The sequence below is a fragment of the Quercus lobata genome, chromosome 2 (assembly GCF_001633185.2).
Source record: "Quercus lobata isolate SW786 chromosome 2, ValleyOak3.0 Primary Assembly, whole genome shotgun sequence".
NCBI lineage: Eukaryota > Viridiplantae > Streptophyta > Magnoliopsida > Fagales > Fagaceae > Quercus > Quercus lobata.
In genome coordinates this window covers 73,941,146-74,002,093 of record NC_044905.1, presented here as the reverse complement: position 1 = coordinate 74,002,093, position 60,948 = coordinate 73,941,146, and the positions used below count along the sequence as shown (strand labels likewise).

The window sequence follows — 60,948 nt, the reverse complement described above, 5'->3', positions numbered from 1 at the left end:
AAATATAACTATATCCAGACAAAGACAGACTTCAAAAAGCTAAACATAAGTAAATGAGTTAATTTTAGAAAGCTAGTCCAAACACGTGTGCGCCAGAAATTTAGATGTTGAGATATGGGATATAGGGGCTCCTTTTGGTTCAAACAACCCAGTGTAACCAATTTACTTTTCTCAAAATCGACTCTTTCGCCTTTGTATTTGCTATCTATTGAAGTCAGGCCAACAATGAACCAGGTGCACTTAGAGATGCTCTTCAGCATTACCTAATTCTTTTTCTTCCGACTTCCACTGTGTCTGCACAGCTCAGTAAAGATTAAATAGGCTAGTTCCATAATTGAAAAGTGGCAAATTAGATGAAATAAAAAGCCTAAGAAGACCATACTTTCAGCCAAGGAACCAAGCACACTTCCAACCTTTTACTCTCAGATCACCAAGAAGCAAATCTATGACATTAAATGAAATGAGCTCATTCAACTCCAAATTTTATATACTGCACAATGTAATCATATCTGAAAAGCTTGATAAGAAACTGTATTAGAAATCATACATGCATATACACCACAAAGTTTGATCTGATACTACTTCACAGAAGTCACTCCAGGACACAAATTTTCTCAACCTCATTTTGAGCATATTCTCCATCTTCTATTCATTCAACAGATGGTTAGTTCAATTACACAACTCCTACTAAATCACATTATCTAACGACGAATAAACAAACTAAAAAAATTCCCTATCTGTCTGAAAGTAATGACAGCAGAATACACTAGTAAGGCCTTCTTGGAGCACTAAAATTATAGTTACAGGTGAAGATAATAAATACCAGTGGAAGACCTGGCTTTACCTTTTTTCTTTCCAGAGCATAACATGACAAACTATCCAGAAGAAACTCAATCAACACAAAGTGATGCAATAAGCTCATGCGGTGAAGTCCAAATTGGAAGATCAATAAAAGATTGCTTCATTTGCTCCTCTTGTGCATTGCACATTGCTTCTGCTACATCACATAAATTCGAAACATCACGAATTATTGCTTCTTGGGCCTCCACCTGCATTGTAAAGACCCCTTAAAAATTAGGAAACAGCTAGAAATCAAAGCCTCGGAATTGGAGCTATGGAATTAGAAAAGCATAACAGGAACCCTCTAATTTCGGGTCATAAAGACAAAAAATCCGTGTTTAGTGGCTAAGATTGTACTATTTTTAGTCTTAAAATAGTGCATATTTTGGGATTTAAAGGGAAAATAACTACATAGCTACTTGCTCAGTTCCTGAGGCACCCTTTTTTTTTATACTCTACTCTCTTTTCAGGAAAGACATTTTTCAAAATTATTGTATAACCAATATCAAACAAAGGTAAAAATTTAAGGAAACTGAAATTTAATTAAGATTAATTTAGAAAAAATGCCCTAATGATAGTATTAGCAAGAGCTCTAACAGTAAAGGAATAGTCTTTAGCATGAACCCTTCAACGAGAATAAGAAGTAATGAGCAAAATGAAGCAGTTAGAACCCTAAAACCAGTGTTTGGTTGCTCAGAAACTGAAGCAAAGGAAAAGAAAAGTAAAAAAGAAAAAGGAACTTTTCGAATCATATTCTCAATTTGGTTCAATTTTTCAAAGACAGCATCAATTTCAGCTCAATTTAAGTGGACTATTCTATCTTTTCGAAAGAAAAAAAAAACCAAAGACCCAAATATTCAATATCTTTCTTTTTTCCGCATTTTCCCACCAACCAAACAAACCCCAATTTTACCTGCAAGAGAAGCTCATCCACGAGTGACCCATTAACAATCTCGGGCGAAGACAATGGCAAAGCACTAAACGACGGCGTATCTTCATGTTCTTGTCGTTGACGCGCTCTCTCTTCCATTGCACGCAAGGTGTTCGACAAAAGCTCCCACCGGTCGATCTCTGTCTGGTACCGCTCTTTCAGCTTCAGCAAAGTCTTCCTCTTCCGCTCCCTCCGGTTCCTCTCCTCCGCCTCGGGATCCATACTCGGTGGCCGAGCCGCCAACGCGGCTTCATCTGGGTTGAGGCGGCGCTTCTTGCGCTTGTAGACGAAGCCATCGTCGTTATAGAGTTCCCACTCCTCATCGTCTGCCAAAGATGTGGCGACCGTGTCCATCACCCAGACAGACGAAGCTTGTTTGGTACTAAAAGTTCAAATATGAGTGCGAAATTTTGATATTTTCAAAAATTTTGGGATTGAAGAGTTGAAAGTTGTGACTTGTGAGTGGTGAGTAAGAGTGAGCGCTATTTTGGTGGGAGTTATATTTTATATTAGTTGTGCTTGTCCTTTCTTTTCTTTTTCTTTTGTTTTTTACTTTTTGATTGGTAGTTGGTAAGGTCTGTGGATCCCACTTTGTCTACAGTTTGATTTTAGATGCCACTTGCCATTTTAAATGGAAATTTTCTTTTTCTTTTTTTCTTTAAATTAATTTTATCCATAGTTATTAAACTTGATCAATCCACTGGTTGAACTAATGAAAGGATGATTTGGTATTTAGATCGATTCAAGTCTTTAATTAGATTGTGTAAGCATATGATCTAATCAAATCCAACTCAATTAATTCAAACGAAATGGTAACCTGGTTTTGTTCATATACTCAAAATCACTCATTTATTTGATTCATACTTATTATTATTATATGTAATTTGCCATTTTGACCATTTAGAGAAGAGAAATATGCTAAATCAAATAAATAAATAAACGAATAAAATTAATTTTTTGGTTTATTCTATGGTTTATATAAATTTATTGCGAAGAAAATAATAAAATTTTAAACTGGTTTTTAACGCTATTTAAATTTTTTTTTTTTTTTTTTCATTCTTGTTCTTATGTATTTCTTTGTCAATGCACTTTTCATTTTCCCATAAAACCATTTTTTTTTTTTTTTTTATAATTTGAGAAACACACACATATATGGGGGAAGGGAGATGAAATAAGGGAATACACTTACACGCCAACACCAAAAATGCATGCAACAGTTAGTGTCGCGGAGCAAGTGATAAACCCCTTCTTAATATCACACCTTACCGATGTGGGATAACTCGACAATACTGAATATCTTTTTTTATTTGAGAAACACACACACACACACATATGGGGGAAGGGGGATGAGATAAGGGAATACACTCACACGCCAACACCAAAACTGCATACAATAGTTAGTGTCGCGGAGCAAGTAATAAACCCATTCTCAATATAAAACCAATGTTTTTTTGGAAATAAACACACAAAAATTCATCGCAAGCCAATCTCACTGCAACCATTGCATGTGAGTGTGACAATCCACAAACACTCTAGAGTCTAACCCAAAAATTAATCTCAACAATCACCCAACTAACACTCACGGCAAGCCAACCAAGACCTCCCACGCCTTGTCTCGACAAACCTAAGCCTAATCAACCCCCAAACCACCCTGATCAGTGATCCAAATCTTTAATCGACCATTGCCCATCAACCCTTTTTCAAGCCACCTTGAGATCTAGATAATAAAAAGAGGATGATAAGAGATATAAAAACTAAAAAGTGTCAATGATCATTTCAATCACTGGTGTATCCAATCCAAGGCTTTGGACTTCCACTCACACATGAAGCACATTTTTTACCTGATTGTAGGTATTTGCGTAGTCAATTAGAGACTCATATCAACCATAATATTCTCACATAGAGGGAACACCATTATACAAATTTCATAGCTAAAAAAGGGTAACATTTTTAATGTTACACTTGTTTTTGTTGTAAACTTAAGGCCAGTAAAAAAGGGGGTGTTAGCTAAAATATATATATTATTTTGAAGTAGAAGCTACACAAACTATTTTGATTTGGGATAAATCATAATAAATAAATAGTTTGGGATAGATTATAATATATCCCTTTTTAATTTCCATCCAATACAAACAAATTACCTCTTTTGGTTTGATTCAATCACAATTTAATCCAAAAAACCTTCTCAATAGTTACCTTTTGACTCCATAAAGTTTAGATTAAAAATCAAATCATTCAAAATACTTTGTTAGGAACTCTAAATATTTCATTTCAGTCCAAAAATTAGAGATAATATACTAGAATTGAAGTTTGTTAATCAAATTATGATAGTATTAGCATCAAATCACAATAAGGTAAATTGTATAAATTTCCTTTTGATTTATGTTTTTTTGATAAACCCCTTTGATTCATGTTAGTTGTTCATTTAGGCCAAAACAAAAATTTCTGAGCTCAAAGGTCATACAAAATTAAAAATAAGACTAAGATATAATTCTTTAATAACAGTCGATTAGGTTTCTCAATTAAAACAAAAAATATAACTATATTGATTTTAATTATTTTTTAAAAATAATATTGTTTATGTTGTATCATTGATGAACACATACAATGTTTGTCAAACAATGCTAAAATCACAAAAACTTAGGGCACATTTAGTAATATTGTTCTAGTAATTTTTTTTTTTTTTTTTTTGATAGATAACTTAAAAACATTTATTAAACAAAAGAGAACATTACATCATGAATGAGAGCTTGTTTCAAGAAATAAGGATTCTCTTCCATCCAAACTATAAAGTCAACAATGCTAATAGCATGTTTTGCTAAGATATGGGCATGTCTATTTCCTTGTCTACATACATGAGAAAACAACACTTTCCTAACTTCATTGCAAGAGCTTTGAATCCCATAAATTACAGACATCACCGAAACTGATGGAGGCAACAAACCTTGAAGGGCACGAACCACATTGAGAGAATCACCTTCCAAAATAAACTCATGTAATCCTACATCTTTGGCTAATTGCAGACCAGATTCAAATGCTTTGGCTTCCACCTCTAAAGGACCCAAAGGAGCATGGAATTTTTTTTCACATTGCAGCCACAACCAAACCATTAACATCACGTATTATCACTCCCACCCCAGATTCTTTTCTTTCCTTGAAAACAGCCCCATCCACATTCACTTTATATAACTGATTTGAGGGAGGTAGCCAAGAATGTTGAAGCACTGATTCGGACTGCACAGGTACCGTAGCAGCAGTGGCTTCATTTGCTTCCTGAAATTGCAGCAGCCAGAGTGAAGCATCATGACACAAATCCAATTCACCAAGCCTCTTACCACCATTACGAATTTCATTTCTGTTACCCACATCCTCCAAGCAATCATTCCCACCAAAGCAACTGCACTATCATCACAATGATCAACCATTATCATTTTCCATGCTAACTCCATGAAGTTGTTGAACTGGACTGCATAATTCGGATTAAGAAGCCCAAAACAACTCCACGCCCTTTTAGCTCTCGGACATGACCAAAATAAATGGCCTGAAGTTTCGGCCTCTAGCATACATTCCTCACAAAGATCTTCAGATAATACCTTTCTTCGCTTAAGATTCGCTTTTGTTGGAAGAATATCAAGGCAAGCACGCCATAAAAAATGTCTAACCTTATGAGGAGCTGGTAGCTACCATAATTTCTTCCAAAAACAGCGTTAAGTTACTGTCATTCGAGGAAGATGCACCACCAGAATTACCATAACTTTCCATAGCCAATTTATAGGCACTCCGAACAATAAACAAGCCATTAGAAGTCCCTGTCCAGATTAGCTTATCAAATGGAAGTGAATTACTAAGTGGAATGCTGCTAATTTCCTCCACTTCAAACGGTAGAAATAATTGCTGCAACAAATGAATATTCCAGCACCTGTTCTCCATATCAATGAGCTCAGAAACTCGGAGATCCAATGGAGAATTCAGCCTAGGAGAAACAACTTTATAAGTTGAAGAACTTGGCAGCCATTTATCCTTCCACCCCTACACCTTGAACCCATTTCCAATCTGCCATCTCATACCATCTTGCACAAGCTTTTGAGCAGCCATAAGACTTCACCATACATATGACGGGTTAGCACCAAGTGAAGCTTCTACAAAATCACAATTAGGAAAATATTTTGCTTTAAAGACATGATAAACAAGAGAATTCTGACCCATTTGCAACCTCCACCATTGCTTAGCTAATAAAGCCAAATTGAAAGGTTTCAGCTGCTTAAAGCCCATTCCCCCATCTACCTTAGGCATGCAAAGTTTATCCCAACTCATCCAATTCAGTTTTCTTTCATCCTATTTTTGACCCCACCAAAAGTTACAAATCATACTCGTCAATTCCTTACAAAGAGTATCAGGAAGTTTGAAACAACTTATGGTATAAGTTGGTATTGCCTATGCCACCGCCTTACTCAAAATTTCCTTACTTGCCTTAGAAAGCAATCTTTCCTTCCATCCAACTAGCTTCTTTGCAAGTTTTTCCTTGATGTCATTGAAAGTAATTTGCTTTTTTCTTCCAACCAGTGAAGGAAGACCAAGATATTTCTCATGTTGCTTGATAACTTGAGCTCCAAATCTTCGTTTAAATTAATGAAGTTCATCAATAAGAGTCAATATCATATTATATTTTGAACATTTTATAATGCTTTTAACACATTTTTCCTTTTTGTTTCTATTAAAACTCTCAAAACACGAGACCAATAAAACTCTAACCTAATTGAAACCCTAATTTTTTTTTTTTAAAAAAAAAAATTGCAAATGTGTTAAATTAATAGTTTAAGACTTTAATTTTTGTAAACTGATATCTTACAAAGCCATACACTAAATAATATATACCTCTCTCTCTCTCTCTCTCTTAAAAACGAGGTATAAAATTAAAAATTAGATTACAACTTTACTTAACTATGCTTCGTCATATATTCAAAATAAACTATTTTTTTTAATCGTAATATTTTTTTTACATTAATATTTATGATTCAACTATAATATTCAATTCTCTATATGAAATTAACATTAGTTTAGTTGGTATTATTTTATCAAATTATGTATTTAATGTATCAAATTAACTATGATTTGATTAATATTAAATAATTTTGTTTAATTAATATTTATATATTAAAAGATCCGCACGTGGGTGAAAATATGTGTAATGTTGTTTAGATACTTAAAAACTGTTATTTAAATTACAATTAAGATCGCAAAAACTTACAATTTTTACCACAACCCCCAATGAGTTATTAAATGATGGAATTATGGCAATTTTTTTTTTTTTTTCTTTTTTTGGGGGGGGGTGTTTTGAGAATTTTGGCAAAAGTTGTGTAAAGTTTGTGTGTTTGTAAAAAACGGTAAAACCCAGTGACTTCAAATATGAGAAAACAACCATCTGCGAATCCTTCTTTTTCTTTCTTCATCGCCAACAATGGCGAAATCACTGTCTCTAACCCACGTATCCCTCCTTCTCCTCTCCCGTCAAAGACTCATGGCCACACGAATACACACACACTCTCTCTCACTGCCACTCCCAAACCCCAAACCTTTCAACAAAACCATGTTTCCACACCCTTCCCTCTCTTTCTCCACCTCTTCCACTCCATACCCTCTTCAATACGACATGATCATCAACCGCCCAACTCAGCCTCACCCTCCTCGCCGACTCACCCGAGTCAATAACAACCCCAACAGCTCAGAAGACTCGCCCCAAAACCCCACTTCAGAAACGGGCATTGAGGACTGGGTGGATCAGAAGCTATTGTCAGAGTGTGAAGCAAACAGACCCAGTTCGGGAAACTTGGAAATGAACAAGTCTATGAGGAAGTATTACAATAAGAGGAGGAAAAGAATGTATGGGTCGGATTCAGATGAGGATGGTAGGAGCTCTGAGGAGAGGTTTGTGGAGTTGAAGCCTGAGGTTGTGGAGTTTAATACCTTGCACAAGAGAGAGGAGGAGTTGTATTTTTATGATACTTTTGCTTATCCTTGGGAAAAGGAGAAGCATTATAAGATGGTGTATCAGTTGGAGAAGAAGTATTTTCCAGATCAATGCCTTGACAAGGCGTTTCTTCAACCGGGTGAATCCAATGAGAGTAATGTGAAGAGGGGAAAGAAGAAGAAGAAAGAGGAGGGTGTGGATGGTAAAGGATTGGTTTTCTTCGAGGAGGAAGAGGGAGGAGGAGAAAAGGGTAGGATAGAATTGGCGAAAAAGGATGCGAATAAGGATGTTGTGGAGAAGAAGGTGGAGGAGTTCTTTAAGTGTTTGAAGAAAGGTCCCAATAAGGATGGTGAAGTTAAGAATGAGGAGCCATATCTTTTGACAAGGAGTACCGAGCTTCCACCAAGATGGGATGGTCCTTGTGGGACAGTGGTGTTGGTGAACAAACCCAAAGGTGAGTTCCATTGGTTCATTTTGGCACCGAATGTGATGCCAACTTTCATTTCAGGGGTATTGGTCATTAGTTCTTGTTTGAACATTTTCAATTATGCCTAAGTGAATTGATTGACAAAAAATGTCGGAAGTTTTATACTCTAGTATATTCAAAGTTAAGAGTGATAAATTCTGGTACTTAGGCAGTGATTTAGAGCGATACTAATTAATAGTGGGGAGTGAGAATCCTTATTGTTATTGAAGAAAGAAACTTTGGGGAAACTCAATGGGAGTGAGAATAATTGGCCTACAACTACAAAATGTGTGAGATATCAGATATATGAGTCAAACTTATTATTGAGAATGAAATTCATTAGTTTTGGCTGGACATGCTGTGAATGCTAGGAGAAAAAGAAAATGGATGTTTAATGGGATACTAGGGAAACTACTTGCCTATAATTTAGGTTGCAGCAAAGGATTATGCTCTATCCTTTGTTTTCTTGATTTAGGATTAACAGGACAATTTATCCAAATTCTCAAATTTCTTTATGTGTCACCATTTTCTTTGAGGTTACAAGTAGAATCATGACAATTTTAGGTCATTTTCCATCAATCAAAATATAACAATATCATATTGCAAGACAGGGTGGACTTCATTTACAGTTTGTGGAAAACTGCGACGCCTGGTCAAAGTTAAAAAGGTGCCTTTTTGCTATTGCATCTGCATGTAGGCATACTTTCTCATGTAACAGCTCTTCCAACCATTTATTTATATATTTGGGGTTGCAGGTAGGGCATGCTGGAACCCTTGACCCAATGGCAACTGGTTTATTAATTGTATGTGTTGGTAAAGCCACTAAGTTGGTAGAAGGGTAAGTTTTGAATCTTGTCCACTTTGAATAGTGATTTACTATCTGCCCCATGAATCTAGAATTTTTTTCCCCTTATCAAATTTATGCCAATGATCTCTCTCTGAAGGCTCTTAATGTTTTTATACTGAAGATATCAAGGTATGGTTAAGGGTTACAGTGGAGTTTTCCGTTTAGGGGAGGCCACTTCAACTTGGGATGCTGATTCACCGGTGTGTTTATCTCTTCTGGATAACTGTTGTTCCTTATTTTGAACTTATATGCACCATGATATAGGTTATTTAGAGGATTGTCTTGTTGAATGACTAACTACCTATTGTACCAGCCATATAGAATGAATGTGAGGTATAATCGAGTAAAAATAGCAAATCCCCCCACCCCCAACTATTGTATTGTCAAAATAAAAATTGAGTAAAAAAAGCAATGCTTCGTAAGCATATAACACTATCAACATTAGAAAAAAGAACGCAGAAAATGCACTGAAGATGAAAGAGCTTGCACTGAATTTGCACTCTTTGTTTTGCTATATGCCTTTTCTGCATATAGCAGTTTTTTGAATATACATCTTTCTTACTTATCAAATAATAATAATAATCATACAAATTATTTGCAACAAGGGTACTGTTGTGAGTTGTGACTTATGATGTTGGCAACAGGTTATATGCATGCATACTTGGATTGAGAGAAAGGGAAGTCATGGATAGCCTATAGTCCAATACTATAATCTAGTGCTTGCAGACAAGTTTATTTATATCCATGTGCATAATTTCATCTCAAATGTGGTTAGACTGTTTACAATTGTCTTGCAGGATGACCTTCATAGTTTCTACAGAACACTAGAACTACTAATAATGTTTTATCTCTTGCTAGGATTTAATCCATGGCTACACATGGTGCAAATATTACTCATGGGTCACCTCTTGTGTAGGTTATTCAACGAGAGCCTTGGGAGCAAATCAAAGATGAGGACTTGAAGAAAACTGCTGCATCCTTTTGTGGGGAAATTTGGCAAGTTCCCCCAATGTTCTCTGCCATCAAAGTAAGTATTTCTGTCAAAATTAGTTATGAATCTATGTGTGGACCGATCCTTTTTGGTTTTTTTTTCTTATATTCTTTTCTCTGAAGACTTTGGAAATACATCTATCTTCTGAAACACTTTGCCAGGAAGCTAATAAGTATATATGGGGCTGAACAACTGGCGGTATCCTCTATATGCATGCATTAAATAATCCTGTTTTGTTTCATAATTGCTTCTCATGGAACAGGAAATGTATAGAATAGGCTAAAGAGTAAAGAGTTTCCGCCCTCTTCTTTGTTTTTCCTCCAGAGCTCAATCCCTGACTGTCACTGGGTTTCAGTCCACCTATTTTGAGAGGACTGTCAATTGGGCAGGGCTGAGTTGGAATGAGGATTCCGCAGGCTCAGCTGAAACACAACTCTCCTGATCTCATTCCATGACTGGAAGACTTATGGCCAAGTTTTGGGCTCGCACAAAATCAATTGTCCCATACAGAATGCAAAGGTTTTTGAAAATAAAACAAAACTTGAGGTTAAGACTTTGATGTATAACATCTACTTGACCACTAGACCCGCAGCTCTTCTTGAAGCAAAAAATGTATAATTTATGTAAAATTAATAGAAATATCAATAAAATTAATGTAGGATTACTTTCTGGGAATTAAAGGAAAAAGTTGGTCTTCAGCCCAAAAAAACAATCAGGCTCCAGGCAAACTCACTACTCAACCCAATTGACTGTCCTATTCAGGGGAGATCTAATATGAATGTGTTAAATAGAAATTCCATAAAAATGCAACAGATACTTTGCAGTGTTGTAGTATCATGCATGCTCATTTCATCTTAACTTGTCGAAATTTTACTCTCAAGTTTGATTTCATAATTTGTGTATTATATGCAATTAAGAATTATAAGAATGTAAGCTAAAATTTTGTTATAAAAAATCTGGACCAATGTGAATTCATTAATGTCTTGGAGAAAAATGTCAAATACATATTTTATGCGAATAGACTATCAAACTCATTGTAAACTACATAAAAGTTTCAATTTCTTTGATAGGTCGGAGGAGAAAGGATGTATGAAAAAGCAAGAAGAGGAGAAAGTATTGAGCTTTCACCTAGAAGGATTTCAATCTTCCAATTTGATATCGAGCGTAGCTTAGATGACAGGTACCCTAGGTTTTGTTTGGATGCAGACAAACTCTGGCCTATGAAGCCCATTATAGTTGACGTTGTAAAATCATACATATATTTGATGGCATACTATATACCTGGAATTTACTTCCTTTTTTTTTTCCTGGACTTGTTGATATGTTTTGTGCTCATGGATGACTCCAGTTCCTAATATACTGTATCAGAGTGAACTTTGCCATGTTCTGTGCCTTATGTGCACTAAATTTTTTCTATGTGAAAAATCTCCTCGACTTAAAGTGCACAAGTTATGGTTATGCCATATTTAAATTTTATTTTGTCACATTCAAGGGGTCAAGGCTGCAGAGGTAGGATGCTATTTAGCCAATGTAGAAGTTTGAAGGCTTCATTTTCTTATATACATATGAGTAAACAATAGACAGCACGATAACTCTGGGCCATGATTTACTTCTTTCTGATCACTCTTCAAAGGTCTTGAGTCAGTTACATCCAGAAATTTATTCTACCTTTATGTTCAAGAACTTTCAGACACATTCCTTTCATATATGCGGGTGATTAAATAAGATATGTTTCTGTAGATCATGCTTTAAGAAAAAAGGTGGTGGTGGAAGAAAAACTTCACATACATTTGAAGGGTGTTTTTGAAATCATCACAATGAGATATTTGGTTCATGCATTATTTTATCATGAGTTTGCCATATTTGAGCATGGTATAATTTTGTGTTGGGTCATATTTGAGCATTGTTTCATTTTGTGTTGGGCCATATTTGAGCATTGTTTCGTTTTGTGTTTGGTGTTTACAGACAAAATCTGATTTTCCGTGTGACATGCTCGAAAGGTACATACATACGTTCATTATGTGCAGATTTTGGGAAGGCTCTTGGCAGGTAATTACTTTTATTAAGCTCAATACCACATTTTGAAATTCTCGAGCTCTAGCTCAACTGGTATCTCCTTTCCTTATAAGTGCTAGGTGGAGGGGGAGGGCTGCATGTGTAACCTACCAATCAAAAAAAATAAATCCCCATTTTGAAATGTTTCCCCACAGTTATTGATATCCCCTCATCAGTCTATCCTATCAATAGTTTTCTTTCTAAAAATGGTTGGACTATCTTCAGCTTTTCAATTCTGTAAAATTCCTCTTAAACAGATAGCACTTAGAGTTTGCATTAAGAAATCCTAAAGATGAAAGAAAGATTGTGGGAATTTGAACCTCGTAAATGATTATTTTGGCTAAAGAATCTTTTGAGTTTGAAGTTTCTCTTACTTCCTCACTTGCAGTTGTGCTCATTTAACTGCTCTTCGAAGGGATTCAATTGGTAAGTGCTGATCAAACACATGATTTGTTCAATACATTTACAACATACTAAAGAATTTTATGAGCCCAATATTTTATTTTGCATGATACTGGATCTAATACTACCCAAAACATATATCTTTGAACCTGTTGATTCTTATAATAATTATTCTTAGTAATGCACGTTACCATTCAAGGAATTTGGGATTACTTCTTTAATTTGTAAAGCTACATAATGCCATGTCAAACAGAGAACTTCAATTGCACATCTTCTTACACTACAAAAAGCAGAAGAAGAAAATAAAGATTGAAATTTGTATATTTCCCCACAATAGATGATGTGCACATCCTGAATCTCCATTTTTCTTGGTGTGGCGAGAGTGTTTACAATTAAAGCTGCATCTTCTTCCACCATTACATTCATCCAGCCTTGACTTGCAAGCTCAACAGCCCATTTCAGCGCTTGAGCTTCAACCACCCTGCCAAACATGTCATAATGCATTTAATCCAAGCCATTACCCTTTGCTCATTGTGTATCCTTGCAGTGACTACTAAACAGCAGATCTGCCTCATTGCTGAATCCTTTAGCTTGATTTGCTTCTCCAAAGGAGGGCACCATCTCTCGAGTGCCTACAACTTTGGATTCATCATTCTGTCCATAGTTTCTCCTTAGAAGTTTGTGAAAGCAGTTGTGGCATGGAACTTTTTTTTTTTTTTCCCTATTGATAAGTTACACACACATGCATGGGTCTTGAACCCATGACCTCACCCTACACCTAGAGCTTATAAGGAGAGGATGTCCTGGTTGATGCTCATTGGTGCAGTTTGGAAGTCGTTGAAATGGTATATTTCCTTTTCCCATGGAAACCTTGTTTCTTATTCTTTACATGGTTTCCAAAGCAACTGTTGCAAAGAGGACAAACTGGTCTTTTGGAATTCTAGACTCCAAATGCTGAGGGGGTGGCACAACTGGTAACCCACACAAACTGTTTGGCTGAGTTTGCTTAAATAGTTTCTATCTAAAACTCTAGTTGGTCACCATCCATGTCATCCTCAAGAAAAGAACATCTTCTTCCTCTGCTTGACATGATGGAAACATACTGTCTTCTATATGGATAATCCCTGCGCATCTTTTCCTCAATGGTAGCCCACTGTTGCAACTCTCCATTGAAATATCTTGTGTCTTTCATCTAGTTTTGAACCCAATATGCTCTTCCAAAAACTCTTGTTTGATTAGTCAAATCTTCCGTGCTGGTCTATCCAATACGATTACTTGGTTGAGAATTTACCTCGTTTATCATGGTTCATTTTATCTTGTTGACTGGTAGTAGACACTAGAATGTTGAATATGTAACTGATTGTTTGTTGCTCAAATAGTAGCTCAAGTTGTTCTCTATCCTGGCAATGGGCAGGTAAGACTAGGTTTAGTGGTGGCTATCTGCACATCAATTCCCTTCAACTCTTACTAGGGCTCTTGTAGCATATTATTGCAACCACTCTTTTGGTATTATGTAATTATCTTTTCTAGCAGGAAGGGCAAAAAAACAAAAACAAAAACAAAGAAGAAGAGAAAAGAAAAGAAAGAGAACTTCAACTGCAAAAGCGATTTCAAACCAATTTGTTCAATATCAAGTGTCATCTCTATTCTTGTGATTTCTTAGCAATGAAATACATAGATGGAATTTGCACATGATAAACTTCGTTTCCTTGAAAGTAGAAAAAGTTCAAGATTTCCAAGGGCATGTTCAATTGAAAATTTCACAATTTTAATTATAGGGCAAAAGGCATTAGCAGTTTGATCACAGTTTCCTCCTATGCAGGGGAATATTCAGCAGATAATGCATGGGATTTCAAGGAGCTCGAAGATGCAATTACCAAAAATTATTTCTAATTGCCAATCCAGTCTGTTGCTCCCTCCCAAAACTTTTGGGGCGACTAGAATGAACAGGTCCACAGGATAGGATAGCATAGGATAGAACCATTTTTTGAGTGCACAGTAGCATAAGAGATTTTCTGTGCTCATACTTTTGCTTCTTTGAAAATGTGATACAAAGTGAAATCCGTTGTAGCATTTACAAGACATTTACGACATCCATTGTCTGCATCAACGCGCACAGTGCAAAAGCAGGTGTGACTCAGCCCCACTGTCCATGTGTTTGTGTTCTGATTTACAGAACTTCCTCATACCTGACTCATTGTCCTAGACTCCTTTATGGCCAGAATTTATATTGTTTGTATCACAGTTCTTTCTTGTTTTCAATATTTTCACAAGCTAACGAAATGACTTGTCCTTTTTATTTTATTTTTTTAAAGCCCATTTGGTAGTGCTAAATTTCCCCTTTTTCACTAGTGAAATGTGAGGGGATATATGTGCGTTTGTGTGTGTATATGTATTTAAACATATATCTAATAATTTGACAGTTAGGGGTAGAAAGTTTGAACTGTGGATATCTCAATTGGAAACACCATGAAGTATCAATTGAGTTAGAAGGCTCTTAACGTGAAGAGATATATTTGATGTGGCACACATATATCTATGTGCTCTCAAAATGTACATGGCATCATTTTCATTTCTATTAGTTTGGTAAAATTGATTTAATTGAATTTTGATATATACATTTTTTTTTTTGGCTGGGTTATATATATAATTTACCCCATAAAAGGCATCTCCCAACTTGTGCTTTGAGCATTCCATTAGGTTTGCATTACCCTGTAGACTACATTGGCTTATGCATCACTATAGAAAACAATAGAGGATGCTACAGTAACATTCTTTTTAAAATGTTACTGTAGATATTGTGTTGTTGATCGATCTTGTTGTGGGATGTGGGTTCGTTGGCCATGGCTGACGCTGGGTTTGTTTTGGTCGGCTGAAAAAAACTTTTTAAATAATCTTACAGTTACAAATTATTTTAAAACATTCTTACAAATTGTTATTTTTAATTCTTACTAGTTTTTATTTGGCCTTACTTGATATCAATTTTTTTACTTACTAATAACTATTCTCTATATCAACAACTTGTAAAATAGTTTGCCGCTCTAACATCCTCTTTGTTTGAATTTTTAACGTGGTGTATTGTAAAATAAAGAACAAGATATAGAATATGTTTTAAGAGTGGTTAGGTAAAATAAAATAATAATGGCTTTGGGTGATGCAAATTACTTTTTTTTTGGGCATAAGCCTATGGGAGTGCTCTCAAAGGAGTGGTTTGAGACGCAGGGATCAAGATTCAGGGCAGCAAAATCAGTTTTTCTCTATCTAGAAATCAGCCAGCACATAAAAGAAGGGTAAAGTTTAGATGGTGTCCAAAAAGATAACAATATAATGGATAAAAATACACTAGATGTAAGTAATTTCTTTGTCTGTTGAGTTCAATGAACGGGTAAATTTACAGGGGTTCCTGATTCCAAAATTGTCTCCCCTAATGAGCTGTTGAATTCGGGGGATCCTTTCCCATTGCCTCAAAATATGCTTTTTCTGCATTAACCATTCGATCTCGGAACATTATCCATTCTTTTCCACACCTCTCCCTCACCTGACACATTAAGAACTCAAAGCTTTCAGTGCTCTTCTTGTGTTAAAAAGTGAACCATAAAATCCAACACAAATGCCACAAATTTGTATTTCTTCTCCATAAACAAGCTAGTCTAAACAAGTACAAGGGCGTGCACGCACACAGAGTATTTAAATAAATGAAGGACAGAGATTTCATTAAACTTTACATACCCCTTCCCAAGGTGCCCTCCCAATCTCTGCTTGTCCCTGTTGAAAGAAGAATTGAGTGACTATAATTTCTTTCACAGAAGATGACTTAAATGACTGGTAGTTAAAAAGCTTTGAATTTACCTGGCTCCCAAGTGAAGGAACACTTTGATGAACAATCCATTGAGAATCTACAACTCCTATCTTCTCATGAGCAGGCTGTTTCCAAGCAAGGATATGAAAGTGACAAGAACCCAATTGTCATCATAAATAAGAGCAACTAAATGCCTGAGGCAGAAAATGAGAAGGGGCAACTAACCTCTACACATTTTCTAAGAGCAAAATCAAGGCCCCATCCGTGAACGAGATCATTCTGCAATGGTGGGACAAAAATTTTAAACAAGCTAGCAAGGGATAAATTAAGGAGTGGAAGCTAGAAAAGATAAAAATGATAATCCATACCTGAATCATATGCCAAACACAACGCCATGAATCCCGAGAAAATACAGGGGCCATGATCTCAACAAACCTGCATGTTTAGAATACAAATAAATTTATTACCACCTATTCTAAGGGTTCTTGAAATGATGGAGGAAGTAAAGCACAAATCCATTTAAAATTGACCAGGGTCAGTTAAGTTTACATACGCTGCACATGGTGGCACATGTGGATTGTTACACCAACCAGGTCTCTCCTCTGTGACCCTGTTGGAGGGAAAAAAGATATAATATGGTCAATATAAAGGGGAAACCATCCGTGGAATAGGAAAAGGTTTGGGTACAAATTAGTTTGTAGCCAATGGCTACAACTCTTACTCAGTATATTTTTATTAGACGTGAATTTTGACAAATCCACCAATAGATTACATTTTCTTCTTATATCCTCCATGCTTGTAAAATTTCCAAAAGATCAAAGATCAATAGCTATGTCATCAATTAAATATTTAAATTTCAAGTTTTTGTAATTTAAAATTATGCATAAAAAATAAGATTATGGATCGAATAGTAAATAACATCCGATTGGCACAAAATTTGACATGCGTATTAACAACATAAAGAACACGGAATCCAACGGTTAGATTTTCAAAATATGTAGCTTTGTTAATTTTTTTAGTGGGAGTTGTAGCTAGATTGTAGCCAAACTTTGTCCCATGGAATATATTCTAGTCCTAATTAAGTGCACACATTTTTTAGCAGCAAATGAAGACAGATTTAAGGAGTTCTGTCACTCTTACTTGTGCACTTCACTATCACCTCTTCTCTTTGTCATCTGCCACGTTAATCCATTATTCGGTTCTAAACCAGGCTGTGAAATCTCCAAACCATGCTTCCTCACCAGTTTTATATATCTGCATTAGATAAAATGTGAAACTTTTAAGAATCCTATTTCATCACAACAGTTTTTCCATCTAAATCAGGATATGATTCAACACTCACTCTTCTGCATCAAAATGCTCTACACCAAGATCCTCATCCCAAATAAAGATGTAGTCGTAGGGAGCAACAATGTCAGGATGCAGAAAACGTTTGGCGTACCACCTTGGACCAATTTGCAGGGAGTTTACATGAAAACATGACTACATATGCCTTGGCAAAATTTTGCTACTAGCTATTACAATAACTTAAAATTAACAAAAGAGGTGTTAATTGCTAACCATTTAGTTTGCTTCCGAGCACTCACATGGATAGCTCGCCTTGACCATTCAAATTCATCCCATTCACTTGTCCGATCATCATAGTGAAACAAGACAATGGTGAAGTTTTCTGAGAACTGTAAACATAACTACCGAGTGAGGGAATGAGAGAGAAGGGGAATTGTGGAAATAAATTGAGAGAGCAAAGAATCAAACTGGCCTTTTTAACTGCTGCATCAATATTTTTCATCTGATCATAACCAACAGTGAAGGTCACAAGATACTTTGGCTTGATGGTTAAATCCTGCGAGTACCACCTCCATCAACAGATTCAAATTAGATAGACAAATCTAAAGAAAGTTAATCATTTGGGAAAATGGAGATATCTTCTTCATTGTTGGGTAAAGGGAAAATATTCATTACTAATCTAATTGAAGGTTAATGAAACAAACTAAAAGTTTGGTTGTTCACATTGACATCATTGTTGTGATGATGTATCTAAGAATGAGTTTAGCTTTATATGCAATAGTGAATTTCTTTTCTTTGTTCTGCTCAAATCACTTTTAAATGATTTTGTATATTGTTCATTTTTGTTCTCTGTTTCTGGTTTTTAAAGAACATTCTGAGCCCTCCGTCTTCAGTTTAATGCAAACAACCAAACATAATTGGGGGTTATTCAATCGTCTTTAATTCATAATACGCCATTCACAGATTCTTTGTTTAGTGGGCTCATTTCTTAATAGTCATTGCTCACATGTCAACTATCAGTCTAATTTAACCCTCCTAATCTTCATTATTCTTGCTTGTTCTCTACAAATAAACAGAGGCTCCTCCCTACCAAACTGCAGCTCTTGATGACTTTCTCTTGGGGTACTTCGCTACTTTTAAATCAAAATAGCAAGGACCACACATGAAGCAACATCACGGACTTTCTAATGGTGAATTTACAGGCCAAATGTGTCTTTCATATTAAAGTCATGGTTGAAGATGCATACCTCACTAGGTTGACCCCATAATCGACGGAGAAAAAAATCTGACTCGGCTGCAATGATATTAGGGGGTAGTCTTTCAGCCCCTCTAGGATTTGTCGGAACCCAAATCTGCATTGGAATAAAAGGGTTAGTAGCTGGTGCTAGCACATAACATCAGCAAGGGCACATGCTGGTGCTGTTCCAGGATAATTACAAAATTAGATACTAAAAATAGCAGGTCTTACAGGTTCCTCGCATTATTAGACTGAAACAGATATTAATCAGGTCGATACAATGCCCTGCCCAACCAACCCCCCCCCCCCACCCCCCCACCCCAACCCCTAAAAGAAGGAGTTAAACTGTACTAGATTTAAGTAACAACTAACAAAGACACAAGTACAGTGACTATTTGTCCTCGAGCCACATGGCATTACCAGGTTGGCTCTAATACTATTTGTCATGACTTGAGAAAAGAGTTAGTAACTTGATCACAACTAAACTATACTCCAAAAGGGCTAATCAAGTTATAACTAGAGTTCCTTGCAATAGCTTATATGGTCCAGTTCAAACAAGTAATCACCCAATGTGGTACTCAACATATGCCCAAACAACACACACTTATCCAATCCAATCCATATAATCCAAGTTATCACAATCTCACCTCTTAAATCCTTGACATCTTCATCAGGGCCCACATTATGTTCTAGTGCCCCCAAGCCACATGTTGTTACTAGGTTGGCTTCGAAACCAGTTTTCTTGACTAGAGGAAAGCACTAATGACACATGTGCTATACCCCAAAAAGACTAGTCAAGTTACAATTATGGCTCCTCATGATCCCACATATATAGCCTAACTCAACCAAGTAAACACTAGATGTGGGACTAAACACGCACACACACACAACACACACTTATCTAATTCAATACACATAACCACGGTAGCACAAACCTCCACTCAAATTCTTGACGTCCTCGTTAGGTCCTGCATTGTGCTATAGTTCCCTCAAGCCACATCCATTACTAGGTTGGCTATGATGCCATTTGTCATGATCTGAGGAAAACGCTAGTCACATATGCGCTATTTAAAAGGACTAGTTAAGTTATAGTTAGAATTCTTTGTAATCCTTATATGGCCCACTTATATGGCCCAGGTCAATCTAGTAACCACTCAATTAGGGACTCAACACATGCTCACAATACACACGCTTATTCAATCTAATCCATATAATCCAAGGTATCACATACAATGTCAAAATTTCAAGGAGGCATGGTTACATAGTACTAGACGAAGTTTGTAGGAAGCTCAAGTATAATGGGTTACTTTTCTACATCCAATCATTCATCACCAAATTAAACCTAAATTTTGCAATATTAAGAACAAAACAAACACAGACACCCATAAATGATAAAGATTCACCATTATATTACACAAAAGGTGTACCGAAAACCAGGATTTTAAATCAATGAGTGCCCTAATGAGCTCCTTGTTTCTATGCAACCCACTCCCCTCACAATCAAAATAATGGTTGTGTCTAGGTCTCCTCTCAAAATCAAAATAAGGGTTCATCTACCCATATGAATAAGACTTATTTGATCCTATTTTTTAACACAACTACCAAGTTTGTATGTAATGAACAGTTTATATTCTATTAATAATAAAAACTGACAGTTCTTATTGCAAGTTGAAAGGGATTGGCTTCCAATGTATCCTACAAGGTACATATTAATTCTCTTCTTCAATAGGGCATATAATTTCCACTCACTATTATCACAAGATGGACAATCTAGGAATTGTTACAGGCTGTTAACTCCAAATGAGGCAATATTTGGAGAACATTTGAAGAAGGCATAGAAGAATTGAGTTGACATAAAATAATTCCAGAGCATCACAATTTCAGGACAAGAGATTTTTGGAAGGAGGGAAAAACCATATTATAATGCACAAAGCAAATAATTTGAGAGAGCCTACCTCTGTATCATTATATCTGTAAAAATAAGTGGATGTGTCTCTATTACCCTTCAGAGAAGACAAAGCATTCAACAATGCTTGGCTTGAAAGGCCTGCGTACTTGTCCTCAATATACGTGAGATCGATTGAAGGAAAAAGACTGGTTGGAAGATTCATCTACCAAATTGATGTGCAAAAAAATAAGTTCCATTACTCCTAGTTGAAATCATTGGAATGGAATGGAGGAGAAACACAACCATATAAACAAAAAAACTTTTGCACCTTGGTTAATGTGAGTGTTGGAAATGACACTCCCAAAAAGAAGCCAAATACAACTCCAACAAAAGTTGTTACCATAAGCCTCATTGTCTCATTTGGTTTTCTCAGAATTCCACTGCATCCCAAAAGATGTCCATGTTATGAACTTAGAATCAAGAGAGGCAAAAAAAGAATATAACATTTTTCCTCAACACAAGAATACTGGTCGGTGGTTCCATACCTGCGAAAGGGAGTTCCCATATCAGTCAAAATCCTCCAACTCTACAATCACAAAAGTACAAGCACAAGCTGAAACCCGGCAAGCAATCGCTTTTCCAAGCACACATAAACTTAGTATTCTCACTTCTCAGAGCTTCAAAAGTAAAACAGAACCCCTCATTTTAAAACAATCGATCCTGTCAGAATTAAAAACATTGCATAAAACGTACTGCATTGATCAAACTCCACAACCATATAACAACACTACAATAAGACCACCAAACCTAAAATTAGCAACCTCATGCTCAAGCAATGTATATAAAGCATTAAAACAGCACAAAAGCTCTAATAAATTGTTCTAAACCCAACTGGTGGAGCATGACCAAAAATCAGCCGCCAAGAAACTCTAACTCAAATGACACCTCCTTCGCTTATAAGACTAAGGTGGTGGACGGCGTGGCCATGGTTCAAGGAAGAATTGTCTCCTGCATATGCAGCGTGTCTCATAGTATGTGGGCCCCCATCAACTTTGAGACACCCATTGCTTATATCTGCTGCAAGAGATACCTCCTCGACTCAAAGGGTGTGTAATTAATGAAAAATAAAAAAATTTTGAAAGAACACAAATCAGTAGGTGTGTACATAGGAACCAAATGAAATTCAGAATTGCAGACCCTACAGCGTAGAAGAAAAAGTGGGACCCCCTTTTCCAAAATGGGACCCACAAGAAATCTCCAGTGGGTCATTGTGCTTGAAGAGGATGATTCATTCAATCATCCAATACCAGCAACTGCAAAGGTTAAAGCAACCCCAACAACCTAAACAAACCAGCCAATGTTAACACTTTCTAAAATATTCACACACACACACTCTTTGACAACTTCAATTCAAATTTCCACAAACCCTTTTAAAGTTTCAACTGAAAAAACCGTATTCAGCTAAGAAAGTAGTACCTGCTTGTTCTTGTTATATTAACTACTCCAAACACACACACAAAAAATAAAATAAAATAAAATAAAACATCGTTGAAAAAATTATCTTCTATATAAGTAGCAGTCTGAAACAAACAACCATAAAAAGGAAACGAAGATTACTATGTGACAAAACAAAATCAACTTACGTGGAAACCAATGAAGAGGATTAAACTCTCTGCCCCAGAAGAACAAAGTCCTTTAGAATGAATAACAATACACTACCGATCGAAAATTTTCTGGAGTGACTCTCCAAAGGGTCCTCAAAAAAAGTAAACTTTTTTTGTGTTTGTGAACTCAGAAGTCAGAACTGAAATGAGCTCTAAAAAATTTGGAAACGATATAAAGAAGTAAATGCTAGTAATAAATAGTATTTATTAACACTAGCAAAGAAAGGCAATTGTATAAGAATAAGTTAATGAAACTTAAATGGGCATGTTTTTAAAGTGTACTAATTTAAAGTAGTGTTTATGAAAAAGGAAAGAAAGTAATAATATTTTGAAACTCATAAATGTGATATTAGACTTTTTTTTTTTTTATGAAATAGTTTATTAATAATTAATAATTGCTCGTAGACTTTTTTTTGAAATAGTTTATTAATAATTACTCGAAAAATACCCGTTAACATAACTAATATTAATAAATTATTTTAAGAAAATTTTGACATAATTTTAATGAGAAATATAAAAAAGTGTAATATTAAAGTCACAAATTATTTTACAACATTTTTATAAATTGTTGATTTGTCAACTTTTTATTGGTTTTCATTTAGGCCCATCATTAACTTCATTTTTTCATTTATTAATAATTACTCACCACATCAGCAGTTTGTAATTTTTTTTGCAAAAAAAAATTATATCTCTAGCATTACTCTATAAAAAAATCATTAAAAAAGTAATTATTTTCTCTTATATTTATAAAACGTGTTTAAAAATATTTTCTAAACTAATGCACTCGGGACATCAATTAACTTTTTAATTTTTATCGTAATATAAAATTAAGAGATATTTATGATTTGAATTTCAAAAGAGCTAAGCAAAGATTATATGATTTTTAATACTAATATTTAAAGTTAATAGATGTAAACTAAGCTGTGTCTGTGTGATTTGAATTTCAAAAGAGCTAAGCTAAGCAAACATTATTATATGATTTTTAATATTAATATTTTTGGTGTGTTTTGTTTTGTTTGTAGGGGGTGTTCTCTTTAACGTGTCGTTTTCGTTGGTGATCTTCTAAAGGAATTGTGGTGGGTCACAGTCACTCTCTCTCTCTCTTATGTGGGACCCTCTTTGTTGTTTACATTTAAATTTGTGATCATTGGTACAAAGTCTTTTTACAATAATATACAATAAAGTTTGAGGTTGACATATTCTAATCTGTAACGTGACATGACATTACTTCACATTAATTGTTTTTTTTGGTTTTTTTTTGGTTTTTACATTAATTGTTTTATGATTATAAAATATTATGTACACTTTAAATTTAAGTAGCTTATTTATTCACCCTCAAAAAAAAAAAAAGTAGCTTATTTATTCCTTAAATTTTGAATTTTTTTTAATAAATACAATAGAATTTCAACCTAATTTTCGTTCTTACTTTTTATTATCAAACTCAAACATCTCCGGATTGATTGTGGGTGTGAGGAGAAATGAGTTGAGTAGGAATATTGGGCCGTGGGCCATGCTCGAGGATGTAGGGTGGCCCAAAAAGGGTTGAACAGTAAGGCAAGCTTGTAAAGCAAAGAGACGAGGATAAGAACAAGTAATAACGAACAAAGGTTGTTTCACGAGGATCCAAACTTCCTTAGGAAACGCTGTAGGGGATTGGAGCCCGGTTCCCTAGAGGATACTGTGCGAAAGGGTACCATGCTTCTAAGGATAAGTTTCAGATAAAAAAGTCCACAGTGAACCAGGAAATATCTGAGAAGAAGGTTATTACCACCACATTAAATGTTCTGCACCTAACTAACTGACTGCATTTATGTGGAAATAATACCTGAACAGTGATATTGAGCCTTACAACTACACACAAAGGTTCCAGAAGAACTCTAATGGAACAAGCATCCAGAACATCATTTATACAATCAACAAATAGAAGACTGGGATTGAAAATGAATAAGACTATACATAGAAAAGACCCAAGTGAGAAATGGGGTATGTAATCATTAAGAGAGAGAAAGAAAGAGAGAACATCTTGTACTAAAAGAAACTTAAGTGAATATAAGAACACTTGATCCTCGGACTTGACCGAGGAGTATCATTCCCTTCAAATTGTGTTTTCTTATCTTTCTGGCGCGAACCCAATTTCTTGTGGCCCATACATGATTTGCTAAGTCTTACTTGTAAGATCTACTTTCTAACAAATATATTGTTTTGAACTCGTTGGGCCATCATCCATTTCTATTGGGCTGAGGGTCAAAATCTAGTACTAACGGTGGGTATAAGTAGAATTCAAAGTTCGAACCCCAGATATATCATTCATTAAAAAAAGATTATAGTGGTAGCAGTTTGATTTTAAATTTTGAATTTAAATTTCTAACTTCACGCCCTCCAAAAAAAAAAAAAAAAAAAAAAACTCTTACTTCACCATGTTACAATTAAAGTAATAAAAAAAATAAACTTAAAAAGAACCAAACTTTGATTAGGTTTCACCATCCAAAAAAAAAAAAAAATTGTAATTGTAATTGTGCTTCACCTTGGCTGTATCTTGCAGTTCTTGGACAGCTTTTTTGATGACCAACATGAAATAATTTTATAAAAACAGAGACAGCAATTCTTGGACAACTGTGTCAAGAGAGAAAGGGCTGAATCAGAACATATATTGTGTGTCTGTACCTGTATAAGATCAACTTTATTTATTTATTTTTCTTCCCTTCATGGAATAGAACATCCTAAAATTATGTTGGAGACAAAAAAAAAAAAAAATTACACGACTTCTGAAGTACCATATCTATAATTTTATATGCATTATTCACATTTTTTAATCACGTTCGTATTAAAACATGAAATGAATGACATGTACCAACGATGAGTGTATGATAATCCATCCCAATAAATTATTCTCGTGCTCAAGCAAAATGTTGGGAAAGTGGTTAATTCATAATTGGCAGCCACGTGAATGGGGGAGTGTGATGTATAAGCAGATCGATGGGAATTTTTTATCTATAATTTCTTAGTTATTTTATGGATGAACTTTGCTAATCGATGCTGTTGAGGCTCAGGCATGTGATCGAGTTTCAATTCTGGAGGTTACTACTTATTAATTAATTGCTTATCAGGATAGCTCTTGCAAATGAGCCGGCCAATTGTTTGATTTGTTTGTTTAAATTAAAGAGATAATGGCCTCCCACAAACTCAAATGTCTCTTTTTTGCTTTGGATAAAATAAATTGCTAAACTTTAATCTATATATTCAAAATGAACCGGCCCCCCAATTAAAGAGTTCCCCCAAAACCCACAAAAAGGAGTTCTATTAATATAATGGGTTACACCTTAGGCCGAAAGAAGAAAGCAAGTGCTTGTTTCCTTGTCGGCTTGTTGCTTTAATATATATATATATATATAGAGAGAGAGAGAGAGAGAGTATAATTTTTACTTTTATGTGCCGTTTGGTACGGTGGAATCCACATTACTCCTGACATTCAGATTCTTGGGAATGTGATTCCTTACAATCTGAGATTTTGAATGCCTAAGAATATAATTATTCTTATGGTTGGTTTCATTGGGAATCTAATAAGATTCCTAGAAATGTGAGATGATAATGTTTCGTTTAGAGAAATGATATGTCTACAACATTTTTACAACAAATTCTAAGTGACAAGTTATTACTGGTTGTTATTATTAGGGCAAAAAAGAAATCTTAGTATTAGTTTCAAATTTGAACCAATAACAACTAACCACTTGTGATTTGTTGTAGACGTAGCATCTCTCGTTGGTTTATTCACAGGAATCTTAAATAAATTATTTATTTTCACATTCTATCCTTAGATTTGAATGTGAACTACCAAGTCCTTTAAAAAATATATATATCTTCCTCTAAATAAATAATGAAAAATAAAATATAAACTATAAATTAAGACAAATTTCATTAAAACTATAGTCTAACATTTCAAATTGACAAGTACAATACAAAAATAACTATTTAAATTCTCAAATATTTTATTCTTAATAATAATTTTTAAAGAAAATATCAATAGAATTGTCTATCCTTATGTTGTTTTGGAGGGAAAAGATATTAATGATTTGTTTTGTATTTTATCTTAATTGCTTAAATGATAAGGAAAAAATGGTTAAAATTGTCAATTTATAAAAAAATACAATTTCTTTTAAACTTGAAAATCTGGATACCCACCTATTTTAAAGGGAATCCACATTTCTACTAAAAGGGGGTTAAAGGGAGAATCCAGATTCCCTTGGCATCTGATTCTCTAGCGTGATTTGCAACCAAACATAGGAATCTTTAAACGTTTCTGGAAATTCTAAAACATTACCCCAACTCATGAACATTTCATAATTTTTCATCTAACGTATGAGACATTAAATGTTCTAAATCTTGTGATTTTCTCAAATTATTTCTGAAATTTATAAAATATCTCATTGAATTGGATTGTAGAAGATGTTTATTTCTTAATTGCCACCTATAAAAAAAATCCTAATGAATCTTCACTATTGTAAGTGTTTGCTTTCTGAAAATTTTCTTCCATTTTCCTAATAGAACTCCCCATTTACAAACATGGACAAATGACAGAAGATTCTCAAATCTTTGAATCTATTACTATGCCTAGAATCGCATGTGTGCTTACTAAATTTATGAATTTTGTTTCAAATGAGTTTGGAATTACATCAATGAAGAGGACTTCGCGATTAAAACAACACTAAAGTTACAAAGTAAGGAAATTCACACTTTGCATCAACAGAGTTTGAGAAATATATAATCATTGAAGAGAGTCCTCACTCAATTTGTCAATTAGGACTATCAAACTAATTTTGTCTTATTTCTAACACTAAATGCTACACTACTCATAAAGATATAAAGTAAAAGATTTTATTCAAATAATTTGTGTCCCTTTCCTCTTTTATGTCTTCCCCTTTTTATAATATGAGAATTACCGTTATTATATGAAATTGCTTCTAAAGTTTTAAGATGAAAGATATTGATTCAAATGATCCATGCTCCTTCTTTTCTTTATGTCATCTTCTTTTATATTATGAGAATTTTCATTATTATATGTGGAAAATTGATTCAAATGGTCCATGCTCCATCTTTTCTTTATGTCATCTTCTTTCATCTTCTTTTAAGATGAAAGATATTGATTCAAATTATTCATGCTCCTTCTTTTCTTTATGTCATCTTCTTTTATATTATGAGAATTTTCATTATTATATGTGGAAAATTGCGCTGACTTCTTCTAAGGTTTTTTTGTTATTAAACTCACCTCCCCATTAATTTAGAATAAAACGCTCATCTCCCTTAAAATGTAAAATATTTACATTGACCTCCTCTGGGTGACTGGAAAAAAAAAGCATTAAAAATTCTTTAATTTTTTATTTTATCTCCCACTTAAATTGTTGTCCACATCACCTCTAATAGCAATTTTGTTATATGAGGAAAATTGCGCCGACTTCCTTTAAGGTTTTTTGTTATTACACTCACCTCCCCACTAATTTAGAATAAAACACCCATCTCCCTTAAAATGTAAAATATTAACACTGACTTCCCTTGGATTACTGAAAAATGCTTTAAAATTTTTTAATTTTTTTTATTTATAATTTATCGCTGCTTAAACTATTATCCACATCCCCCCTAATAGGAAATCAGGATTTTTTAAAAGTATTTTCTCAACCTTTATGATAGGTTAGTGCAAATAGTTACCATTTTAGATAGAAGGGAGATGAGTATAATAACAGAAAACCTCAAGAAAAGTCAATACAATTTTTTTCTACTATTTGAATATACCACAAAATTATTTGTATTTATCCATTTTCTTCAACAAAACATTGACACAAGTCACCCTTATTGCTTTTCTCAACAAAAATAAAAAATGTTACCCTTATTGCTCCATTTGTCACCCATAAAATTAATTTATTTTGATGTGGCTTTTTTTATTTATAGTAATGATAATTGATAAGGACACATCTTTAATTACTTTCACTTTAACTCACCATTAATATCACTTTTAATATGCATTAATCACATTGAATCATATTAGTAAAAGTGAATTGGTTGAAGAATAATGCTACAACTACAAACTATTTTACAACATTTTTACAAAATGTTGATGTGACTAACCTCTTATTGGTTTTCATCTAGGCCCACTGTTAATATCACTTTTTCATTTACTAAGAATCACTCACCACATCAGCATCAATAGTTTATAAATTTTTTTTGTAGAATAGTTTGTATCTCTAGCATTATTCTTGGTTGAAACTCAACAATTACATTTACCACCCACAACAATTTGCAAGTCTTATGACAGTAGAACTTGTAGTACCTTTAGCATTATTCAAAATATATATGGATAAACAAGGAACACAATGCCACCAAAACGAGCCTGGACATGGTACGTTGTTAACACAATAACTCTTTAATCCTACCTAAGAGTGTTCACCAAACCGCACAACCACACGTAAACCAACCAAAATTCATGAATATTTCACAAATTTTCATCTAACATATTAGACCTCAATTGTTCTAAATCTTATGATTTTCTCAAATTATTTTAGAAATTTATAAAATATCTCATTGAATTGGATTGAAGAACATGTTTATTTTTAATTGCCACCTAAATTTCTAATGAATCTTGACAATTGCAAGTGTTAGTTTATGATATTTTTTTTCATTTTCCTAATAAAATTCCTCATTTACAAACTTGGGCAAATGAGAAAAGGTTCCCAAATCTTTGAATATATTAATTAATATGCCTAGTCTTACATCGGTGTGCTTACAACTTTTATGAATTTGGTTCAAATGAGTTTGGAATTGCCTCAGTGATGATGACTTCACAATTAACACAACACTAAAGTTACTAAGTAAGGAAATTCACACTTCAGAAATGATACTTAGGTTGTGTTTGGTATTGGCTTAAAAAGCCAGTATTTTTTACTATTTAGTTTATTTTTGCTACTATCCAGCTTATTTTTGCTACTATTTATGTGTCCCATTACACTTTTTGGTACTATTCATAGGTTCTACTATACTATTTCAACTACCTTTTAGCTTTTTTATAGTACTTTTAGCAAAAAAAAGTTTTCAGTTTCAGCTAAATAAGTTGTTCCTAAATAGACTCTTACTTGCATTAACAAAGTTTGAGCAATATAATTTTTGAAGAGAATCCTTGCTAAATATGTCAATTAGAAATTGCTTTAAATATTTTAATTAAAAAAAAAGTTGCTTAAAAGATTTAAGATGAAAGACATTGATTTGAATGAACCATGTCCCTTCCCTCCTTTTATAATATGAGAATTCTCACTTTTTTTAAATTTTTTTTTTTTTGTTTTTGTTTTTTCTCAATTCTATTCTCGCTGTTATATGAATATACCATTATTTAGCCCAAAAAATAAATAAATTAATATACCATAAAACTCTTTGTCTAATCCATTGTTTCAACAAAACATTGGCAAAACGCACAAGTCACCCTTATATGTCCTTATTGCTCCATTTGTCACCAATAAAATTTGGGTTGATGTGACTTCTTTTTATTTATTTATTTAATTTTTATATAAGATAGAATTTCTACTCTAATCTAATCTAAGTGTATATGTGGGTGAAGCTCCCTCTTGAAAACTTGAACTCTAACCCTTACCCCCTACACCCCACAAACACTTATACTTATAGAGTGACTTCTTTTAAATAATGTTAGGAACAAAACATTTTTCACAAATGTTTACTTGATCTATTGTAATTGAAATAACATTAATTTCACTTGAACTAATCATTAACACCACTTTTAATATACATTAATGACAATGAACCATGTGAAAAAAAAAAAAGTATCATATGATGTTGAACTTATTATTTTATTTTGGCGTGAACTAGGAGCACAATGCCAACAATCTTTACCGTGGATTTAGTGAGTTGGGCTTTATTACATTTACTGGGTGATTTTATAATTTTGGATTTTCACTCGGTGAATAAATCTCGTCTTTGTGTACTGGTGTATTTGTTCTTTATTATATATATAAGCGAGGTTTTTTTGCAATCTGAATTGTAGGAATTTTTATGCAACCCACTATGACACTACATGACCGTTAAATAATACATGTGGATGGTTCTTTTAACGGCCACATAGTGAGTTGCATAAAAAAACCTACAACCTAGGATATTGTATAAAAACTTTTTATGCTTAAATATAAATATATATATATATATATATATATATAGGGTTTAGGGTTCCATGTTATGCTTAAATATTGACCAAGTAACTACCCAGGTGAATAATTGAATAAATTATTAAAATTAGTAGTAAGATGTTGTATGGGTCTATTATAGTGTTTTTTTGTTGGGTTACACGTGTGAGTAAAGTCCCACATTAAATAAAGATAAAAAGAATGAGTAGTTAATATAACATAATTGAGCACATACTCATTGGGTTTAGGCCTTTTGGGTTAAAGTATGTCTCTATATGTTATATTAATTACTCAATAAAGGAGTATGTGTACTGGAAGCCCTTTCGCAAATAGAGTGGGGCAGGTCCCTTTCGCAGTTAGAGTGGAGACAATATATTGCACCAAGCAAGCTCATAAAACCCACACAAAAAATCTTGGAAAAGGCCCAACAAAGGAGTATTATTGCCAATTGTGTTAGACAACGGTGAAGTGCGAGGCTCCTATAGAGGATAAAAGATGTGTGGTGTTGACACGTGGAGGCCTATGGATGATGCGTTGATGAAGTGAAAAGTCCATTAGGCACGAGGGAGTGAGTAGGATTTGATTATGGCCCACAGAAAGGTAGAGACTCACACGTGAAAGGGAGATTGTTAGATTACACGTGTAAGTGAAATCTCACGTTAAATGAAGATAAGAAAAATGAGTAGTTAATATAACATAATTAAGCACATACTCATTGACTACTCATTGGGCTGAGGCCTTTTAAGTTAAAGTGTGTCTCTCTATGTTATATTAATTACTCAAAGAAGTTCCTCAAGATGTTTATCTCCCCAACATTTTTCATGACCAACATTTATTTATAGGAAAAAGTTTAGCTACAAAACTGGTTGCAGTCTAAGGCTACAACTTTACTCAATATCTTTTTATTTGAGGCGCATTTGGAAAAATCCACTATTGGATTACATCTTTTTCTTATATCCTCCATGCTTACAAAATTTCTAGAAAATTAAAGATCAATAGCTATGTTATCAATAAATTGTTTAAATTGCAAATTTTTATAATTTAAAGTTTTGCATAATATATAAGCTTATAGATCAAATAGTAAATAATATCTGATTGACACAAAATTTGACATGTGTATTAAGAGTGTAAAGAACATGCAATTCAACAATTAGATTTTCAAAATATGCAGTAATGTTTATTTTATTGAGTAATGTTTTTGCCTTAGGCTACAACCAGTTTTGTAGTTGTAAGGGCAGAATTTGGATTGGACCCAATATAGGATTGGGTTTTAGCCTAATAAGCCCAAATAATGAATTTGTAGAGCGTGGGTAAAAGAACTAGTTCTATTTTGTGATAAAGACAATAACCGTTGTTTAGTTAAGAAAATCAAACACAAGTGAAATGAGAAAAGTCGTACTCGGCACAATCCGAGGATCTATATTATAATATCCAGTTGATGATCAATGTTACAAGAGTTCAAAGGATTATTACAAGGATTTCTTGATTTCTCCCTGTGTCTCCTTTGGGCCACCTCTCCTATATACTATAATTTTGGTATCATCCCTACCATACATGTGTAGGTTAGTTTCTAGGAACTCCTTCTTGTCCCATCCAATACCTCCCAGAACCTTCAACTAGCAGCTGTAAGACTGCTTAACCACTGTTTAGGTATCACCTCCACATTAATGCGGCCAGAGAGTTAGCTGGGATGCATTTAATGTGGAGGTAGCAACTTTTGAAGATATTTGTTGCCTCCCTTTTCTCATCCATTATCTAATGTTTGACTTCTAACTGTGATGCAACCTTGAAAGATGTCCAAGATGATAAGACATTCTTACTAACCTCGGATCTCTGTTTCCGAGATGACTTTTCTCCTCGGACATATTTTGGACTATCATATACAATCCTTATTTCTTCTTCTTATACCATTCCCATTATAACCTTATTTAACTATCCTCGGATTGGGCCATAGGCCCAATTCGTACAGTTTTAGTAGTACATTCTGGCTAATTGGCCCCCACAATAGTCCCTCAAAATCTTGCTTTTCGACTCCTCGAGAGAAAAGAAGGATTTTGATATCCTCAGCCTATCCCATTTATGGTTATGCCTTGTCTACCCAAACTCCCAAATACCTTTTTACCTGCCCAAGGCACGCTCCTGATGCTTCGGTGTCCAGAGTGTGCCATCATTAAATTTTGGCGGCACTCTTGTCCCCCACGTTTAACAACAGGATGTAAATCCAACGGTGGAGGATTTTCCTAGGTTTACGAGCGGGAATTTTTCCGCTTGTAACTTTTGTGCCACTATAAATAGCTTTTCAAATCAATTCCCTTTCCTACTTTCAACAATCACATAGTCCTAGAGCTCATACACTGAACCTATCACTTTCTCTCACTTCCCTGTGCGTCTACAAATACTAAAAATTTGTCCGGGGACCTTCTTTTCAAACCTGTAAGTTTCCTTGAACCCTCTTAGTTTTCGTTTCAAACTTGTTAATATTTCTTCAAAACTTCTTAGAAAATGGGTAAGTTCAAGGGTTTAGTTGAATCCGAGGAGGATAGGGAAAGGTTTAGGGCTAAGTACAGGATCCCACCAACAGTGGGTATGAGATACGCTACCCAGGGGGAATGGGTAGATGCTAGGAAAATAGGAGAGGTGGTCATCCCAATGATCGTCTTCATAGAGGGAGGGATGACCATTCCCATGGGTAACATCACGAGGAACTATCTTAGGTTCTTTAGATTATCTCCCACACAATGCGCTCCAAATATGTTTAGAGTATTAGGGAGTATAGAAGTCCTAAATGAGAGAATGAACTCGAATTTGATCCACCACGATGTGAACTGGGTGTACAACCTACACCATTTGACGGGGCAGGGATATTACCTTAAGTCAAGGTATCCTAAAGTAAAGTTAATACAATGCCTCCCTACATCAAACAAAGGGCTAAAGGAGGATTTTTTAATCTTTTCTGGGGAATGACATGATGGCCTTCCCTATCCGATTGAGAAGGGAGCACCAGGTGGGGGTATAGTCATAAATTTATGCACCCTGGCTTATATTTTCCCTTTGTTTCACATTATCTCTGCTTCTAACAAAATTTCCTTCCACTTTAATGATTTTGCAGATAGACGTTCTACCAAACCTCGGCTCAGCTTAGTCAACAGAGAGAGCCTAGATAAAATTTTACGATCTGAGGTGTTCGTAAACGAAGCCGATGGTCAATTACGAGCAGCGCACATAATCCTTGGGTACATGCCCATTTCTTTTGCATTTCAAGCCCCCAAGTGTGTGATAAAAGCTAATGATCCTTGACTCCATCATATTAGTGTAGCCTACGAAGGATTCGTCGTTCCTGAGGGTATTCCAATTCCTGAAGGTACACCCCTTACTCAACCACTCTTTGTGGGAATCCCTTCAGTAGGAGCATCATCGTCCCAACCTGTTCTTAAGGAAGAGGAGGAAGAAAGAGAAAAAAAAGAAGAAGAAAATCTAGAGGGGATTGTAACTTTGTTAGACTCCTCGGACGAATTTAAAGTGTTCAACCAACCTCCATCTTCCGAGTGTACATCGGCTAACATTGACTTTCAGCAACAAGCAAACGTCATCACTTCGGATGAAATGGGTATCCAAAGGAAATCCCAAAGAAGTTTAATGGACATAATAGAGTCTCAGCCCAGAAAAGGTGCATCGGGGAAATCCACACAGCCCAAACTTTTTCCTCCTCTTCCCAAATCTCCTCTTCCTCCTCCTCAGCCGTTTTTGCCATCTAGACCTGAACCTGCTGATCCGAAAAGGAAGAGAGAGCAGAAGGGTAAAGAGGTAGTGGAGGCCGGGAGGTCTCGTCCTGCTTATAAAGACGAGACCCAAAGAGCTGCAAAGCATCAAAAGATTGGTCAAACATGGCAGAAAGCCTTGGAGAGCGGGGATAATCAGCCACCTGAGCCTCAGGCTTGGCTTCCAGCTCCAATGATAAATGGTGAACCCTTGAGGGATGATGCATCCATCAGGGATTTCAATGGAGGTGCTGGGTGCCATGTGGCCTCGGCTTTGGAGGAGGCTCTATTACTCCCCACTGAAATGGCTGAGCTGCGATCTATCAAGAAGAATGAGGTTTTCCTTAACCTCAAAAGGTATCTGGGCATAGTATGATGCTATCTCCCTTTTTTTTCTTTGTTGTTATTTGTTAGGTTACTAACCCTTTTCTTTTAGGCTGTCCAAGCCACTTTCAGGGTTGAAGAGATAACCAACTCTTGCTATTGGCAGTTGGGTGACAAGAGGAATAGGCGCATAGCAGCTATGCAGTCGTTCAACGTTGCAGATCAATCCAACAAAGATCTAAGGAATAAGCTGATTGAGGAGGAAAGGGCCAAGAAGAGTGCTGAATCGGCTCTGGAGAGCGCTCAGAGGCAGGCCGAGGATTAGAGGTAGCTCCTGCGTAATGCCAATGATCAGCTGGCTTCTTCCAAAGAGCAAATAGTCGCCCTCCGGAAGAAACTAGAAGAAGCCCAGAAGCTTAAAGATCAAGCCGAGAGGTTGAAAGCTGAGGCCGGGAAGGCAAAAATGGAGGTCGAGAAGGCTCCGGACGAGGCTGAACAGCATGGTGACGAGGTCGGCGTAGCTGAAACCGAGGAAGCCCTTCGGACAAAGGTCCCTGCTGTGTGCCGAACCTATTATGCTCAGACTTGGGAGGAAACCCTTAACCGAGATGGGGTTGAGGCTTCTTCTAAGCTGAGAAGGCCAGAACACATCTATTTCCCACTAGCCATACGAGCCTCGGACCTTCCTTCCACTCAAGGTGAAGTAGCCTCTACAGTTACTGACTCGATTAAAGAAACACAGCCTCAGGATCCTCTTCCTCCCAGTCAGCAGGAGCAAACAAAAGAACCTGAAGTTTCCAAGGAAATATCCTCGGATAAGGCCGCAGAGGTTCCACAAGATGGGGCAGCTTCCCAAGGTTTTGAACAGGTCTTAGCTTCAGTTACCATGCCTACCGAAGGAGCCCCTAAAGAAAAAGAAAAAATGATTCCTACTGAAGCAGCTAAACCAGCTAGCAAGACTTCCAAGGACAAGCTTTAGATAAAATTGAAACAATGAATCTTCATTTTTGTAATGTAGTTACAATTTCTGTAATGGAATTTCTTTTTTCCAAGACATGTTTTAATGAAATATGCATTTTTACTTTCTCAAATTTGTATGAGTTATTTTCTTCATTTATGTAATTTTCATTTTGATTGTCCTTTGTTTGAACATAATCATATGCCATGAAAGTACAAGGTTGCTTACACAAGAGAAAAACAAAGTTTACACATATTTTTAATTGGTAATTGGAGTGAATCAAAACTATTGAATCCGTAGTACTATTAAGACACACTTTGAATCTATCAATTCTAACAAGTTTAATCTTTAAGAAAATGTTCTAATGTTTGACCAAATAACAGCCAAGTCCAAGGCATCCTAAAATGCTTTAAGTGATGCCCATGGGCTTACTGCGATTTACATTTTTACTGGGTGATAACAAACCTTGTGATCCGAGAGAGAGAATTAGGGGTTTATTTCTTTTAAATGCTTGAGTTAATGTTTGACTAACACTTTAATAGGTACCATAGTGTATTAATTTTCATTAAGTCTGTGGTCCGAAGAGCCTAACATGACTTAGTTTCTATTTAATACTTCAATAGATGTCAAGGGGTATTAATTTCCACTAAGTCTGTAGTTCGAGGATCCTGACATGACTTAGTTTCTGTTTAATACTTCAATAGATGTCAAGGGGTATTAATTTCCACTAAGTCTGTGGTCCGAGGATCCTGACATGACTTAGTTTTTGTTTAATACTTCAATAAATGTCAAGAGGTATTAATTTCCACTAAGTCTGTGGTCTGAGGATCCTGACATGACTTATTTTCTATTCAATACTTCAATAGATGCCAAAGGGTATTAATTTCCACTAAGTCTGTGGTCCAAGGAACCTAACATGACTTAGTTTCTGTTTAATACTTCAATAGATAGGGAAACACATGATACATGATTGGAATGAATTAAAGAAGAACTAAACAGGACTGTTTTATTAATAATAATACCTCTTTAGGTTGTTTACATTCCAATGATGGAGTACAGTTTTTTCATCTAGATCCTCCAAATAGTACGCACCTATTCCTACCACTGAAATGATGCGATACGGTCCTTCCCAATTAGGCCTTAACTTTCCCCAGGCTGGATTCCTAGTAGTACCCAAAACTTTTCTCAATACCAAATCTCCTGGGGCTAACGGTCTTAGCTTTACATTGGTATCATAACCTTGCTTGAGCTTGTGCTGGTAGTAGGCCAGTTGGACCATTGCAACCTTCGATTGCCCGTGGCCCAGGGGAATGGGCCAAGAATGTCCAGCCCCCATTACGTAAAGGGCCAGGGGCTGTTGACCGATTCAAATGGCCTGCTGGTTAGTGGATCAATGGGGCATGCTTTTGGCACTGTTCACATTTACGTACATACTTTACGGCATCGTTCTGCATCTGTGGCCACCAGAATCCTTGAGTCATTGCTCGATGTGCCAATGAACATCCCCTTACATGACTGCCACACACCCCATCATAAAACTCGGCCAGAAGTTCATTAACTCTGTTAGGGTGTAAGCACAAAAAGTACGGCCCCCCAAAAGACCTCCAATACAGCTTACGGTTTGTCGATAACCAGTACCGAGCAGCTACTTGGTGAACCTTGTTAGCTTCTTTCTCATCATTCGGGATTCAATCCTTGGCCAAGAAGTCAATGATTGGGTCCATCCAACATGGCTCGGCCATCGAAATCATTGCAACACCAACACCAACCACTATATTAATGTCCGGCTCCGCTATGAGCTCTACCTTGATTAACCGAGGCACATCCTCCGTTATTGATAATGCCAACGTGGCTAGAGAATCAGCATGTCTGTTTTGCCCTCGGGCCACTTGGGTCACCTTTACCGTTCTAAACTCACTCAAGACTTGCTTTACCACTTGTAAATACTCTTTCATTCGAGAATCCCGGGCTTCAAAATTGCCCTGCACCTAGCTAACCATTAGCCGAGAATCTGAATAAATCTCTACATCCCGGACACTCATACCCAAAACAGTTCTTAACCCGGCAAGCAAGGCCTCGTACTTAGCTTCGTTGTTAGAGGCCCTGAACCCTAGCTTGAAAGAATGCTCCAACTGTATTCCTTCTGGGGTGATAATGACAATTCCGACACCAGCCCCCATAGCACTTGATGCACCGTCCACAAATACCTTTCATGGGCGACATTCCACATGGTACACCATTTCCCCTTTGTTCTTGGGAGAAAACTCTGCAACAAAATCAGCAAGAACTTGGCCCTTCACCAGACTTCTTGGCCTGTACCTTATATCGAAAGATCCCAGTCGGGTCCCCCATTTAGCTATCTGGCTCGTAAAGTCGGATCTTTTCAACAACAACTGTAAGGGGTACTCGGTCAGGACATAGATGGTATGAGCTTGAAAATAGTGAAGCAACTTTCTCGTAGTGTGCACTAGTGCCAACACCAACTTCTTCAAGGGTAAATATCTTGTCTCAACATCAACCAAGGTCTTACTGATGTAATACACAGGCTGCTGTACTCCTTGATCCCTTAATAGTACGACACTCATAGTATGATCAGACACCGAGAGGTACATGAATAAGTCTTCCCCGAGCATAGTTGTCAATATCGTACGATACGCGATACGTATTGTACGATACGTATCGTATCGTTTGAAAAAAGTGCTGTATCGTTGATACGTATCGTAGGTGCATATGAATTAGACGATACAGTTGTATGTATCGTACGTATCGTGCGTATCGTACGTATTGGTTGTATCGGACGATATATAAACAATTGGCTTAAATAGGCTTTTTTAACCAAAATTTCAGCCCAAATTTAGCCCAAAACGTTTTTTCATTTTTTTAAAAGCAAGTTGGGCTATTTTGGTAGTTTGGCCCAATAAAAAAGCCTTCTTAATTATTATTTTTTTTTTTTAGCCCTAAAAAAATTGAACCACAATTAAATCTATTTACCCACACATAGCTGCACCAGTCAGTAGTCACCCACACATTTTTTTCCTTTGTATCTCAATTCTCAAGCTCTCAACTTTCCCAAAACCCCTTTGGCTTCCTCTCTATTTGATTTCATCTTTTTACCTTTTAGATCATCAAGTTCCAGGAGATCTCTCATCAAGGGACCACAAGCTCCAAAGGACCACAATCTTGTCTTTTTCTTCTATTCCTTTTCCTAACCCAAAAGTCCCACTCTCACATGCTACTAGAGCAAGACAACAACAACAACAAGTGCTGCCTCATGTTGGGTCCACTGTGTGTGTAAGGTTAGTTTTTCTTTTTTCTTAATAAATTTTTTTGATTAATTCTTTATACTGAAAAATTATTGTAATTATTTATTGTTATTAACATATTATATTAGTTAATTTAGTTTAATATAATCGAGTGGCTTATAAAAAATTAGTTTAGTATAACTGAATATGTATCAATGTATGTATATGAGTGTTTATATATAAATATTATATATATATATATATATTTATATATGTATTTTGTAATGTTAATATTAATATTGTGAATTTGTGATAGTGTAACTGTGACTATGATACTTAATTTGTGTACATAAAAATTGTTGATTGACTATAAATTCATGTGTTCATATTTGCTTTTAGGTATATATAAAAAAAAAAGGGTGATAGGAGGAAAAGAAATAAGGAGAAAGATCCCACTTGGGATTATTGTCTACGTATCAATGATGATAAGACAAGTAGGCTTAAGCTTAAATGTAATTATTGCTCAAATGAATATTGGGGTGGAGTCATAAGAATGAAAAACCATTTGGCACATACACATAAGGATGTTAAACCATGCTTGAAGGTGCCCGAAGATGTTAAAAATTATTTTGCCAAACTTTTGGAAAACATTAAAAAAAAAAAAAAATGAGCAACTTGATGATGAGTTTGATGTTGAATGTCTTCAAGAAGATGAATTACAAAAGATTGGTGGTGATAATGCAAAAAAGGGAACCATGGATGCATACTTAAAAGGGAAATCAAATTCTAAACAAGTGACTTTACCTTCCTTGGTGAAAGATCGTACTGCAACTTGTTTGGCTATTTGTAGATTTTTTTATGCTCATGCTATACCTTTTCATTTAGTTAAGAGCCCTTTGTTTAAAAAAATGATGGATTCAGTTGCTAATTATGGCAAGGGATTGAAACTCCCTACTTATCATGAAACAAGGGTGACTTTCTTGAAAAAAGAGGTAGAAAATATACACTTCACACTGGATAAGTATAAAAATGAGTGGAGAAAAACAGGTTGCACTTTAATGTCAGATGGACGGACGGATAATAGAGAGAGATCTATCACAAACTTCCTTGTCAATAGTCCAAAGGGAACAGTTTTTCTTAAATCTATTGACACCTCCGATATTTTCAAGAATGCTGAAAATTTATTTCAATTGCTTGATTCTTTGGTGCAAGAAATTGGAGAGGAGAATGCGGTACAAGTAGTGACAGATAGTGCTTCAGCTTATGTTTCAGCTGGTGAAAAATTAATGGAAAAAAGACGTAAGATCTTTTGGAATTCTTGTGCTGCCCACTGCATTGATTTGATGCTTCATGACATTGGTGATTTGCCTGTGCATGCAAATACTATAAAAAAAGCAAAGAAGATCACTGTTTTTATTTACCGTCATATTTGGGTGCTTGATTTGATGAGAAAATATACAAAAGGGAGGGAATTGGCAAGACAAGGTGTCACAAGATTTGCCACTGCCTACTTAACTTTGAAGAGTATATATCAACAAAAGATTGGATTAAGGTCTAGGTTTGCATCTGAGGAATGGGCTAAGAGTCCCTATGCAAAGAAAAGTGATGGCATTAATGTCCAATTAATTGTCTTAAGTGATCCAAAGTTTTGGCCTACTATTAAATTTTGCTTGAAACGTGTGACCCGTTAGTAAAAGTTTTAAGGCTTGTAGATGGTGATGCAAAACCAGCAATGGGCTGCATATATGAAGCTATGGATAGAGCAAAAGAGCAAATCTGGAAAAATTTTAATGATGTGCAAAGGAGATATAGACCTATATTGAGAATTATTGAAACTAGATGGGAGCTTCAACTTCATAGGCCTTTACATGCAGCAGCTTATTTTCTCAATCCTAAGTAAGTTCATTATTTGAATTGTTATATATTTTAATCTTTATCTTTATATTTTGTATGCCTATTTATTTATAAGATATAAAACTGTGATAGGTTTCATTATGATCCCAACTTTGTTGCAAATGAAGAAGTGAGAGTTGGACTTTATGAAGTGATTGAAAGGATGTGTCCTACAACTTTGGAGAGATGTCGGATTGATCTACAATTGGAGAAATTTGATAAAGCTGAGGGTTTGTTTGGAAAAGAAATGGCTATACTTACAAGAACAAAGAAGCAGCCAGGTATGTGCTATTGTTATTATCATTATCATCTTAATGTAGCTTTTTATTTGTTGTTATCATAATTATATTGTAGCCCTTTACAATTTCTTTTGTTGGTAATATAGCATTGTGGTGGGAAAGTTATGGAGTACATTGCAAAGAGCTTCAAAACTTAGCTATACGTGTCTTAAGCCTAACTTGTAGTGCAACGGGATGTGAAAGAAATTGGAGTACTTTTGATCATGTACACACTAAAAAAAGAAATCGACTTGAGCAACAAAGAGTGAATGCTTTGGTGTTTGTAAACTATAATATTAATTTGGAGTTGAGACAAATAAAGAGAGAAGAGAATGGTGACTCATATGATCCAATTTGTCTATCGGATATGGAATCTGATGATGAATGGATTACCGAAAAGGAAGAACCTTGCTTGCCAGAAGATACTTCATGGATGGACATTCATGAATGCTTTGAAGTTAATGAGGAAGGATGTAGTAGAAAAAGAAAGAGAGGTATAAATTTATATTAAATTGAAATTTTCTTTTCTATATTATGAATAAAATGCTAATTTTGACAATATATATTTTTTGTTATTATTTTTATAGGTCCAAGAAATTTGAATGCCAAAAAGAAAAGTAAAGAAAAAGTTATTGAAGTTGAAGAACCAGAAGAGATAGTGGATGTTGGAGATGATGAAGAAGATGTACAAGAAGATGCCAATGATGAAATGATTTTGCAAGATGATGAAGATGATAACTTCATTGACTTGGACTATGGAGATGATTTTGATGATTTTGATTAGGCAGTGATGAATATGATTAGGAAAAAAAATATTTTGACTAATATAATATGTAGTGACTTTGAACTGTAATGAATTTGGATATGGATATTTTTATCTTTTGGATATGGATGTTAAAAATATATTTCCATTTGGTTTATTTGGTTAGCTTAGTCAAATACTTCAACATAAGTGATAATTAAAGTAGTCATTATTTGCATATGTTTCAATTTTATAATAAATATATGTATATGTATAATGTTTTATAAATTTTATATAGTGTTTGTGTATCTTACGATACACGATACGATACGATACACGATACATAAAAATGAAAAAACGATTCACGATACGATTCACGATTTGACAACTATGTCCCCGGGTTCCAAGGCCATTAACATGGATGCCCACGTCAAATATTCCTTCAAATCCTGAAAAGCTCTGTCACATTCCTCATTCCACTAGAACCCCTTCTACTTCTTCAAAAGTTGGTAGAATGGACGGCAGCGGTCGGCAAACTTAGAAATGAACCGATTAAGGGTAGCTAGCATTCCGGTTAACACCTGCACTTCCTTCAGATTGCCTGGCGACTTGAGGCGTTGTACGGCTTCAATTTGGTCGGGTTGACCTCTATCCTACGGTTAATGATCAGATATCCTAGGAACTTGCTGGCCCCCACCCTAAAAGCATACTTGTCTACATTCAGGTGCAACTTATGTTGCCGAAGAACTTCAAATACCCCCTGGAGATCCTCTATATGCCTCGTCTCTTGTTTACTTTTTACCACCATGTCGTCAATGTACACCTTAACCGTATGCCCAATCTTGTCCCGAAACATTCTAGTCATCATTCGTTGATATGTTGCCCCGACATTCTTTAACCTGAAGGGCATCATGGTGTAATGGTAGTTCGCATAAGGGGAGATGAATGTCGTCTTCTCTTGGTCCTCGGCAGCTAGAGCGATCTGATGATAACCCTGAAAGGCATCTAGGAAACTCATCCTCAGGTGCCTATAAGTGGCATCGACCAATTGATCTATTTTTGGCATAGGGAACGGGTCCTTTAGGCATGCTTGGTTCAAATTCGTGAAATCTACACAAACTCTTCATTTGCTGTTCTTCTTTCTGACCACTACGGTATTTGCCAGCCATTCCTGGAAAAAGATTTCCTTTATCGTCCTGGCCTCTTTTAACCTCTCGACCTCCTGTCTCACTGCCTCAACGTGTTCCTTAGCTGACTTTCTTGGTTTTTGCTTTTTTGGAGGAAATGATGGGTCTACGTTAAGCTTGTGAACGATATATTTAGGATTAACCCCGGGCACCTCATATGGGCTCAAAGCAAACACATCTACATTTTGTATAAGAAATAACAACGTTTCTACCTTATCTCGATCTCCCACACTTGCCCTTATTTGAAAATACCGATCAACGTTCGGTAGTATCTTTACTCTAATTAATTTCTCGGCACAACTAGCCCTCATTCCCTCTTAGGACTCCTATAATTGCTATAAAGAAGCCTCCTCAGCGATGTCCTTCTGTTTAGCCTGCTTATGCTCCCAGTTGACCGCGGCCACTAAACATTGCTTGGTCGCCTGCTAACTTCCCCTTACTAAAGCAATACCCTGCTCGGTACGGAATTTAACCTTCACATGTAGGGTGGAGGGGACTGCCCCTATCGCGTGGATCCACGGCTTTCCTAGAATGGCAATATAAGGAGAAAACGAAGCGACAACTATAAAAGTCACTATTACTTCCTTTCCTTCCATATTCACGGGAAGTGATATTTGCCCCTCGGGAATCACCACCTGGCCATCAAACCCGACCAGGGGCGTATCATATTTTGAGAGGTCCTCCTTCTTTAGTCCAAACCCTCTAAACAGGTCAGGATACATCACATCGGTTCCATTTCCCTGATCTACCATTACCCTCTTTACTATGAAACTGTTTATCCGGGCCGTCACCACCAATGCATCATCATGTGGCTGGATTGTTCCCTCTAAATCATTGTCGTTAAAAGTGATGGGTTCCCGACCAATCTTCATCTTCTTCTTAGGGGGTTGCTCGCTCGAGCAATTTCCCACGGGTGCTACGGTCAACACTCCTCTGCTCATAGCCATAGCAATACCCCTCGGGGCGGCATGGATGACTTTAATCACTCCTAATGGAGGAGAGGGAGGGTGCCCCCTTCGCTGAGCACCTTGCTCGGTGCCCTTGTCCCCTGAATCCACCACAAACTCCTTCAGATATCCTGCCTTCACTAACTGCCCTAAATGGTCCTTTAACACCCGACACTGCTCGGTGGTATGCCTCTTATCCCTGTGATAGGTACAATACAAATTTTGGTTTCTCCTAGACGGGTCACCCCCATCTTGTTTGGCAATCTGAAGTACGGCTCGTTTTTGATCCAGTCTATGATTCTGTGTACCGGCTCCTTAAACATCGTGTTCGCCTCCCTTAGTCGCAACTCTGGCTCTTATATCCTTAAATCCTTTCGAGGCATTAGTTGAAATCCACTATGCCGAGGACGGTTCACTACTGGGGCCTTGCCCTTACTCTGCATCCGATCATCCTCTAGGCATTTATACTCCTCAATATGCCTCATGAGTTGCCTCATATCCTCGGGAGGCTTCCTCGTCAATAACTCCCGTAGTTCGGAGTCCTCAGGTAGCCCCATCCTAAAGGTGCTCGCTGCAATCTTCTCATTGCCCCCGCCAATCTCATTATAAAACTCCCAATACTGACTGGCATAACTGTGAAGGGTTTCCCCAACCCTTATCTTCATAGACAGTAATGCATCCACTGGTTGTGGTACCTGGCTACAAGTTACAAACGAACACCAAATTCTTGGATTAACTCAGTAAAACTGTGAATGGATCCTTTCCGTAACCCATTAAACCATCTTAAAGCAGTAGACCTGAGGCTCAAAGGAAATACCTTACACATCAGTGCGTCATTGTGAGTATGCAAAGGCATCATCTGGATATAATGGCTGACGTGTTCTACTGGGTCCATTTTCCCATCATAGGAATTGAACGGTGGGCGCGTAAATCTACTTTGCATTTGGGCCCGTTCAATGTCGTCTAAGAACGGCGATTAAGCAGCTTTGCATAAGGCACGGCTCATAGTGTCCATAGTGGCATTACGAGGCCGTCGCTCATCTGGGGAATCTGAACCCTGATCTGCATATTCCCGTGAGCGTGAACGATCCCAACGTTGACGAGACTCCGGTGAGTGTGAGCGGTCTCAGTGTCGACAGGATTCCCGTGAGTATGAACGATCCCGACGTCAACGGGAACCAGATTGATTGGACCTTGTCCCATAACGATTTTCCCCACTATCAGATCTCATTTCTCGGTTATCTCAATCCCTTCTCCGGTGCCCACCCCTTGCTTCCAAGTCCAAGTCTCTCACTAGTCTGCGTAACCGCTCAAGTTTCTCATCTCTCTCGTCAAATTGCCCATACCCTGAAGCACCCGACATTGTCCGATGGGTTTGGTACGACCCCTCTCCAAGGCCGGACCATTCTTCCTCTTGTCCACGATCCCTATCTTGGTACCTCTTGTGACTTTGTTCTCGCCAGGTGGATCCCTAAGAAGATCCCACCAAACAACTTTCAACGTAACTCCCTGAACGTCTTTCAGACATTCTCCCGAGCGTGAGTCTCAATTGAACCACGACTTTGTAGGAGATTCCCATAGATGGCGCCAATTGTGTGCGCCAAAGTTGGGGCTGGTGGACCAACCCTCACTTGGGCTCACAATCTATTTATGATATGGGCTTTGAATTTCCTACTCTGGGTGGTTCTTTATATTAAGACCCAATGGAACTATATCCCCTTTCAAATTATTTTACCCTTCTCCCTATTATCACTATCCTAGCTTGGTACACTCACTCTCTCTACCCTCCGTTTCTTTGTGAGCCTTTCAACGACCATTTCCCCTCTTCTCTTCTTATATTTATAGCCTAATAATTAGTGGGGAGTTATGATTACTCTTGTGGTTAGTGGTAGATGAGGTCCAATGTTATCATCGCTAAATGGATGTTTAGTTAGGAGTGGGATGTGGTGAGAGTGGCATTGGAGCTGGCTCCCCACTTCAGAAGAGATGTTCGGTAGCAATACTTCCCAAGGCAGTACCGGGCAATTGGGATACAGTGTTCCCGATCAATCATGCTCCCGTCCGAGGTGTACATTGCCGGGTAACTCCTAGGCTATGAACTATGATGAACATATGTCATAATGGCTTGTTCAATGGGTTTTGGGCCGAATGTCATGTCATGAGGCCTAGGCCCGTGGCCTCAGCAGGCTTAGAGTCCAGTTTTGGTCAAGAGGATTGGGCTGTATGGTAAAGTTGGGGTTTAAGGCCCAAGGCTCAAATGGGTCTGGGAGTCTCGTGCCATACATTATCTAATGGTGAATTTGTCAAAATTCTCCTCTAATAAAAGATATTGGGTACAACCAATTTTGTAGTCTAAGGCTACAACCAATTTTGTAGCTAAACTTTGTTGTTTAGGATTTTAGGTTTGTTTGGCTGAAAGTTTAGCTACAAAATTGGTGTAGTGTTTGATTGATATAATTCCTTTATGAGATGGTTCATATTCTATCAAATTATGTTATAGTGTGTTATGTTTTTCCAAATTTTTTTCTCTACAACTAAACTTTTAAGTTTTAAATAAATTATTTAAATTTCTCATTCTTTTAAAGGAGACTATCATGATAATCAAAATTCATATCAAAATTACGTTTTAATATTACTTAAATAATTGATAGACACATTCAAATACATAGCCAAAATTGTGCTTTGATATAAATTCAAATTCTCACTTCTAAAATAATTAAGTATTAAATCAAGCTAAAGTTATAAGAGGGAGAGAGACTACTTGTGTTGGGGAACTAAAAAATACAACACCAAAATGTATTAACCCAAATAGAGTTGTTAAAAAACACAATCATTCATCAACCCAAAGTGGAGTTGCAATAAATAATAAAAAATTGAGAGAGAAAAAATAATTTTCTATGAGAGAATATGAGAGATAATAACAAATTTATTGAAAATTAGGTGAGAAGAAAAATAATTAAAAAAATATAATAATAAACTCAAATTATCATAGTCATGCTATGTAATAGAATATAACTATATTCATATATACTATATTTATAATGCAATAGGATAATATCTATGCAACCAAATAAAAGAAAAATAAAACTTAAAAACACAAAACTAAATGACATCAATCCAAAGTAGATTTCTAAAGAACACAAAGGTTTATAATTAACCTAAACTAGAGATACAGGATTAAAAAAAAAAAAAATCCACCAAAAAATAATTAAAAAAAATCGAGAGAGAGAACCTTTTTTTGTGTGGGGAAGATAAAAGGTTAGAGGAAAAGTGATATTAAAACAAATAGTATTGGGGAGATGAGAAATGTTGGAAAAAATGTAACAATAATTTGAGAATTAATAAGAAGAAAATGTGTTAAAAATGAGAGAGAGAGAGTTGAAAATATGTGAATGATGTGGCCTTTCTATGTTCCAAACAAACGTAGACCCCAATAACTTGTGTCAAATGCATTGACAAAAAAAGAAAAAAAAAGAAAAAAGAAACCCAAAAAAGGAAAAAAAGAAAAAAGAAAAAGAAATCGGAATATCACACGTGGCAACCAAACAGAAGCTTCGGTTAAAGAAACACCATTAAAGTTTGTTTCACCTTACTTGTCAATCCTCCACGTGGCAACTGGCAACCTCAGTCACACAAAAAAAATCCCATAAATACCAAACTAAAAAAGAATCCCATAATACAATACTACTTTTAAAACCTATTTATCAACAACTGATTCGATGAACAAACAAACATTACCGTTCATAAAACGACATCGCTTATTTTCCTTGCCTTTAGCAATAATTCTCAAACCCCAGCAAGCAACTACAAAATTGAGCAATTTGTCTGTAACATTAATATACTTTTATTCTTAGTTTTTAGTTAGTAATTTAAATTTTTTTTTTTTTTTTTTTGGGGATTCTTTAACGTCGTAAAATTGAGATGATGAAAGTGAAATTGTAGTTGTTGTAAATTAAACTTGTCGGCAAGAAATAATGTCGTCTCCGGAGATTTCCGGAATCTTGGAGAACTCAAAGGAGCTCGATCGGTTAAGGAAAGAACAAGAGGAAGTGCTGGTCGAGATCAACAAGATGCATAAGAAGCTTCAAGCCAGTAAGCCTTTCCTGTTTTAACTAATTGACCCAAATTTATAAATTCAAATAAAAATTGAAACTTGAGGTTCAGTCTTTATCTTTTAGTACCTTGGATTAATGGGTATGTGTTAATTTAGTTAATGTTTGTGTTCTTGTTTAGATTTTTTTTTTTTAAAAATTTTTTTTAAAATTTTTAAAATTTTTATAGTTATGTGTTTGAATGCTTTGAGTTTTTGTTTTTTTGGAGATGGGTTTGATTGAAATTAGCTGCTATTTGAGGTATCCTAGCTGGGTTTTTTTTTTTTCTAATTATGAGCATTGTAACAATTGGTTTTGGTGTCATTGACTGTGGTTATGTTTTGAAGGGATGATTTGGGTGGTTTTTTATTTATTTATCAGTTTGTGAGTGTGAGAAAGTTTAAACTACTATCTGGGTGTTCATTTTTGGGGAAGTCAAGATGGGAATTATTTGATCATGGGATTAAAATGTGTAAATTGTGGACCTGTAATCGGTCGCTGTGTCGTGATCAATGAGGACCTCATCAGCTCATCACTTTAGCTAAATTTTGTTGTATAGTTCATTATAGGTCGACTTTATGGGTTATAGAAGCTCTACTTTGTCGGGATTCCTTAAGTTAAAAATAATCGTGAATTTAAGACAACAAGTGGGATTACTGTGTTAACTTCTAGCTTATTTAGGATACTTGGTAGGGATACCGGATGTGTTGAGTATATGTCATTAAGGGTGCGTTTGGATACCGCTTATTTTGCTGAAAACAATTAAAAAAAAAAATGTTGGTTACTGTTCACACTAAAAAACAGTGTTCATATGCTTGGTGCACTGTTCATGGGAACAGTGCACCAGGTGCTGGTCCAAAAAAAAAGGGGGCTGAAACGCAAAACGTCCAAACATGGACGTGATCCAAATGCTCACTAAGGGAAAACAGCTACTTAGATACTCTGATGATTATTTGCGTGTATACAGTCACTGTTTCATATGAAGACTGATGCATCTTTTCATACAAACCTCTTATAATTATATTCAACGGTATCTTATTTTGTCATAAATGATATCTTGTAAGGCTGGAAACTGAAGATCATATTTGTTGGAGACCCACAGTATGGAAGTTATTTGAGGTTAAATCTTTTTAGAAACTGCTTTCTAATGGGGAATCTAACTCTTTTCCCTGGAATTCGATTTGGAAGGTCAAAGTCCCTTTAAAAGTGTCCTTTTTTGTGCGAACTACCATTTGGGTGAGAATTCTGACTTTAGATAACCTTTGGACTTCGGAGGTGCGGGATTATTGTTGTTGACCGGTGCTTTTAGTGTAAGAAGAATAGACAGAATGTAGATCATATTATGCTGCAGTGTGAGTATTCTAGGCTAGGGAATTATGGTCTTTGGTTTTGTGCTTATTTGGTGTGCAATGGGTTATGCCTCGCCGTGTGGTGGACTTGTTGGCTGGTTGGATGGGTCGCTTTAGCAAACTCGGGTGGTAATTGCTGGAAGGCCATTCCTTTGTGCCTTATGTGGATCATTTGGCTTGAGTGGAACGATCGGGCTTTTGAAGTAACAGAACGCACAGCAATGGAGCTTAAGATGATTGTCTTAAGATCTCTGTTTGATTTGATGGCTGTAACGCCCATGTACTTGAGATCTATATATATTTCTTCCTTAGATTCCTGTAATATATCTTAATTCTGCAGTTCCAGTACACATCTTTTGTACTACTGGAGGCGTATTCCTTCATTCTACTAAAATTTCTTACTTACCTATTAAAAATAAATGATATGATTGTAATCATATGTTGCCTTTTATTACTGGCTTCTTTATATTATCCATTTATGAAAGGTAAGGAATGGTAACATACAACAGTATAATAAAATATCTACCATGCGTGTCAACTCGACCTTAAGATAAATGGGTACATGTGGAAGAAGGAATACATTATGCGATAATATCTGATTAAGCCTCCATTTGGATCTATTAAAGAACATAGGAGAGTAATAGAAAAGTTTAAAATTGCTTAGTTAGGTATCTAATTTCTTAAGCAATATAGTAATTTCCTTTTTCTCACCCAAATTCCAAACAGATTCATATACCCGACTTTAGAAAGTTTATGTCAAATAATTGAAAATTGTTTCATATGTATATTGAATGGGGGAAAAAAAGAGTCACAGGGTTGATTCAGTTTAGGAATAGAGTCTAAAAGGACTTCAATGGAAAAAATAGAATGAAGATAATCGGTATGAGGAAATCTGTAGAAGTCTAAATCCTAAGCTAGCTAGGTTTTGTTTCTAATTATGAGCTTTGTTGACAATTGGTTTTGGTGTCATTGAATGTGGATGTGTTTTGAAGGGATGACGTGGGTGGTTTTTATCAATTTATGAGTGTGAGAAAGTTTAAATTACCATCTTGGTTTTCATTTTTAGGAAAGCCTATATTTGATCATGGGATTAAAATGTGTAGATTGTGGACCTGGAATTAGTCACTCGGTTGTGATCAATGGGGAGGTCACCACTTTAACTAAATTTTGTTGTTTAATTTAGTAGTTTGTGCTAAGTCTGTAAAGGTGCCTAATTTGGATTACTAGAGTTCATATTAGATCAAGTTTATGGGTTATAGGAGCTCAACTTTGATAGGATTCCTTTAGTGATAAATAAACATGGATTTAAGATGACAAGAGGGATCACTGTGTTAGCTTCTAGATTGTTAAGGATGCTTGATCGGGATATCGGTGGTATTGAGAATATGTCATTAAGGGAATACAGCTAGTTAGATCCTCCGATGATTATTTGAGTGTATACAGTCACTGTTTCATATAAGGACCGGTGCATCTTTTCACACAAACCTCTTATAAATGATATCATTGTAATCTTATGTTACCTTTTATTACTAATTTTTTTTATATTACCCATTTATGTAAGGTAAGAAATGGTGATATACAACTCAATAATAAAAAAATCTATGCACATCAACTTGACCTTAAGATAAATGGGTACATGTAGAAAAATGAATATTGTATGCAATAAATCATATGCCAGTTTCAACCTTTGTGCAAGAGTCAAGTGTTTGACAAAGGACAAAACCAAAACAATGCAAAAATAAATTTGAAAAACAGAAAAATAAAAGATAGATGTCCTAGGAGTTAGCACCAAGCAAGAGAATACAAACTTCTAGGAGTTAGCACCTAGGGTTGCCTGGAGTCAACATCAGACCATTATAAAATTCTAAGAGAAATTTTATTAATTGATCAAACTGTAAAACAAAACTGAAGCCTTGGATTCTTTAAATAAAGTTCCAAACATTTTATCCTAGTAGGGATAGAAAATAACTTTACTTTTCTTGCAAGAAAAGAACTCAAACGCCTAACCAAACAGGAAAAGAAAACATCAAATTTCATAAAAGAAACCCTAATTATTAAATGACTGGGATTAGGTCTTTAGGCCCAATCATTAGTTGGCGGTCTTCTTTTTACATCTATGCCATAGGTCTGTGTAACTGGAGGCCTACATCTTGGCTTCTATCAATTCTTACAGATTAACTTCCTTTGCATGCATTTGTTATGTTTCATATATTATACTTCAATTGTACAGACAATTACCTATGAAGCCAAAATCTATAAGAGGCTGCTTCTCTGTAACTATGCATAAAAGTCAGTAAAGTTAAATTCTGTAAGAGATTGTTTCAAAACATCTCAAACTTACTTTATTGAGCATATTAATGATAACTTTTTCATGATCTCCAAACTCATAGCTGCTGCTGTCCATTGGACTATGTTTGATTGCATGATGTTTGTTAAACTACCGATTGTTCCAAAAGTTTAAGTTGTTAGGAAATAGTGAATTTATTTACTTAACCATAAGTTTAACACTCCCCCTCACTTGTGGAGGCCTAACAAGTGAGGTTTTTAAATTTTAAATGGAAGGTAGAGTAAAGCCAGGGATCGAACTTAGGATCTCCTGCTTTGATACCATGTTAAACTACCGATTGTCCCAAAAATTTAAGCTGTTAGGAAATGGTGAATTTATTCACTTAACCATAAGTCTAGCAATGTTGAAGGGAAGGGAACATTACCTTTTTCTAAAGTGTTTGGTTTTATGTTATTTGTTTCATAGTTATTAACAACTAAAACACACTCTTTTTCTTGCCCGTTCCTACCTTGTCTCCAAGTTGGAGGACCGTGGAGGGAGTGGGCTTCATGCAATCTGCCACTCTTCTTCCCCTTCTCCACCGGATTACACAAAGAATAGCCACTTTCCTCCTTCCCTTTTCAGTTACCCACCTTTTTTCTCCCTCAAGCAAGCATTGCCAAAGCCCCCATGCTAACTAAATGGTTGTTTGATGCCAAAATAACTCCATGAATGATTGGGAACTAGATGTAGTGGCGGCTTTTAATCACATCTTGGAGACCCATATTCCTTCTGATGAGGTTGGAGATCTGATGAGGTGGAAGTTGAGGAAGAATGAGGAGTTTGAGATTCGATCTTTTTATTGTGGGCCGAGGGCATCATCCTTTGTTATCTTCCCTTGGAAAGCAATTTGGGGGGTTAAGGCTTCCTAGAGAGTTTCCATTTTTGTTTGGACAGTGGCTTGGGAAAAGATTCTCACAGCTGATAGTTTAAGGAGGAGAGGCTTTTATTTAGTAGATTGGTGTTGCATGTGCAGATGTGATGGGGAATTAGTGGACCATCTTTTACTTCATTGTGGGTAGGCTTGCTGGTTGTGGAATTTTGTTTTTAAATCTTTTGGGGTTGCATGGGTGATTCCTGAGAGGGTGAATGATCTTTTGCTCAGGTGGAGGAATTGGCTAGGGAAGCATTCTTCAGAAATTTGGAATTTGATGCCATTGTGTTTGATGTGGTGTATTTGGAGGGAGAGAAACGAGACCTTTGAGGATATGGAATGCTAGAGGGAGCAACATCTTGAGTCTTTTATAGGGACTTTGTTTGATTGGTCACAGATTTGGGGACTCACATCTATTGAGTCCCTCCCAATGTATTTAGAGTCCCTTTCTTATTGTACATAGTTTTATGTCTCTTTTGTATTTTTGTGGCTACTTCATGTTTTTTCCATGTCATAGTCTTTTTTTAATGATATCTTATCTTACCTATTTTAAAAAAAAAAAAATTATTTACATTAAGTTAACAAAAATTATATACTTTATGAAGATTCGTATTAATTAATTATCTAAAGCTACTAATTGACAACACCACTGCCACCACTATAATTATCTTTCACTGCAGTCACCTTTCCACTTTTAGTTGAGAACAATAACCTTTCCACCATCTTTTTGCTAGTCCTTAAGACTGTTGTTGCCACCATCAATCACTAACCCACTGCTACTATTATCTTGACCCCCATACATCACTATTATCATCTCAATTTCAGCCATTTACCTATTCCGCCACCACTATTGTCATTGACAGCCATGCAACTGAATCCCACCACTACCATCCCAATGTCTCCGGCAGTAAACTACAATGTGATCCCAATGTCTCCGGCAGTAAACTACAATGCGATCCAATATCCTTCCTTGACATTCTAGTTCTGTTTTCTTTTGTAGTTGGTTTTTATATCTTTTGTTGTATGTTGTTGCAGCTCCTGAGGTGGTTGAGAAGCCTGGGGATAATTCATTATCTAGGTTGAAAATTTTGTATACTCATGCAAAAGAGCTGTCAGAGACTGAAGTAACGTATGTCCAATATTTTTTTTTTGGGATTATGTCCATTCTATAACTTTTATAAAGTTGATATCTTCTACTTTCTTTCGTTTTTTATTTATTTGATTTATTTTTATTTTAAAGAAATGTATTTTGCACCATATATGATTCTCAGTATTGTACTTGGCTGTAGCGTTTCCACCATGTTGTTAAATCAACTTGATGCTCTGCTTCCTTCCGGGCCTTCAGGACAACCACGAAGAAGGATAGGTTTGTAATAGAATCTTTGAGCCATAAGATTGGTTATTATGGACACATTAATGAATGCTGAAAGCTTTTGATCAAGGTTTCCTTTTTAAGGTTTTCAGTGATAAATAGCTTATATAAATAAAACAGTTTTCAATAATAATAACCAGCTGATAAATGTCCCTAGCCTTGGTTTGTTTTTAATTTACGTTCTAATGCATATTCTACTAGCCATAAGGAGTTATGCATCAGTAACGTTGTAATCAAGCTTTCATGTTTAAAGTTTACAAAGTTTTTTTTTTTTGGTTACTTTCATCTTTCTTTTATGGCTACTTTCCAATACATATTCTACTAGCTGTGTAGAGTTATGCATTTGGACTTTGATGGGAAGAAATTGGAGTGTAGATAAGCATGTATGTCTATTATATTGTTGAGATAAAAAGAACTTGTGTGCGTATCAGATTGCAATTCTCTTGATTCACAGCGGGAACTTAGCTATTCTCATGTGTACTTTTGCATTTAAAAAAAGGTTATGTTATTTTTAATTACTTTTAGTCTTTAGATTACCTGTAGTCTTTGGATTTCCATTTAGTGCTCTAAAGAGGATCAAATGCCAAGAACTTCAAGATTAGCCATCTTAAACAGCACTCTTAAATTTAATGCTGGGCATTTCATGACAAGCTAATAACTTAAATCTTTTAATTAGTTAATTGAAGCATATTTTTCAGTTTTCAAAATTACTCTGCAATCCTGTTGCTAATCATTGACTGTGTCTGCTATACATTGTGATAGATAGTTGCATCAACAACAATGGATGTGGCATGTTATCAAGTTTTGGTGGTTGACGGGCAAAACTTCTCACAAATAAGTTTTAAAAAGGCATATAAATTAGCATTTAAGTGTCATCAACTTGTACAGCTTTACTTGTGAATATAAAACACGAAGCCAGTAAAATGCATTTTCATGGCTGATTCTAACGAGATGCTTGTCTTGCTTTATGGAATTAGATACTTAGTTCATTTGGCTGACAATACATAAATTACAGAAGGCAATGATCAGAAAAGGAAAAGAATGAAGAATGATTCAGATATTTCAAGGAGTTCCACTAGTATGCGAAGTCAACTTGAGGCTTGTTCTAATTTAAAGGGTGAACAGGTATATTATGATATATTTTTTAATCATGCATGATTTCTTTATAGATACCACATCCAACTAATTAATTCTTTTGGTGAACAAATTCTTTCTCTTGAATGGTTTTTTGTGCCATTCTGTTTTATTAATGTGAATTGTTATTTCAGGTAGCAGCTAGAGTCAGACTAGATGAGGCTGATAAGGATGAGTGGTTTGTTGTAAAAGTTCTGCATTTTGATAAGGAGACAAGAGAGTAAGTTTAGTTCCTGTAAATTGGACATCATCATGTCATTATTTTAACTTTGTCAGAGAATTAAAGCACTTCTTCAAGATCATCATGAGTTTGAGCCAGCTCATCAAATGATAATTGTGTTGTTTGAGCTTGAAGCTAGCTCAAGAAAGAAAAAGAAAAAAAAGAAAAGAGCCAAGCTCATCTTATGACTTTCCCATTTATCTATCAAATTTGATTGTGGCACCAATTCAATTGCCTGGCTCAACATCAAGTTGAAGCTTGGGCTATGAACTTATTTTGGAATGAATTAAGGCATGGAGGAGATGCAGCTTTTCTATTGAATAGGTGCAATGTATAAGCATTTAAACACATGCCAAATGAATATAACCGTCTAACTCAGAAATATTATATGCTCCATATTTCACATGCCTAAGTAGAACTTGACTGCTTGAGGCTGAGTCATTGAGGAATGATACCATAAGGGTTAATCTAGATTGCTTAATATACAAAGTTGAATGAGCTTGTTGTGGAGATAACATCATACTGTTTGTGATCTGCTTGGTTTATTTTTACCCTAGATAGAAGTTACTGCATTTATCTTGTGTTTCCAGTAATTAGTGATGGAATTTACTCAAAAAAAAAAAGTAATTAGTGATGGAACAAAGGTATAAGGAATATTCTTCTTGATGCGGAATGGGTAGGTAGAAAATGGATAACAAAACATCTAGTTCAAAATTCTAAAATGAAATATGGTATTTAAATAAGAAAAAAAAAAATGAAATAATAAACTCTTAAATTATGTTGGTTGTGCTCCCTGCATCACTACTTTAAAGCCCAAATTCAAAATTCAAAAATGAATATGGTATCTCAAATAAGAAAAATTCTTGAATAATAAGTCTCAAATAATTCTGGTTGTACTACCTGCATCACTATCCTAGGTCTTTATTTTATTTTATTTTATTTTAAATAAAAATTGTTTTACCTTCAGAGATTACTTTATTCCTGATTTATGAAGAAGCAACTCTAATTGCAGATTTGAAGTCCTAGATGAGGAACCGGGTGATGATGATGAGGGTGGCGGCCAAAGGTAACTGTCTTTTTCTGACTCCAATTTGACTACCCAATGTTATATTCTATTTAGATACTTCTATGTTATCTTTCTATTTCCATAATTTTGTATAATTACTTGGCTTAACTATGCATGCTACTTGACTCATTGAGAATTCTCTTACATCTTAATGGTTTTAGGTTATAGAGTGATCTGGGTTTTATTAGCTTACAGATAGTTTCTACTGGAATTAAACTACATCTAAGAGGCTTAATTTTATTGAAAATCATACTGTTTCTAAGGGTTGTATGACTTTTGACTGCATCTTTTCCACCAAGGAAACATAGGGAGAGAGAAAGGAATACGAAAAAGAAAAAAGAAAAGCCTTTTCCAATTTTTTGTAAAGCCCCCCTCCCCACCCCCCCTTTCTTTTTTCTTGATGCTTCTTTGTGACTAGTACTCTGTTGTGTCAAAATTGCTTTTCTTTTTGCCCTGATTTAAATTGGTCTCTAAGCTGGCCAGTTTGTTATGAAGAGTCCTTATGTGTTGGTGATTGCTAGATGTGACTTTCTTTATTAAAAATATGTAAAGAATGTGGATAAGTCTTTCAGATTTATGATTGAAACTTACATGGTTTGTGGTGAGCTGGATTTGGCCAGAGATGCTGTGTGTTGCCTTTTCTTATCATTTTTTTTTCTTTGGCAAGTAATGATGAGTGCTGGTTGTCCTACTGTTAGTTGCGTGGAGGAATAATATGGTTTACTTTTCTATGTAATTGAACTATTTTCATCTGAGATTGACATTCTTTTTTCTTTTTTCCTTGCTGCTCTTAGAAAGTACAAGCTGCCCATGTCAAGAATAATTCCTTTCCCCAAGAAAAATGATCTTAGTAACGTCCAAGATTTCCCTACTGGAAGTCAAGTTTTGGCTGTCTATCCAGGAACGACTGCACTTTATAAGGCAACTGTTGTTAATGTCCATCGCAAGGTGACATTTCTATCTATTTTCTTTAATTGAACAGAAGTTATTATTAATTTCCTGTGAATTCCAATATTCTATAGATTCTTACATTCCTTTTAAATATGCCTGAGAGTTTGGTGAATCTAACTACTAGTCGTAATTTTGCATGTTGTGGCCTTCTGTCAATGGTTCAAAATATATCCAGAGGAAGACGGATGAGTAAGTGATATCATTCTTTGTCTTCTATCGTCAGTGTATAATTTTGGAAAGAGTGCATAAAATTTTTTGCGTTTTGGGAACCCAACCAAAAAAAAAAAGAGGACCTCAATTTGTGTTATTAGTTTCTTGTAGGTTATGGTGCACAGTTTTTAATACCATAGCTTCTTATGTAATTTGATTTCCTTAGTCACTGAAATGATAAACATATGAGAAAAAAAAAATTGATTGTTTAACGTTTTTTAAGGAAACAAGTAGGCTGAATTTCTTTAGCAAAGTCATCTCTTAATGTAAGGAAGATGCAGAAGAATGATGACATCGCCATATGGTTCCACTTTCCAAATGTATCAATCTTCTGTATATTGAAACCTGAGAAATTTTCACTCTAATAAGTTATTTATATTATGTTGTCAATAATATCATGTTTTGGTTGGGCAGTTATTTACTGGAATTTGACGATGATGAGGAAAATGGAGCATTGCCGCAAAGGACGGTACCCTTCCAAAAGGTGGTAGCTCTGCCTGAGGAACCTCGTCAATGAATTCATGCTGTTTATAGCCATGTATAAATCTCAAGTGTTATGTAGCATTGTGAACCTGAACATTGACATGCCTTATTATGTTCCTCTTTTGGTCATTTGGAGGCGATAATGTAAAACTATCTTCTGTTACTTTTCTATGTTATATAGAAGGAAAATTTATTCCTTGTTACTCTCTCTCTCTCTCTCTACTTCCAAGACTTTCTGTTCTTCTGTCCATTCCCGTTAACTTTTTTCTTACATCTCGAACCAAGTGGTACTATTTTTAGCATTAGAGAATCTGACATGAACCATTACATTTTAAAAAAAAAAAAAAGGGCATGCTAGAGGTGAACAAGTGGTATGCAATTATTGTTTACGAAAGTTATTTTTAAAGTCAAGGCAATTATTGTTTACGAAAGTTATTTTTGAAGTCAAGGGACAAAAAAAAATCTTTTTAAATAGTTTAGGGATAAAAAAAAAAAAAAAAAATTTCAAGTTTAAGAACAAAAAGTTCATAAATGAGAAAGAACTTCGTGTAAATTTTAGGGACCAAAAAAATATGTTTGCAATGTGAATTTTGAAGTTGGTTCTTACAATATTGGTAAAGTAGCTAAAGTTTTGTTTGATTAGCACTATTTTTTTTTTTTTTTTTTATAGAAGTTTTTCTTTTATTCCATCAAATAATTTCTAGATGAGTAGGTATTTTTGTGAATGAGATAAGATTAGCAATGAGGACTGTATTGGGAGGAGGTTTCGTGGGTATAGACTATATAAGGAAAGTTGAAGATATAAAATACATAATTTTATTAGATAAACTCATAAACCTGAAACTAATGATGAAATTAGATGCTTAGCTTTGCTTTGTGACTATTATGGTATTTTCATATTTTGAATGGATTGATTCACCTACTTGAAGGCGTGGGAGTGAAATTGCTGTACACCTCATGTTAAAATAAAAATTATTCCAAACTGTGTGTAAAATGTGCTTTAGCTTTCTTAGAGAGATTCTTCTCAAAAAAAAAAAAAAAAAAAAAAAAAATTCTTAGAAAGGTAAATTACATTTTAAACCTTATATTTTAGGGGTAGTTTCAAATCAAATCATATATAGTTTGAAAATTTTCAACTCAAACATTTAAGTTTAAGATTATTACAAGTTAAACCTTATATTTTTGTTACTTTCAAATTTAATACTACATTTCCAAAATAATATCAATTTAAATATGACCTTTTTGGTTTTGATTAGGGGTTTAAATTGATATGATTTTTAAAAGTTCAAGGTTTGATTTGAAACCAACAAAACTAGGTTAAAAAATAATTTTCATCCTTGAATTCACATTAATTTTGTTTTTTGCCTCTCAAAAATTTTAAGGATAGTTCCCCCCCTCTCAATAGTATAGGGGTAAAAATAGGGAGGGTAAAAGAAATTTATTATTATTATTATTATTTTTGTATAAAAAAATCTAAGGTTTAATTTGATTGGTCATAAGGATAATCATTCTTATTAGGTAAGAGGAGACCAACTTGGTGATTACCCTTTTTACTAAACCATGGGAAGCCCTGAGCAGTTTATCGAACAAATTTTGCACCAAACTCACCCATCCTTTTTGGCACAATAATAAAACTAGGTTAAAATATTATTTTTGCCTTTGGAATTTGCATGAATTTTTTTTTGTCCCTAAAAATTTTTAAGAAGCATTTTTTCCCATTAGTTTAGAAATAAAAATAAGGACGTAAATACATACATATATATATATATATATATATATATATAGAAAAAAAAGAATAGGGATGAATTTTTTTTTTTTTTTTAAGAAGTGTAAAGATATAAATTTAGAAAGTATACAATTTTTAAAAGTTTAGGGATGAAAAACTAATTTTCTAAAGTTTAAGGATAGAAACTAAAATCATACAAATTTTAGGGATGAATAAAGTTTAAAGGATTTTTTTTTTTCATAAATGCAAAAGGCTCTTCTTTAGAAAAATTCTTTACGTCTAATTATGTTATAAAATAACTATTCTTAAAATTATAAGATTAAATTTTACTTAGTTAGGGACCTGAATAAAAAAAAAAAAAACTTTTTCCTTAAAAAAAAAAACAATAACATGTACAACAACAACACTACCCAATACCCATGTACTGAAACGAATACAAAGTTTTCACCAAAAAAAGAAAAAGAAAGAAAGAAGCGAATGCAAAGTCCGAGTTCGGAGTTCTGACCCCGACACTCTCTTTTGCATACTTTCTCTCTCTCTCTCTCGCACACACACACAGCTCTGGTGCTTTCTTTTTGGTTTCTATTGTTTCATCCAAATTCTTGTCCTTGATAAAATCGTTCTGCTCTGTTTTTTTTATTTTCCTTCATACACAATAATTCGCATTTGGCAAAGCTCCTTATCTAGTCCCAACTCAACTCAATCGAGTCCAACCCAGTTCAGCAAGTTGCACAGGGAGGGCTTTCTTCATAGTTCTTCAAACCTTTACATTCGGTAAAACCCCCTAATTTCTTTATTTAAATTACATTTAGCAAAACTACGTTAAAGTTTCTTTCTTTCTTTTTGTTTTTGTGAATTTGGATTCAAATTAATATATTCATAATTTTTTTTATGCTTCTCCTTTTTCACTAGGATGCTAGATATGAAATTTAGATTAGTGGGGTTGTATCAATGAGGCCTATGCTATGCACAATACCCATATCAGTGCTATCAAGGTTACATACACAGAATCCTTTTATGTGGATAGTTCTCAAATATTTCATCCAAAAAAAAAAAAAAAATCTTGGAAGCTTCTGTATATAGTTGTTAATGCAGGTAGGAAAAGCTTGTATTGGATTTTACTTGTCATTACTTTCAATTGTTTTTTTCCTGCTTGAAATTTGCATAGAATTATAGTTTTCCACCCATCATTTTGTGTTTATAGAAACCCCATTTTCTCTCCAACTAGTTTACTGTACTTATAAGCAAATGGAAAACATATTACTATT

General features: G+C 35.3%; 8 protein-coding genes across 21 annotated transcripts in view; 5 read left to right on the top strand and 3 right to left on the bottom strand.

The window, feature by feature from the left end:
• Positions 1-500: 500 nt before the first annotated feature.
• On the bottom strand, positions 501-2,269 carry LOC115976565. The gene is made up of 2 exons (XM_031097910.1): positions 1,754-2,269; positions 501-1,049 (listed from the first exon to the last, which is right to left on the bottom strand). Exons 1-2 carry the CDS (start codon positions 2,123-2,125, stop codon positions 891-893), a joined length of 531 nt encoding a protein of 176 aa, XP_030953770.1. The 5' UTR covers positions 2,126-2,269; the 3' UTR covers positions 501-890.
• Positions 2,270-7,165: 4,896 nt separating this feature from the next.
• On the top strand, positions 7,166-14,817 carry LOC115976564. The gene is made up of 9 exons (XM_031097909.1): positions 7,166-8,193; positions 8,817-8,872; positions 8,961-9,043; positions 9,174-9,252; positions 9,969-10,079; positions 11,114-11,223; positions 12,009-12,092; positions 12,487-12,524; positions 14,323-14,817. Exons 1-9 carry the CDS (start codon positions 7,230-7,232, stop codon positions 14,391-14,393), a joined length of 1,596 nt encoding a protein of 531 aa, XP_030953769.1. The 5' UTR covers positions 7,166-7,229; the 3' UTR covers positions 14,394-14,817.
• Positions 14,818-15,750: 933 nt separating this feature from the next.
• Positions 15,751-25,057, bottom strand: LOC115976562. 8 transcript variants are annotated; one of them, XM_031097902.1, is made up of 16 exons: positions 24,900-25,057; positions 22,355-22,527; positions 21,257-21,431; positions 21,040-21,151; positions 20,779-20,934; positions 18,834-18,938; positions 18,059-18,142; positions 17,860-17,975; positions 17,642-17,743; positions 17,440-17,553; positions 16,853-16,909; positions 16,668-16,734; positions 16,525-16,578; positions 16,350-16,424; positions 16,230-16,265; positions 15,751-16,038 (listed from the first exon to the last, which is right to left on the bottom strand). In XM_031097902.1, the coding sequence occupies exons 3-16, from the start codon at positions 21,274-21,276 to the stop codon at positions 15,925-15,927; spliced, it is 1,212 nt and encodes a 403-aa protein (XP_030953762.1). In that variant the 5' UTR covers positions 21,277-21,431; positions 22,355-22,527; positions 24,900-25,057; the 3' UTR covers positions 15,751-15,924. The 8 variants fall into 8 exon arrangements, with proteins under 8 accessions (XP_030953762.1, XP_030953763.1, XP_030953765.1 ...); XM_031097903.1 differs by lacking the exon at positions 24,900-25,057 and adding an exon at positions 21,914-22,052 and having other exon boundaries at positions 22,355-22,562; XM_031097905.1 differs by lacking the exon at positions 22,355-22,527.
• A 14,682-nt stretch (positions 25,058-39,739) lies between these two features.
• LOC115970382 lies at positions 39,740-40,522 on the top strand. Its single transcript, XM_031090025.1, has one exon. It carries the CDS (start codon positions 39,740-39,742, stop codon positions 40,520-40,522), a length of 783 nt encoding a protein of 260 aa, XP_030945885.1.
• Positions 40,523-40,563: 41 nt separating this feature from the next.
• LOC115970377 lies at positions 40,564-41,786 on the top strand. Its single transcript, XM_031090018.1, has 4 exons — positions 40,564-40,727; positions 40,818-41,005; positions 41,110-41,496; positions 41,590-41,786. Exons 1-4 carry the CDS (start codon positions 40,564-40,566, stop codon positions 41,784-41,786), a joined length of 936 nt encoding a protein of 311 aa, XP_030945878.1.
• A 1,570-nt stretch (positions 41,787-43,356) lies between these two features.
• On the bottom strand, positions 43,357-45,081 carry LOC115970370. The gene is made up of 3 exons (XM_031090011.1): positions 44,905-45,081; positions 44,298-44,573; positions 43,357-44,142 (listed from the first exon to the last, which is right to left on the bottom strand). The coding sequence occupies exons 1-3, from the start codon at positions 45,079-45,081 to the stop codon at positions 43,357-43,359; spliced, it is 1,239 nt and encodes a 412-aa protein (XP_030945871.1).
• Positions 45,082-47,571: 2,490 nt separating this feature from the next.
• Positions 47,572-58,160, top strand: LOC115976561 (SAGA-associated factor 29 homolog A-like). Of its 2 annotated transcripts, none has more exons than XM_031097900.1 (9): positions 47,572-47,970; positions 53,554-53,647; positions 53,808-53,884; positions 54,909-55,015; positions 55,159-55,244; positions 56,257-56,310; positions 57,105-57,258; positions 57,437-57,450; positions 57,886-58,160. In XM_031097900.1, the coding sequence occupies exons 1-9, from the start codon at positions 47,853-47,855 to the stop codon at positions 57,986-57,988; spliced, it is 807 nt and encodes a 268-aa protein (XP_030953760.1). In that variant the 5' UTR covers positions 47,572-47,852; the 3' UTR covers positions 57,989-58,160. The 2 variants fall into 2 exon arrangements, with proteins under 2 accessions (XP_030953760.1, XP_030953759.1); XM_031097899.1 differs by having other exon boundaries at positions 54,906-55,015.
• A 1,962-nt stretch (positions 58,161-60,122) lies between these two features.
• Positions 60,123-60,948, top strand: part of LOC115976560 (protein WHAT'S THIS FACTOR 1 homolog, chloroplastic) — a 3,878-nt gene continuing 3,052 nt past the window's right edge. For all 6 annotated transcript variants that reach the window (XR_004088335.1, XR_004088333.1, XR_004088334.1 and 3 more), the window contains exon 1: positions 60,123-60,454. The gene's annotated coding sequence lies outside the window, so the exon portion shown is untranslated. The remainder of the gene's footprint in view (positions 60,455-60,948) is intronic.

What these genes read in the sequence shown, in the direction of transcription:
- LOC115976564 (XM_031097909.1), top strand. Translation starts at nt 7,230, where the DNA reads ATGGCGAAATCACTGTCTCTAACCCACGTATCCCTCCTTCTCCTCTCC. An exon ending in TTTGGGAAGGCTCTTGGCAG is followed by an intron (nt 12,093 to 12,486) that starts GTAATTACTTTT and finishes CCTCACTTGCAG; the next exon opens with TTGTGCTCATTTAACTGCTC. An exon ending in TCTTCGAAGGGATTCAATTG is followed by an intron (nt 12,525 to 14,322) that starts GTAAGTGCTGAT and finishes CCTCCTATGCAG; the next exon opens with GGGAATATTCAGCAGATAAT.
- LOC115970370 (XM_031090011.1), bottom strand. Translation starts at nt 45,081, where the DNA reads ATGGGACAAGGTCCAATCAATCTGGTTCCCGTTGACGTCGGGATCGTT. An exon ending in CCCAGATGAGCGACGGCCTC is followed by an intron (nt 44,574 to 44,904) that starts GTAATGCCACTA and finishes ACTTGTAGCCAG; the next exon opens with GTACCACAACCAGTGGATGC. An exon ending in AGAGTAAGGGCAAGGCCCCA is followed by an intron (nt 44,143 to 44,297) that starts GTAGTGAACCGT and finishes GCCGTACTTCAG; the next exon opens with ATTGCCAAACAAGATGGGGG.
- LOC115970382 (XM_031090025.1), top strand. Translation starts at nt 39,740, where the DNA reads ATGATGGATTCAGTTGCTAATTATGGCAAGGGATTGAAACTCCCTACT.
- LOC115976561 (XM_031097899.1), top strand. Translation starts at nt 47,853, where the DNA reads ATGTCGTCTCCGGAGATTTCCGGAATCTTGGAGAACTCAAAGGAGCTC. An exon ending in ACAACCACGAAGAAGGATAG is followed by an intron (nt 53,885 to 54,905) that starts GTTTGTAATAGA and finishes CATAAATTACAG; the next exon opens with AAGGCAATGATCAGAAAAGG. An exon ending in GATGAGGGTGGCGGCCAAAG is followed by an intron (nt 56,311 to 57,104) that starts GTAACTGTCTTT and finishes TGCTGCTCTTAG; the next exon opens with AAAGTACAAGCTGCCCATGT.
- LOC115970377 (XM_031090018.1), top strand. Translation starts at nt 40,564, where the DNA reads ATGGGCTGCATATATGAAGCTATGGATAGAGCAAAAGAGCAAATCTGG. An exon ending in GCTTATTTTCTCAATCCTAA is followed by an intron (nt 40,728 to 40,817) that starts GTAAGTTCATTA and finishes AAACTGTGATAG; the next exon opens with GTTTCATTATGATCCCAACT. An exon ending in AAGAACAAAGAAGCAGCCAG is followed by an intron (nt 41,006 to 41,109) that starts GTATGTGCTATT and finishes TTGGTAATATAG; the next exon opens with CATTGTGGTGGGAAAGTTAT.
- LOC115976562 (XM_031097902.1), bottom strand. Translation starts at nt 21,276, where the DNA reads ATGGGAACTCCCTTTCGCAG. An exon ending in ACAGATATAATGATACAGAG is followed by an intron (nt 18,939 to 20,778) that starts GTAGGCTCTCTC and finishes ATTCCAATGCAG; the next exon opens with ATTTGGGTTCCGACAAATCC. An exon ending in TATGGGGTCAACCTAGTGAG is followed by an intron (nt 18,143 to 18,833) that starts GTATGCATCTTC and finishes TGGTACTCGCAG; the next exon opens with GATTTAACCATCAAGCCAAA.
- LOC115976565 (XM_031097910.1), bottom strand. Translation starts at nt 2,125, where the DNA reads ATGGACACGGTCGCCACATCTTTGGCAGACGATGAGGAGTGGGAACTC. An exon ending in TGGATGAGCTTCTCTTGCAG is followed by an intron (nt 1,050 to 1,753) that starts GTAAAATTGGGG and finishes TTTACAATGCAG; the next exon opens with GTGGAGGCCCAAGAAGCAAT.